Consider the following 60948-nt stretch of genomic DNA (forward strand, 5'->3'; position numbering starts at 1 on the left):
AAAATATCAAAGTACCAGGAAACAGCAATTCAACAACTGCAAGATGACTCAAAGAGAAACAATAGAAGATTGCTAGATGTCAAGAAAAAAGCAAAGGTCAACATAAATGACATATAAAGATTATTTATGGAAATAATATCAGAAAATATTCCAAACACAGGAAAAGAATTTGACACAAAGATAAGTGAGGCATATAGGACTCCAAATAGCCACAGAAAAAATAAATCTTCACTCAGACATATAATAATTAGGATAACAGAAATTCAGCATAAGAGCAGAATACTAAAAGATGTCACAGGAAAGAAACTGATCATCTACAAAGGAAAGCCTGCTAGAATCACAGCACACTCCATAACATAAAACTTCAAGTCAGAAAGCTTGGCATGAAGTATTTCAGGTCCTTAAAGAAAATAACTTTCAATCCTACAAAATTATCTTTGAAAATTGATGGAGAAATAAGATACTTCCACAACAAAGAACAGCTTTAAAAATTCATGACCACCAAACAAACAGTACAAAGAGTAATTATAGATGCTCTATAAAAAGATAAAGATAACAATAACTCTAAGAAAAACAGCAGAAGGCAACAACTAAGCCGGGCAAACAATTAAACAGGAAAAGTAGAAAACCAACAACAGAAAGATAAAATAATAGGGATAAGTATTCATCAAGATAAATGGTCTCACCTCACCAATAAAAAGAAACATACTGGCAGAGTGGATTAAGAAATTAAATCCAATATTCTGTGTACAAGAAACATATTTACTCTAAACGAAATTCATAAACTAAAAGTCATGGAATTCACAAACTAAAAGGATGGAAAAGAGAACTACATGTGAAAGGAACTCAGACAAAAGCAATGGTAGCTATTGTGTTGCAAACAATGTGAATTTTAAACCAAGAATTATCGGAAGAGATCAAGAAGGTCACTACATGTTTGTTAGGGGAAAAAATGAGAAACAAAAGATTACACATACACATAACTATGTAAGACAAATATTAATAGACATGAGAAATGAAATAAGCTTTAATACAGATGTATTGGGGACCTTAACACCCCACTGTCACAAAAGACAGATCAACCAAACAAAAAGTCAGCAAAGAAATAATATAACTGAATCAAATTTGTGAACAAATGGACCCAGTAGATGTATACCAAGTGTTCTAACCAACAGCATGAGAATATACATTCTTCTCAGCTGTACATGAGTCATTCTCTAAAATAAAACATATGCTAGCCCACAGAACATGCTTAAGTAAATGCAAAAAAATTGAAATAAATTCATGCATATTTTCTGACCATAGATCAATAAAATTGGAGGGTAATGACAAAAAATTGCCCACAACAACTCGATAAACACATGGAAATTAAATAACACTCTCCTAAACAACTAATGGATCACAGAAGAACTTGAAGTAGAAATTACACAATATCTACCACCAAAGGCAATTGCATGTGGGACACAAAAACAAACAGCAAAAAACATGTAGGACACAATGAAAGCAGTGAGATGTATAGCACTAAAACCTTGCATTAGGAAATCAGAACAAATCCAAATAAACAACTTTATGCTGCACCTGAAACTTCTAGAAAAAGAAGAGCAAGTCAAGCCCAGAGCTCAAAGAAGGAAAGAAATTATTAAGATCAGACTAGAAAATAATGCAATTGAAACAAAGAAAACAACAGAAAAAATAATGAATGTAAGAGGTGGTTCTTTAAACAATAAATAAAATTGATAAACCGTAGCTATCTTTATAAAAAAGAGGAACAAAAAGCTCATATCCATCCAATAAGATATGAAAATAGTGAAATCACTACAGACCCTGCAGCAATACAGAAGATCAGTAATATTTATTTTGAAAATCTTTGTTCTCACAGATTCAATTACACAGAACAAATGGACAGACTCCTAAAAACAAATGGGCTAACAAATCTGGATCAAGAAGATGTGAAACTACTAAATAACCCAAGCACAGTTAATGACATTTAAAATGTAATTAGAGCCTTACCAATGAAGAAAAATCCAGGTCCTGATGGATTCATTGCTGAATTCTACAAGAAATTCAGAGAACACTTAATGACAACACTCTTCAAACTCTTCAGTGAAACAGAAAGGGAAACAAATCTGCCTAACTCATTTCTGGAAGCAAGTATTACCCTAACACCAAAACCAGAAAAAAACCCAACCAAAAGCGAGAATTATAGGCCAATCTTCGTAATGTATGTAAATGCAAAACTCCTCAATAAAATACTGACAAAAAGAATGCAACAAATTATCAAGTAGATTATATATCATGAACAAGTGAGATTCATTCTAGGAATGCATGGGTGGTTCAGCCTATGTAAATCCATAAATATAATATACCATATAAACAGAATCAAAGGCATGGATCATATGATCATCTCAATAGATTCAGAAAAAGCTTTTGATAAAATTGAACACTCATTCGTGATGAAAACTCTATAGAAAATTGGAATAGATGTTTTTTAGTCAATCTGATAACAGCTATAGATGATAACTCAACAGCCAACATCTTACTAAATGGAAAAAAAAAACTGAAAACTTTCAACATAAAATCAGGAATAGGAAAAAAATGCCCACTTTGACCACTTCTATTCATTATAGTGCTGGAAATATTGGCCAGAACAATTAGACAAAAGAGAGGGAAAAAAAGGAATAAGTATAGGAAAGGAAGAACTTAAACTGTCATTATTCACAGGTAATATGATTGTTAACATAAAAGACCTCCAAAACTCCACTGAAACACTTCTAGGTATAATAACCAAATTCAGTAATGTAGCTGGATACAAACTCAGCACTAAAAAATCAACAGCATTCCTATATACAAACAAAAAAATCACTGAGACTGAAATAAGAGAAACCAAACTCTACATTTAATATCCAAAAAAGTGAAATACTTAAGAATAATCTAACAAAGGAAGTATAAAATCTAACGTTGAAAATTACATTATTCTGAAAAACGAAATTGAAGAGGATTTCAGAAAATGGGTACACATTTCCTATTTATGGAAACGTAAAACAAACATGAAAATGACCATTTTCCCAAAACTGTTACACGGATTTAATGCAATTCCAATCAAAATACCATTTGCAAAGGCAACAAAGGGAAGGGAGGAGGCATCACAATCCCTGACTTAAAATTATACTACAAAGTTATTGTGATTAAAAAAGAAATACAGCATGGCACTGGAATTAAAACAGACCAAAAGATAAATGGAATGTGTTAAAAGATACAGCCACAACTACAAACACATTCAGCCATCTTATCTGTGACAAAGTGGACAAACATGCTTATTGAAGAAAGATAAACTCTTTAATAAGCAGTACTGGAAAAAAAAACTGGCTTTCCATGTGCTGAAAACTAAAACTAGACACATGTCTATAAACATGCACTTAACTGAGGTCAAAATAGATCAAAGATCTAAATATTGCATCACCAATTATTAATCTTTTGGAATGCAAAATAGGTAAAAGTCTTGACAACAAAGGGTAGGCAGAGAGTTCATGAACAAAAATCAAACTGCATGAGAAATTGTGGGAAGCCGCCTGAGATGGCGCCCATTTCCTGCTTCCGGGTTCTTCCCGGCCTGAACAAGCCCGCCAAATTGTCATATCTGCCCAGTTACCCGTGACGCTAGCCTATCAGCTTGTTAGGCGCGCTTCTCTGTGATTGGATACTGCTTCCCCTTATAAGAGGTTGTTCCTGCCCCCAACGGCGGAAGAGGAACCAACGTTGAGGGTGGCGGACCTTGTTAGGTCCGGTTCGCTGTACGTAATAAAGTTTGAGAGCTGATCCTGCTCGAGTTTGGTCTCGTCTCCCGCGGCTCCGGTCATCTGGTGGCCGCCCGTACGGGGAAAAAGGTAAAAGACTCAGCGACGTGCCTCTTCGGCCGGGAGGTGCGATTGCTGTCGCCTGCGGTACGACGGAGGACCTGGCCCAATAACAACGGAAGGCCGTGAGCGCCTCTTCTCTTCACCCTGATCAGCTACGTGAGATACAGCGGTTCCCGGGACAGGTGAGTACTGGGTCACCTGGGTTGGGTGGACGCACCTAACAGATTTTGAGCGCCACACGAGTGGACGCTGGGTTTTTTTTTTCTTTTCTTTTCCCTTTGCATCTGTTTTGCTTTCGCTTCGCTAATACAGCCCGACAGGCTTTTGATAGAGCTCGATCGGAATGCTCAGAGGAGCCCGGAGCCACTGCCGATTGTGGGTCTCCGGAGGATCCTCAGGGCTCTAATTCTGATTCGGATTTGGAAGGCTCAGAAGAGGAGGTCGTCTTTGCTAAGCATGACCCTCCTACACCGTTAAAAGAGGAACTTAGGGCTCGGGAAGATAAAAAGGGGAACCAAACACCACCCTGCCCGAGCTACTCCGCCTTACGGGAGGAGCTTAAGCCCTTCCGCCCTTTGGCAAGTTCACGACCCATGGTCGCTCCCTTCAGGGCGCCAGGCCCCACTGCACCGCCTTGGCCGGAAGAGGAGTTGCTCCCTGGGCTGCCAGCACAACCTATGGCACCGCCCTGGTTAGAGGGAGAGCTACTTCCTGGGTTGCCTTCTGCGCCCCCATCTGGGGAGGGAGGAGGACGTTCCTTCCACCAGAGGGTATGGTCGCGGCTTCCTTTTGAGTGTTCCAGTCTCCATGCATTCCCGGTACAAGTAGGAGGCAGGGGAGGAGGAGGATATTATGAGCCCTTAGAAATTAAACAACTTAAAGCTATCAAGGACGCAGTTTCAGCTTATGGGCCCAATGCGCCATTTACCATGGCGCTTTTAGAGGCATTGGCAGGTCTGCTTTTAACTCCTGGAGATTGGACCCAGCTGGCACGCGCCTGCCTCTCCCCCGGACAATATTTAGATTGGAAGTCCTGGAATGAGGAATTCTGTGTAGAGCAGGCGGCAGCCAACAGGGAAAATAACCAGAGAGAGTGGAACAGGGATATGCTATTAGGGCGAGGAGCCTTTGAGGAAGATCGAACTCAATACCCTCGCCAGGTTTATGAACAAATTAGCCGCTGTGGCCTCCAGGCCTGGAGACGGCTGGCTGGAAAGGGAGAACATACGGGTCACCGTACAAAAATTATACAAGGGCAGGGAGAGCCATTTTCAGACTTTGTGGCCCGCATGCTTGAGGCCGCTAACAGGATTTTTCCAGATGCTGAGGCGGCTCACCCTCTCATAAAACAATTGATTTTTGAACAGTGCACTAAGGAGTGCCGTGATGTCCTAAGAACTAACAAAAATAGGTCCTTAGAAGAGTGGACACGCCTGTGCCGTGAATTGGGTGGCCACGGCCTAACGCCCAAAGGAAGAATATCATTGGCACTCTTTACCATAAATTTTTTAAATCTTAATCACAATAATCATTCCCCTGCCATGGAGCACAATAACCCGTCCCCGGCCGACAAAGGGCTGGTGAGATGGAAAGATGTCCTTACAGGACAATGGATGGGCCCGGATCCAGTGGTTAGTTGGACCCGAGGTGCGGTTTGTGTCTTCCCACAGGAACCAGGCTGCGAACCGCTGTGGGTCCCGGAAAGATTGACGCGAGCAGTAAACTCCCCACCAGTTCCTGATAAAGCACAGGAAGATAAGCCCGCGGACACAAGTCAACTCGACCCTTCTGGGACCGACGCTCAGCGCCCGAGACCATCTACAAACTAAAATGTCTGGTTTGGAGCTTCTTCTATTCTGTGGGTTCCTATTATTACCTCTTTTTGGATCCTAATTGCCATGGCTATCCTAGTAGGGCTTGTGGTTATTAAATGCTTGTTAGATCGCCTCATACAAACTCAGCAGCAGGTTAAGATCACAGCTATGGCAGCCATGCAAATGGCAGCAGGTGGCCCATCAGGCCAGCAGGCCGCCGCATATCTCCTTCACATTGCAGAACATCAGCTATAAGAGCTGAGTGGGCAAGCCAATGACGGGTAAGACGGGAAAAGCCCTCCCGGTCAACCTAAGACAGGCTCCACTCAGATATACATGGCCTATAAGGCCAGGGGTCCCTTCTGGAGTCAAATTATTGGCATTGAGATGCGAGACCAAGGGTACTGCAGTGCCATCCGCCTCAAAGGTTGGGGGGAAGGCAGGAATGAATGTCTATATGCATCCAGGTTCGGTTCACAAAAGCCTGGCCCTGCGAAAAAATGAACCACTCACCTTGAGCATGGTCCTGGCGCAAGGATATGCACAAAACAGGGTGATGCACAGCAGGGTATAGACCTCTACATTCTCTCATGCCTCGGCCTACAAGGTAGGCCCACTCCTAGGTGTCTAACAGCAACAAGGTCATAGACACCTTGGAGGGACCCACAGACCATCCTATTTTAATAAATAAAAAAGGGGGAGATGTGGGAAGCCGCCTGAGATGGCGCCCATTTCCTGCTTCCAGGTTCTTCCCGGCCTGAACAAGCCCGCCAAATTGTCATATCTGCCCAGTTACCCGTGACGCTAGCCTATCAGCTTGTTAGGTGCACTTCTCTGTGATTGGATACTGCTTCCCCTTATAAGAGGTTGTTCCTGCCCCCAACGGCGGAAGAGGAACCAACGTTGAGGGTGGCGGACCTTGTTAGGTCCGGTTCGCTATACGTAATAAAGTTTGAGAGCTGATCCTGCTCGAGTTTGGTCTCCTGTCTCCCGCGGCTCCGGTCAAGAAATACTGACCAGAATCAACTACTGGGATCTCATCTTATTAAAAACTTTTTTCATGTCAAAAGAAAACTTCAATGGAGTGAAAAGAAAACCCATGAATTGGGAAAATATCTTATCCAACTTTCTCTCAGACAAAAGACTTCTATCTCGAACATATAGAGGTTTTAAGAATCTGGCCCCCAAATTTCAAAGACAATCAAAAAGTGGGAGTGGGCATCTGAGATGAATACACATTTCTCAGATGAAGAAATACAAATGGCAAATAAATACATGAAAAACTGTTCAGCATCATTGACTATTTAAGAAATGCAAATTAAAACAACACTGAGATGCCATCTCACTACAGAATCAAGAAATCTATCAATAGTAAATGCTGGAAGGACTATGGAGAAAAAGGAACTCTTCTACATTGTTGGTAGAAGTTTATGCTGGTGCAACCACTGTGGAAATCAGTTTGGAGGTTCCTCAAAAGGATAGAATTAGAGATTCCATTGGAGCCAGCAATTCCACTTTTTGGCATTTTCCCAAAAGATTTGAAAACACCATACTACAGTGATATATGTGCACTCATGTTTATAGCAGCAAAATTTGCAATAGTCAAATCTTGGAAGCAACCCAAATGCCCTTCAGTTGAGGAATGGATAAAAATACATTGCATTTTTAGACAATGGATTACTCAGTTATAAAGATTGTATCAAACCTTTATAAATAAATAGATGTTACTTGAGAACATAATCATAAGTGAAATGAATCAAATACTCATGTGTAAATACTTTATTGTCTCCCTACTATAAGAAACTGAAAGAGCAAATAGGGTCCATAATCTATGATAAATATTGTAGATAAATATATATATATATATATATATACATATATTTATATATACATAATACAATAAATATATGTATACATGGCATGGCTAAAATGACTATACTATTCATTATATTAGCTCTTGGAAAGGAACAGTTAGTGATTTAGTTACAGTTAATAATTAGATCAATTTTACATGTCTATATCTGGCAATCTAAGCAATCCTTTTAAAGCTAAAAATACACAGTTCTATAATGGTTATAGAAATTCCTATCATCTTATTTTAAAAAGTATACCGTTATTGAGTAAACTGTTGTTCATTTATCTCTTTTGCTTTTTGTTTTTCTTTTCTTTTTTCTCCTCTTTTTTCTCTTCTTTTTTCTCTTCAACAATTTTTTTTAAGTTATGAATGACTTTGGAATTATTTGAATTTTTACACATATTTTAATGGGCAACAGAAAAATTTTAGGTATGAAACAATATTTAAGATTCACTTCCTTCAATATTATAAATTACTAAGATTTTAAAGTTATTAGAATGAGTAACTTTTGGACATAGTAGGAAAATAAGCCAGGAGTCCATTTCAAGTTAGTCACTAATGTGTACTTTATGATTCCCTGAAGAGAAAGATTAGAGGAGCGACTGAGTGATTAAAAATTAAAATGCAAAAAATAAATAAATAAATAAAACAAGCTCACAATTTTGCGTGATTTATATTCCTTACTCATTCCTTAAGGAAAATGCACTGGCTCATTGACTGGAGCTGTCATGCAAGATGGCTTTCATTCTGGAAATTTCACATGCTAATTCATGTAAAAGGAAATCTTTGGTATGTCACATAATGTGGATTGATGTTCATGTTTTGTTCTGAAAGATAGTTATTTTGCACAATGAGGAAAGGACAGAGTAAAATGAACAGCAAATTTTCACCACATTACTACGGAACTGCTTGGTCTTTATACCATACACAAGTGGGTTCAGGAATGGTGTAACTAGCAAGTAAAAACTAGAAAAGAGGATATGGATTCATGGCTGGGTGTGGAAGTCAAACCTGTGTGTGAAGGAGAAGCCCAGGAAGTAGATCTGGAGAAAGACACAGATGTGGGCAATGCAGGTCTTCAAAGCCTTCAACCTCGCCTACTTCTGGGGCAAATTAAAAACTGTGATGAATATCTGGATGTAAGACAATGTGATGAATGTGAGGTCAAACCCTGCAACAGTGAAGGCCACAAACAAACCATAGATTTTGTTGACCCTGACATTTCCTGCAGCTAGTTGCACAATGGCTATATGCTCGCAGTAGGAGTGGGAGATGACTATTGTGTGATAAAATTGGAACCAACAATTTATCAGCACTAGGCATGGGGGCACAAGGATGGCAGCCCTCAGGGTTACAGCAGCTCCTACTTGGGTGACCAGCTGGTGTTGTGAAAATGATGGCGTGTCTCAGTGGATAACAGATCGCCACATAACGGTCAAGGGCCATGGCGAGCAGGATGCCAGACTCCGTGCACTGAAAAGTGTGAATGAGCCACATTTGAAACAGTCAGCAATCAAAATTGATTCTGACAAATGAAACTAGAAGACTCCAAGTATCTTGGGCATAATGCTGGTAGCAAGCAAGTGAAAAAACAAGCAAGTAAAAAAAATAAAGAGGAAAGAAGAATTTCTATATCATGGCAGTAAAACTCATGGCACAGGATGTTTGAAGAAATATTTTTGAAGTATTTGAAAGAAAATGCTTTAGAAAAGATTATTCAAATTTCGTGTTTCTGGATTCCTTCTTTTGATTATTGATGCATGTTTTCTGCACACAATCATTACATCTAACTGTGGTGAACTGATACACATAAATAACACATCTATGAACTTTAGATGGGTCTGAGCCAATGCTCTTTGGTACTTTGAATTTCTACTTTAGTTTCATTATATTTCCAAGAGCTGACATTCTTACAATTGGTTGTTTAAAATGTCTAAAATTCTATAAAATTCTATAACACACAGTAGAATCCTACACAGCAAAAATCCCTAAGAAAAAGTTAGTGGGCAAATGTTATTTACTTTTGAGAGAACACATTCATAATGAAATGTAAATATAGGGGGAAAGGGTGGATGTATAATTTATTCAGAATAGAAGGTAACTTCTTGACTTTAAACTTCCCAAACTATGATTAGTGTGAGATGTGCACCTTAAAGCTTTAGTAGTTTATAATGAAATATTTTTATTTTTTGAACTTAGCTATAAGAAACCAATGAAAAATAAAGAGGTAATGAGATTTTTTCTAAACAGCTAAATATAGTTAGTTAAGGAAAACAGATAACAGAATTTGGGATGCCAGAAATTTTTTTACAGTAAACTTTATAATCACTTAGGAAAGTTTAATCACTTCTAAATTTCTCCTATAACTGAATTTTCTCAAAACTTATTCTCTGATTCTCAGTATGAAAGTTGTATAATGAAAACTGTCACTTGCCAAAAATTACAGGTTTTAAGCAAAGAAAATATTTATCTGTATATTAATTTATCAATGATATCAAAATAGGTTATTTTATTTATTCCTACTTTCTAATGAATTTCATATATTTCAAAGGCTCAGGAATAGCGAAACTTACATTTCATATAAAATTGTATCGGTAATTTCCTAAGTAGCTGGGCCTAAAGATCCTAAACCTTCAATAAAAGATCAGAATCAGCCTACCATTTGATGGGAAAACTCCATCATTTAACAAGAGTTTAGCATAAATGTGTGATTTAATCTGATAATATGGTTTGCACAGGTTTCCTTGCAATAGCTTATGTAGCCCAGTGATATTAATATCCATAGGTCACTGACTTTTTCTAATAGGGACAAATTTTTATCTCTTCCACATATAGTCAGAGTTAGAAGGGCCAGTCTTTAGCAATCATCTCCTGACCTATTCCAGAGTAAACAGCTGACCCATGAGCACTCCCTACAAATACACATGTACAGATGGCAGTTGAGGGGAGCGTGTAAGTGTCTAGTCACCTGAGTTGTGTGACTCTTATTGCAAAAGAGGTTAAAGATGAATGATGGTGGGAAGTCTTCAGAACATTGAAATTTACTCCATGAATGTTGTCTGTGAGCGGGCTTTGTTCTTCCATGTGTATGAAGAATAATGTCAGTTCTTCGGTTATTTTCACTCATCACTCCCTCACTGATGCTCTTCCAGGGATTTCAGTCTCATTTCTTCACACTTTGTGCTGAGCATTCTCTGTAATGGCATTCAATTCGTGTCAATCAGAGACTGTGAAATTTTGGGGACAGCTTCTCAGACTTTTCTGTCTGCAGTTCACATGCCCTTTTCCTCCTCAGTCTGTCTGAGTCCCTGCTTGCATGTTCCCCTTCCAACAAAACTCATGACCAGGTCTGCAGCATTATAGAACACTGGTGAACAGAGCTGCTGGATGTCACCTCTGATGTTCTCTAATGAAAGACTGGAGAAGGAGAAGGGCATATGATCCTGGAATAAGGGACCTCCTTCTCCTTAGTCAAAACCACAAAAGCCACAAGTAAACACCAATGGTTGGGTTCAGTCATATCTAATATGTCTCTCATTCTCTCAATAATTGTAGAAGTCTTGTTCTGTTTTGGTGGTTGTTGTTTTTTCCTTTTCCAAAAGCTGAATGCAGAGGTGCTGTGTAAGTTGTGTTTTTATAAGCTCAGTTCCTTTTTTTCAGTTTTTATATAAAATATAAATTTCTTTCTCATGAATTAAAAAAAAATCCATTAAGGCACTATGGCTGAACTGAAGGCCATTAAACCGAGTTACAGTTGCAGTGTCTATTTACTGAGAAAGGACTTTTCTAAGAAATCAGATTTCCTGAGGTGAGGTTCAAATTTTCAATCTTTTTTCCTCAGCTTCCTTGAGTGGTGATTACAGCCACACCTGGGTGAAAACCACTCTTAGATACAGACATGTTTGTGTAGAAATTACACTACATCTTAAAAAAATTCTTCTGATAACTTCTTTCATAGAAACAAGATTTATTCATTTCTTATAAGGAAAAATCAGTCTTAATACTTATTTCTTCATCACATATTTACCTGTTTGTGTTCAGCAAGTTCATTCTTCCAAGGTTCATTTTACTTAGGCCCTTTTTGCAAATTCTGGAATGTCTCCAGCATGACCCATCTTAATATACATCTCTAACTCCTGCCACATACAAGTCTAGTCAAGTTGTGGCATAATTCAATGAACTCTTCATTTGCTACTTTGCCTCCAGCTTCTTTCAAAAAATCAATTGTGATATGACATGTATGTGTGGAAACATCTTCACATATAGTTTCAATCACAAAACAAACATTTATATGTCACTGTCTTTCAGTCCCAGTGCTGAGTCATGATGTCATTCACCATGAAAGCACTGAGAAACATACTTAGGTGAGCATACATCTGTACGCTTCACATCTGCACCATTTTTCTGCACTGTTGTTGTAAGTAAGGCTGAGAGGTACTTGATAAAACCTCAAAGCATTGCCTTGGAAGACCGGAAATGGTAGAGAGCACTCCCTGTGGATTCCCGGGAAAACACAAGGAAAAGATGAACATGAAGGGAATCTGGTATGCTCCCTAGGTTTTCCCTGTTAAACGAAGTGAGGGGTGTATAAACTGATGCCGATGGATTTGACTCAAAAAGCCTATCAGCAGCTAGGATAATTCTCACCCAATTCTTGAGTGAGAAACATAATTTCTGTTAGTTTGGTTCCATTCTCTCCTATTTTGCTGACCTAAACTAAATGTATCAATTCTCTGAGATTCCATCTTAGGTCCTTTTCATTCTTCTGCTATGCACATTGCCTTGCAATTCCTTCTACTTGAATATGCCAGCTCTGATAACAGTATTTCTAATTTTATCTCTTGATTCTAGGCACAGAGAGGGAACGTGACTCATTCAAATTTCATGTCTCATACTTAATAATCTGTCACTGATGGCTTTATTTACCTCTAGAATGGGTAAAATATATCATGCCTGGCTTTTCGTAAAGTTTCACTACATCTTCAAACATAGATAAGTGTTCATCAATCTTTGGTAATCGCTTGCTTATTTTGAAAGAGGCATCATTCTAATTTGTGTGCCCCAAATACACAGACATGACTGAATTTTGAATTAGTCACTGATATGACATATGAAGACATCAGCTGTGAGAAATCGATTAGAACTGTTTATTTTATTTTATTCTATTTTACTTTATTTTCTCTCTCCTAAGAATTGTTCCAAACTTATCTCTTATTTTGAAAAAGGAGAAAATTTTGTTTGAAAAGATTGCAAAAAAGATGAATAAATTGAATGTCCATGATGTCTTCTTTTAAATTATGTTAGAATCAGCATTTGTATCAAAATGCTTTATAAACCACAGTTGTGTGATTCAGTGTCCCATCTTCAGGGAATTGATAGATTTCAATGAGATTACAATGAATTCTACTCCAGCCCTTAATTTTAATGACATACAGAACATTTCAAAATAACTTTTGATAAATACTAATTTAAATCTAATAATATGAAGAAAAATTTACTCCCTTTGATATAGAGATTTTTTTTTATGATCTTAAGAATTTTTTCCCTCCTGGTAACTACACAACATATGAATATAATTTAATGTACTCATAGAAACAGATAACATATTTTGTTCATTCATTTCCCTCTACCCCTTCCTTCCTTCTGTGTTTACTCTTTTCATTTTCTCTGGTAGTCTCCCTTCTGTTTGTTTCACATAAACTCTCATTTTTTCTGTGATTCCATATGTAAAGGAAACATACACCACTTGATTCTGAGTTCCATCTACCTGTCTGCAAATGCCATGGTTTTACTCTTTTGGTCAAATGCTACAGCACTGTACTTCTATAGCCATTATTTTAAAGTATTTTTGACATGTTTGCCCCCTGTTTGTAGATATTGTTGTGTGACCTATGCCACAGTAAACATGACTACTATATTGGCCTTTAGTGCATTTGGGTCTATGTTATTAAGGAGATGGGCCTAGAGTTTTCTCTTCTTATTTGGATCTGTACCCAGTTTTGGGCTCAGGGATATACTAGATACCCTAAATGAATTTTGGTACATTCCATCTCTTTCAATTACTTTGGAAACCTTGAGACTACTGACGATAGAACATCATTATCTTTTTATTGTAAAGAGAATAAGAGAAAACAAAACAGCATAGAAGACTTGAAAACAAGATAATAGGAAATAAACAATGGCTATCATAATGTCTCTTATTCTTTTCAAAATAGCTGTCCATACCATCAGACTTAATAAAATCAAATAACACAAAACAGAATAGAACCAGTCAAAAGAAAACAATGAAAGCATGTTTTAAAAAGAATAAAACAAAACAAAATAAAACACAATAAAGTAAATCAAAACAAAACAGTGAAAGTAATATAGGATTTCAAAACCGGATAATAGGAGGTCAACAATGGCTAGTGCTTCTGCTTGTCTTCAAAATTTCTGCCTATATCTTCATACATAATAAAATCTAACAAAACAGATGAGAATAAAATTAATCAAAACAAGACATTGAATAAAACAAAACAATAAAATAGAGGAAAACAAACAGTGAGAACAATATTGGATTTCAAAAACAAAGCAGATAGAAATACCCTATATTTGTAAAACAACTTAATCCTTATATTGTTTGCTTGATTTTGAAGGAAGATCGGTAATCTGAGCATCTACTAAGAGGAAAATAATATGATAGAAAATCCTTATACATGTAGTAAAATTTAACTGTAAATTTCTCAGGTCCCGTGATTTTACTTAATTGATTTTTTATGTTAGTGGATTCCTTATTATGGTGTCAATTTCTTTGTCATTGGGTTATTAAGTATGCAATGAATTGTTGGGTTATTTTTGGTAATTCTATGCTGTAAGAGTCTGTCCATTTCTTCAAAATCTTCCAATTTGTGGGAATATAATTTTTAAAAGTAGTTCGCAACTGTCTTCTGCATTTTGACAGTATGTATTATGATTTCAACTTTTGAATATCTGTTTGCATTGATGTGAGCCTTTTCTCTCTTTCTCTGGGTAGGTCTGCTAAGGGTTTAACTATTTGATGTATTCTTTCAGAGAACCAGCTCTTCAGCTTCTTGCATTTATTGTAGTATTTTTGGTCTCAATTTCATTGCTCTCTGCTTTCATCTTTTTAATTCCCCTCTTTAATTTCATTTTGGGAATGGTTTGTTCTTGTCTCTTAAGTACCTTAAGATTTCTCATCAAGTTATTTATTTGGGCTTCCTCTGTTTTCAAATGTGAGAAGTGATTGTGATGAATTTTCTTCTTAGAACTGTTTGCATAGTACCTTAGAGGTTTACTTGAGTTGTACAGTCACTAACTTCCAAAACTTTTAAAATTTCTTCTTTGAATTGATTTCTTCTGTGATCGATTGGTTGTTTTGAAGTCTGTTGTTAATTTTCAACAGCTTTTTCTTTCTACAAATTTCTTGTTACTGATTCTGCTTTCACTGCACAATCTGATAGAATGTGTATGATAATTTCTATTCATTTGTAAATACTTAAATCCGGGTACCTGAATTTGTGTGTAACCTATTTTGGAAAAAGCAGCATATCTGTTGAAAGGAATGTGTATTCTGTTTTAGAAGGGTGAAATACAAAAAAAAAAAAAAAAAAAAAAAAAAAAAAAAAAAAAAAAAAAAAAAAAAGAAGGGTGAAATACTCAGTAACTCTTTATTTGGCTCATATATTCAAGGACATTACTTATTTTCTCCTCTTGAGAAAAACCTTTATTCTGCTGCTTTTGAGTAGAGTGCTCGGTAAATGTATTAATTCACTGATCTATGGCCGAATTCAATAAGTGTGACTTTGCTGAATTTCTGTGTCCATTGCTGAAGATGTGTTGGCTAAAATCTGCATTTATTATTGTTTTGAAACCTACGTCTCCCCCTAGATCTCTTAATGTTAACAATATATATTTGGCTACTGTATAACTGGCCAGATACATATTTTAAATTTTTAAGGCCTCTTTTTAATGAACTAACTTAACATTATTTCTCCCTTTTATAGTTTTCAATCTAAAGTCTATTGTATCTGGTAAATCAGTGACTATACATGCTTTTTTCTCTTCTATTTGATTCGTTTTCTGATTTGGATTCCATTTGGATGGAATATCTCCCTTTTGTCCTTTAATGTCCTGTCTTAATAGTGAGGTGAACCAGGCAAGGTAGTGCACACTTGTAGTCCCTGCCTTTGAGAGGCTAAAGCCTGTGGATTACCACGAGTTGGAGGCTAGCCCGAGCTACATACGGAATTCAAGGATTAGCCCGGATACATAGAAATACTGTGTATTAAGAAAGAAAGAAAGAAGAGAAAGAAAGAAAGAAAGAAAGAAAGAAAGAAAGAAAGAAAGAAAGAAAGAAAGAAAGAAAGAAAAAATAAAGCAATTTTTTGTAATTAACATATAATTGGGTCTCTTTCCACCCTTTCAGTTATCCTCAGTCTTTTAACTGGGAAATTTAATTCATTTTCATTTCAGTAACTATTGAAATGATAGATCTTTTATCACTTTGATGCAGCATTTCTACTTTTACTCCTATTGCTTTTTTTTTTTTTTAACTCTCACAGTCTTTCTCTTTGAGTAAACTTTTATCTAGTAGGCTTTGGTTCTTTGATTTTTTGTGTGTATATGTTACAGATATTATCTCTGTCATTCTTACGTTTACAAAAATATCTTCTGGTTAAAAGCAGCTGTTTTAAAATGATAGTAGCATAATTTTAAGAATATAACAATAAAAAAGAATGAGTAAGTATATACTAGTCAGGAAATTCTATAAGTGAACAACCCCAAATATGATAACCCATTTTCAGAATCCCATAGAGCCTCTTTTATGAATTAGTGATACTAACTATTTAATTGTTTAATTTTTGGTTTTCCCTGCCATGCTTCCAGTATTAGAGTGTTCTGTATTCTGTGCATGCTTCTGTCTCCTGACATGTTTCCCTTCTCACATTTTCTTCTCTTCTTTCAGTTTGAAGAAATACTTGCAGCATTTCCATAGTATATGTCTTGATGACATATGTTTGCTCATTTTGTTATCTAAGATTTTTTAATATCCTCTAAATTTCTAAAATACCTTTTGCAGAGCCCAATATTCTTAGTTAACAGATTTTTCCAGCAAGGATTGCCTGATCTAGAGGTTTTCCATGACAAGTCTGTTGACATATAAATTGGAAGACACTATTGTGTTGTTTTATATCTTTTTATTTTATTATTATGTTTTCCTTATGTAATGCTTGCATATGTCATGTAGAATTTGCACATCTACATAATATATCTTAATTCCTTTTTTCCATTCAGGTCATTTTCCTTACATTCTTTTTCCTATCTTCACTTAAAAAGCATTTTTATTTTTTTATTTTTCCTTCTATTGTGTTTTTTGAAAATCTCTTTTCCTTCTTCCCCCAGCACTTCCCATTTGAGCAATTTCTTCCTAATTCCCACTGTTCAGCCTCCACTTCCCTCCTTATTTACACATTCCTTTCTTTTGATGCCTTCAGAATTAACTTTTTATCTTTGATCTTGGAAGGTGTATTTCAACATATCTTGAGATAGACTTGGTTGAGTTACACATAAATCTGACCTGTGACATTTGATCTTACTGCACCTCAAATTTTGTGACCTTCTCTGGTAATGGGAAGTTTCTGGAATTATTTCTTTGACCCAGTTTTCATCATCGCTAGCATTTTTGTGACCTTTTATGTTTACAGTCTATTTACTCTTATCATATTGTCCCTATGTTCCATAAGCTACATCCTGTCTTATTTTATTCTTTTTTTCTTCTGCTACTGGGTTCTGCAAAAAGCTTGTGTTCTCATTCTGATTCTGATTCATCCCCATTTGACTTATTTTGGCACTGATGAATTGTGTTTTTAGTTTTACTGAGTGTGCTTCATCTCCAAGATTTATGTTTAATTTTAAAAAAAAAATACTCTCTTACATATGTTAAATTTTCAGTTAAAGAAGTGAAATATTTCTTTGTTTCTTCTTTTAATTCTGAATTTACTCAGAGCAGTTGCTTTAAATTCTCTATCTAAGAATTAACTTATACTAATTATTACCTATCAGTTCCTAGTACTCTGCTTTTAGTACTAGATGAAATCATAGTTTCCTAAAAGACCTTGATTGCTATTAACCATTTAATAATATTCTAAAAATTCAAAAACTAAAAATTATTCTATAATTTAGCATTTATTAAATATTTATCTTACTTTGGTTGTGCCCATATTTCTAAGATGTTCCATGCAGGCAACACAGTCTCTCTGTACCAACCAATGCTTTGACTATTCAACACTTGGTAGCTACCATTTGAGGCTTGATGGGAGTCTGTTGTATGTTATTATACCTCATACTAAAGAGAAACCTACACAACATTTTTACACAAGTGCAATGTTGCTATATTGCTCAAAATGAAGTGGCAATGTATCTAGGGAGTGTAGTTCATTCTCATAAACATCTAGTTGGAGCCACAGTAACCCCACATAACATGGCCAGAGTTCATACATTGGAATGAGGCATTCCATGGGTTCTGCTAGGCTCTAAAATTACTCACTGTGCATGGGACATTTCCAAGCTCTTATGTCACAGATTTGGCCACCAACGCAACTAAATATTGTTATACATAGAGCTCACATGCTGAAATCAGTACAATACAGGGTTAAGAGCAAGGACCACATCAAATAGGTTGCCTTTTTCTGAGATAGACTTGCCCAAGATCATGGAACCAGCCACAGAAATGTTAATTTACTTTTGTTTGTCTGTTTCTTTTGGATTGAGACTTGAATGTACAGCCTTTGCACTGAGCTTCATCCCCAGGTCCCCTTTTTTATGTAGTATTTTGGCATACTGCCTCACCAAGTCATCAACATGCCCCCACTGAACTCAATCTTACAATTCTGCTTCTGCCTACTGATTTATGCCAAATAGTCAGCTTTCTTTCTGGAATAAATGAGTTGTACTATAGACAGAAGTCATGTATTTTTCCCTTGCGACCAATCCTTTTCCAGAGAATCTGTTCCCAGGAATGATTAGAAATGAAAAGGGGAAATTTAAATAACCTTTTGGAAATATGCTGACCTCCAATGAGTCTCTTTACTAGATAAATCAAAACTTCTATGATTTTGGAGGCTATCTTTGATCTTGGTGTCACTATGATAACAACAAGAGCAATAGAATACACATAACTGAATATTTGCCAAATAGCATCTGAATTAATAAGGTAGTAAAGCCTCGTGATAAATCTAGGACTTAAAAACATTAATCCGAGGTTCCGGAGGCACCATAGCCTGCAGTGAGTGCTCAGTGCACTCTGCCCAAATCCCAGACTGTTCGGGACCCTCCAGGCTTCCGGGTGCAGTGAAGTGGAGAAGTGGGTTTGAGGCCTTTAGATCCGCCTCCCCATCCCTTCAGCACATGGAGAACTGCAGAGCTTCCAACGGGTGGGCAGGCCCATGCTATCCCCAGAGCCCAGCCTGTTTGGGACTGCTGGACCTAGACATCGGTGTGCAGAGGAGGGGCTGGGCGGATCTGGGGCACCTGCATCAGCCTCCCCATGTGTCTGAGGACTGTGGATATCTCAGCACGCAGGGAGGGATCACAGATTCTGGAGGCACCGCGGCCTGTGGTGAGTGCTCAGTGCACTCTGTCTAAATCCCAGACTGTTCTGGACCCTCCAGGCTTCTGGGTGCAGTGAAGTGAAGAAGTGGGTTTGAGGCCTCTACATATGCCTCCCAATCCTGGCTGCACTTGGAGAACTGCTGAGCTTCCAACAGGTGGGCGGGCCCACACTATCCCTGGAGCCCAGCCTGTTTGGGCCTCCCACACCTAGCCATTGGTGTGCAGAGGAGGGGCTGGGCAGATCTGGGGTGCCTGCATCAGCCTCCCCGTGTGTCTGGAGGACTGTGGATGTCTCAGTGGGCCATGGAGCATTGCAGGTTCCAGAGGCCCTGCAGACTGTGGTGAGTGCTCAGCACACTCTGCCCAGAGCCCAGACTGTTTAGGTCCGTCCAGGCTTCCAGGTGCAGTGAAGTAGAGAGGTGGGTTTGAGGCATCTACATCTGCCTCCACATCCCGGCTGCGATTGGAAATCTGTGGAGCTTCCAATGGGCAGGTGGGCACACAGTGTCCCTGAGGCCCAGCTTGTCTGGAACTGTGGAGTTCTGAGCAGGCAGAGGAGGGCCATTGGTTCTGCAGGCAGAGTGGCTTGGGGTAGCATGGTGCCAGAGTCTCAGTAGCTGCAAACATAGAAGGGGATTTCAACAGATCCTGAGGAAGCTTTCAAATAACACTTGAAACACAGAAATATAGGAAAATGACAAAACGAAAGACCAAATTACAACCTCAAACCTCCAGCCCATCTCAAGAAACCCTAGGAGCAATGTATATAGAAGAAAATATATGCCATTCACATCAAATATCGGACACAATAGCTACTGAAATTAACAAGCAACACCAGGAAGCTGTAAAGAAATTCAAACTTGAAATAATCTCCCAGGTAAAAGAAGAAATGATAAAAGAAATGAAACAGATTCTGAATATACCTAAAGAAAACTCAGATAAAAAATTGGAGGAACTAAACAAAAAGATAGAATCCCTAGACGAGCAATATAAGAAAAAAACAAAATACATAATGCAGATGCACAGAGATATACAGGAAATAAAAAACTCTACTGAAAGTTGTAAAAACTTCCTTAATGAAAGTGAAGATAGAATTTCAGACTTTGAAGACAGGATTGCATCTAGTGAACAGGAAAGGAAAGATCTTTTTAAAATAACAAGGAATCAGGAAACAGCAATTCAACAACTGCAAGATGATGCAAAGAAAAATAACATAAGAATGATAGGGATTAATGAAAAAGAAGGAGACAACATAAAGGATGTCAAGAGGATATTTAGAGAAGTAATAGCTGAAAATTTCCCAAGAATGAGATCAGAAACTGACATCAGGATCAGTGAAGCATATAGAACTCCAAATAGTCATAACCAAAATAAAACTACACCCAGACATATAATAATCACCATCCCAGAAATCCAACACAAGAATAGTTTATTAAAAGCTGTCAGAGAGAAAAGACAGATCACTTATAAAGGAAAACCTATCAGAATCACAGCAGACTTCTCAGCACAAACAGTAAAGTCAAGAAGAACATGGAGTGAAGTATTCCAGATCCTAAAGCAAAATGATTTCCAACCTAGACTGATGTATCCTGAAAAACTATCATTCAAAATAGATGGTGCAATACGATACTTCCATGACAAAGAACACCTGAAGAACTTCATGAACACCAAACCAACCCTGCAAAAAATATTGAAAGACAGTTTAGATACACAAAGGAAAAAACCACTAAGCAAAGCAGATAATTAAACAGAACAGAAAGATAAAGATGCAACAGCAGAGAGATAACATGTCAACAATAAACCAGCATTTAACAGTAATAACCATTAATATAAATGGTCTCAATGCACCAATCAAAAGAAACAGACTAGCAGAATGGATCAAGAAACAAAATCCAACCATATGCTGTTTACAGGAAACCCCTCTAACCCAGATGGATACTCACAGACTGAAAGTCAAAGGATGGAAAACAATACTTCATGCAACAGGAATCAAAAAAAAGGCAGGACTAGCCATTTTGTTTGCAGACAACGTGAACTTTAAACCAACAATGACCATAAAGCACAAAGAAGGTCACTACATACTTGTAAGGAGAAAACTCCAAGAGGAAGAGATAACTATCTTAAATATACATGCACCAAACTCCAGAGCACCCAGTTATAAAAAACAACTATTAACAGAAATGAAAATTCAAACTATCAGTAACACAATTGTAACAGGTGACCTTAATACACCATTGACACCAAGGGACAGATCAACCAGACAGAAAATGAGCAAAGAAATAACAGATCTGAATCACACCTGCGAACAAATGTATTTGATAGACATATACAGAATGTTCCACCCAACAACAACAGAATACACATTCTTCTCAGCAGTACATGGCTCATTCTCTAAAATAGACCATATATTATCTCACAGAACATATTTAAACAAATGCAAAAGCGTTGAAATCATCCCTTGCATGTTATTGGATCATAGCACTCTGAAATTAGAAAGTAATGATAAAAGATACTGCAAAAATCCCACAAACACATGGAAACTGAATAACATACTCTTGAGTAATCAGTGGGTCACAGAAGAAATTAAATAAGAAATTAAACAATACATAAAAGAAAATGAAAATGCAGATACAACCTACCGGAATTTGTGGGATGCAATGAAAGCCGTCCTGAGAGGAAAATTTATTGCACTGAGTTCCCACATCAGGAAAACAGAATGAATACAAATAAATAACTTGATGCTACACCTCAAACAGCTAGAAAAAGAAGAGCAAGTCAAGCCCAAAGCCAAAAGAAGAGAGGAAATTATAAAAATCAGAGCAGAAATCAATGCAATAGAGACTAAGAAAACAATCCAAAGAATCAATGAATCAAAGAGTTGGTTCTTTGAAAGAATAAATAAAATCGATAAGCCCCTAGCCAACCTTATTAAAAAAAGGGAAGAAAAAGCTCAAATTCATGCAATAAGAAATGAAAAAGGAGAAATCACTACAGACCCAATAGAAATACAGAGGATCATCAACACCTATTTCGAAAACCTCTACTCTCAAAAGTTTGATAACACAGAAGAAATAGACAGATTCTTAGAAACATATGAAGTACCAAAGCTAAATCAAGAGGATGTAAAACTGTTGAATAACCCAATCTCTGTTAATGAAATTGAAAATGTAATTAAGTCCTTACCCACCAAGAAGAGCCCAGGCCCAGATGGATTCACTGCAGAATTCTACAAGAAATACAAAGAAGACCTAATGCCGACACTCCTCAAACTGTTCAATGAAATTGAAAGGGAAGCAATCCTTCCTAAGTCGTTCCTGGAAGCAAATATTACTCTAGTACCAAAACCTGAGAAAGACCCAACTAAAAAAGAGAACTATAGACCGATCTCCCTAATGAACACAGATGCAAAAATCCTCAATACAATATTGGCAAATAGGATCCAGCAAATCATCAAGAAGGTTATAAACCATGACTAAGTGGGATTCATCCCAGGAATGCAAGGATGGTTCAACATACGCAAATCAATAAATGTAATCCACCATATCAATAAAGCCAAAAATAAGAATCACATGATCATTTCTATAGATGCAGAAAAAGCCTTCAATAAGGTCCAACACTTATTAATGATAAGAACTTTACAGAAAATTGGAATAAATGGTCTTTACCTCAATATAATAAAGGCCATTTATGACAAACCAACAGCCAGCATCATACTAAATGGCCAAAAATTGAAATCCTTTACTTTAAAATTGGGCACAAAACAAGGATGTCCTTTATCACCACTCCTATTTAATATAGTACTGGAAGTACTAGCCAGAGCAATTAGGCAAGAAAGAGAAATAAAAGGGGTAAAGATAGGAAAAGAAGAAGTTAAATTATCATTGTTTGCAGATGACATGATACTCTACATAGAAGACCCCCTAAACTCCATGGAAAGACTCTTAGATACAATAAATAAATGTGGCTGGATACAAAATACAAAATGTGGCTGTATCAGTAATGTGGCTGGATACAAAATCAATACTCAGAAATCAATAGCATTCCTATACACGAACAACAAAATCATAGAGAGGGAAATAAGAGAAAGTAAAGTTGGAATTCAAACAGCAAGACTGCAAACAGTTCTATTCAACTGTCCAACAAAAAAAGTAGTAACATGGTTGTCAATCTTATATATACATACAGTTATCTATATCTTCATTTATGTGTAGATTAAACAAATTAAATCAGATTAAAATCATTCTGAACAAAGAATAATAGTATTGCTATATTTCATATCATGACACTCCATGATCAGTACTGGATACTCTAGTGTCTTTTTTTTTAATTTAATTTTAAAAAAGACTAAACAAAACAGAAAATGTGTAGAAATAATACATAATTTCAAAGAAAAAATAGACAAAAATCCTTAGTTGATGATTACAGATTATCTTCTTAAAATAGTTACGCAAGATATTAAAGCTTAGAAAGTGGTGATTCAAACAGTGAGATTGTAGCCAGTTTTCCTTAATTATTTCTGTGAATAAACTTTGTGGTTCCTTTGTTTGTATTCCAGCTTCTTCACTTACATTCCTTATTCTCAAGTTATAGATCCTTTTGTCATCTTCTAGCCTTTGTATTGTTACTGCTTGTTTCCTTGTTATTTTTAAAAAGTTTTCCCTTTCATACTCCTAAATTGCAAAATCGTCCTCTAGTTTGGATAATCTATCCTTGGTTTCTTTCAAGCTGAATTATCATCTTTCCATAGAGTTTTTAATTTCCTGGTGATCTCTTTGAATGTGTTCTATATTTTTTTATATTCTTCACCAAATGGTTCTCTCCTTTGTTTGAGTTCCTCCCTTCTTCCATCTATGTCTGCCTGTGGGGTGCTTAATATCTCTTTTATTAATCTTCTTATATCTTACTTTATTTGGCTAAATATTTCACTTTTGAACTCTTCTGTGAGGTCCCAAATGTATCTCTTTATGTCAACTGGTGCTGTGTCTGATATTGTATGTTTGCTGTTCTCATTCTCCTTTGTATTTACCTATCCTGGGTCAATGTTCTCAGGATTGGGGCCTGGGGACTTTTTGTTGTTGCTTCCTCTTCCCATCTTTTTTGATTCTTCCAGGAGGCCCCAGTTTCTTTCTTTCTTGGTTACAATTCCTCTGAAACGCACTGGCTAGATGACCCTTCACACTGCAGTGTGCTAGTGAGTTGCAGACCAAGACAGCATATGCTGGCCCCTCCCCTCTGGATCAGTCAAGCTGCTCTGGCCTGCACCACTGCACTACTTTGTGCTGCCTCCCCTCCAGACCAGCCAAATCTTCAAGGCCCTGCAGTGCCAGTATGGTTAGTGTGTGCCACCACTGCAGGAACTTGAATTCAGATAACCTATTGGGTCTCAGCCAGATCATGTGACCCAGGTCTAGCTCACTCCACCAATCCCATTTGGGAAGGGAACAATTGACTGAAGTCATTGCTGCCCCTTGTACTTACCAGTCCTGCCCAGTCCCAGAATGTCATCCACCGGAGCCCCGCTATTTATGGAATGGCTCCACTCCATCACTCACCACAGGTTGATGTAGCCACCCTGCCAACTCAGCCCTCTGTTCTGCTCACCAACCCCTGAACTCAATGTAACTACACCTCCAGTAAGTTGAAGCAGCAGGACCGCAGACAGCTCAGCAAATCGTAGTGGGGCCTCGGCAAGTCATAGCGGGACCCTGGCCATTCGGGTGGGACCCTGGCCATTTGCAGCAGGACCCCAGCTAATCACGACAGGCTCCAGTATGTCACAGCAGGAACCCAGCAAGTCATGGCAGGACCTCGGCCTGTCACTGTGGGACCTTGGGTGGTCATTAAGTCACCTTAATTTTTTCTTGGGATGAGAGAATTGATCTCCCTTTGTTTGAGGCTCCCCACTCTGTATTATGATGAACTCTAAGTTGGCTATCTCAGGGAGCTTCTGTTACCAGTTCTTAGCTATCTGCCATCTTTGCTCCTCTGCCCAAAATTTTACATTTGTTAAGCAAGTTAAAATACATACATTCGCAAACACTATAATTATACAACCAAAAAATGCTTAAGAATCAATGATAAATATTCCAAAATATCAAGAAGTAAATAAAAATGGAAATATAGCAATATTTGGATAGTCACATAAAACTTCTCAAGTAGTGAATAAATATTGAGAATAAAAGAGGTAGAAAATAAGTAGAAATGATTTGCAGCACACTACTTTACAACCTACTTGTGCCTCTAGACACCTACAGAATCATTTTCAAATGTGACTGTCCTCCCCAGTGCACACAGAATTCCATGATTCTCCTTTGGCTTTCCATTTATGTCTACATCACAACAGAGTTCTGCTAATTTTGGAGTGAATAAAAAGATGAAAAGCTCCCTGGCAGATCTGCTTAGTTTTCACAGTATAGATGATTGGAATAAACACTGGAGGAACCATGAAATTTATATGAAACGTGAAAATGTGGATGAGGGGAGAGGAATGCTTGGCAAAACAATGGGCAATTGATAACCCTATCATAGGTACACACAGAATGCGCATTGCACAGATGTGGGAGGCACATATGTTGAGTGCCTTTAGTTTCCCCTCATGCAATGAAATTCTTAACACAGAATGCAGGATTAAAGAATAAGATACTAAAGTGCCCAGGGAGTCCAGCCTCTGTAGCAGAATAATGGCAACAATCTCATATATAGCATTAAATTTAGTGTTAGAACAGGCAAAGTGAATTACATCCTGGCGTAGACAGTAGGAATGAGAAAAGAAATGGGAATGGCAGAAAGGGAAGGAAGTTAGACTAATCAAACCTGAGAATGAGGCAATAGGGTTCCTGAGGAGCGCTGTAAGCCCAATCTTGATGATCAGCTTTTATTTTCTACCATTTTTATTCTCAAAATTTATTCACTACCTGAGAAGTTTTAAGTGACTATCCAAAAGTATATTTGCTATATATTTGTAGCCTGTCACAGGTGGGTGGCAGATAAGCGCTACATATCAGTCCAGGGCCATGGCCAAGAACACAGATTAGTCAGTGAAGGAGAAAGGATGAATCAAAAACATTTGGACCACCCAGATATTGAACTGCATCTCCCTAGGAATGGAAGAGTGCACCCTGAAAAGCATTATCACCGGGGGCAGGAACAATCCAATATCAGTGAGAGAGAACATGACCATGAAGTAGTACATGGGCCCATGCAGCATGGAGTCTTTCCAAACAATATGCAGGATGGTACAGTTGTCTGTTACTCCAACAAGGCCGAGGAGACAGAAGGGGTTGGAAATCTGGTGGTGAAATTCTTCATAGCCAAGGAAACCTGTGAGATGGAATGTGGAGGACAGGGTGCTGCTGGTGTTTGAGGGTGCCATGGAGATGAGTGTTCAACCACAGTCCAGTTACACTGTCACACTCCAGAGAGGAGATTTGATAAATCCAATATCTGCATTATGAGAAGAGGTGACAGATAGGTAACTGTCAGGAAGTGTGGATAATTATTCCAAATGAGAAAGGTAACAAGTGATGGAAGGAGTAGGAAGGAAAGGAGGGAGCCTGGATTTGAAAACATTAGTGGGAAAAATATGGATATAGAACTTTTGTAGATGGAGAGAGAATGAAGAATTGATGGTAACAGGGAAGAGGGATGTACAGGGATAACAATGACAAAATATCTTATGCATGTCTACAAACTCCTTGGGATAAATTCAATCATTGTATACTAAAAATATGTATTAACTACTAAAAAGAAAAAAATAAAATAAATTTCAGTGCTCACCTCTAGATTCTTAATCCACTCAACAATTATGTTTTCATTTTTCTTCATTTCATGGCTGGTTATTGTTAAATATCCACCTATACTGACCATGATCTACAAGTATACTCTAACATACAAAACTGTTCAAACTCCCCTGTAAATATGGTTGATTTTGGAAAGATTACACATTCATGGTAACACACACACACACACACACACACACACACACACACATACATATTCTAGACTACATTTTTTTTAATTTTATTTAAAGAGAAAAAGAAAAAAAAACAGAAAAAGGGTACAAGTAATACAGAATTCCAAAAAATAAACAGTAAGAAATCACTAGTTAATAAATTACATATTGTTATCTTAGAAATAGTTGTTCAAGTTACAAACTTAAAGCATACAAAGTGGACATTCAAACAGTGAGACTGCAAACAGTTCTGTTCAACGATCAAAGAAAAAACTCAGTAATATGGTTATCTATCTTATACACTTAAATATACCTTATATCCTTTAGAGCACTTATATCCTTTAGAGCACTTGCTTTCCCTCTTTTTTACAATAACAATTACACATTTTGGGTTTTATTACTCCCACAGTTCTTAATACTTTTTTTGAAGAAGGTAAAACCAAATGTGACATAACAAAACAGAGTCAATCAAATCAAAGGTTGGACATAGTACATGATATAAAAACAGAATACAAGGTGATCAACAGTGGTTACCATAATGCCTCTTGCTATCTTAAAAACAATTGCCTATATCATCAGTTATAATAAAATTGAACAAAGCAATACAGAAGAAAACCAATAAAACCAAAACACAGGAGACATTACAGGACTTCAAAAGAAGATAATCGTCAAACCAGAATGGGCATCATAGTGAATTTTATTGTCTTCAAAGTAGTTGCCTATACCCTCAAACTTGATACTATCAAGCAAAACAGAATACAGTAAAATCAGTCAAAACAAGATTGTGAGAGCAATACAGGGCTTCAAATCAAGTTAATAGGAAATCAAAGTGGTTACTATAACATATCCTGCTCTTTCATGTATTTTCCCTTATTTAAAAAAATAAATAATAAATAATAAAAAGGAGATTGAGATAAAAGAGGACATAACAACACAACAGCACAAGTCAGAACATAACAATTTAAGCAACATAGTGTTCACCACAAGATATCTCGACATAACAGTAGTTACCATAGTGTCTCTTTCCTTGAAATATTTGAGTATAACTTCGTATAGTGTAGCATCAAACATATCAAGACAATGTAAAACCATTCTAGAGAATGACAGTATTACAAGGTATTTAGAACCAACTAACAGAAAATGAACAATGGTTTCTATAATGTGTTCCTTTCTTGGAAATTTTTAGATCTTGGGTTACTGGACTACTATTATTGCTTTTCAATGGCACCTGAGTTGATATCAATTTGTTCTTTATCTTTCATGGATTGATACTTTCTTTCAATAAAGAGAGCACCATTTTAGGTACATTTACCGAATTCAGGGAAGAACTGATGGAATCACTCTTGTTCTTACTAATCTGTCCCCTGTTATGTAATTGGTGTCACAGGCCCCACTTTTTCTGATCAACTGTATTATCAGTGTTTAACCCTGTCACCCAATGCACTAATTATAGTTTGAGATAGACTGTACTAAAGTAATACATAAAAATAGTACACAAAATTTCAAAGACAATCAAAAAACAAAATATGTTATTTAGACAACATTCTAGAATCTCTGGCTGTGGTTTTTAAAAATTATAAAATTTTGCTCTGTATTTCAAACCTGCTTACTTGTTTAGAGACTAATTTTGCCATTGTACCAAAAGAATAAGTAAAATGAAAAGCAAAATGCTAGACAGGATTTATTGAAAATAGAATAAAAATTTATAATTAAAAAAGCAAAATCAAAAAATTAGAGCCACCACTGGCTTATCAGCATCTGACTTTGATATTACATGAATCATATACAATCAAATGAGAAAAATATTTTCCCCACACAATCTATGATCAAAAGAAACATCTCTGAAGTAAAAAGTTGATCAGTCCCTTAAAATCCAGCTTTTGCATTGTTTGGCAAGCATCCATGCTTACTTACATGTTGAGGATAACGTGCAATGCATGGGACAGTTATTCCAACAAGTAAATAAACTGCAGTGTTTCTGCATTGTAAAACCTCCTTAGGCCCATTGAAATTCTCCCTAATTCTCTAAATCTCATGGAACTTAGCTCCATTTAATGGAGATACTTATTAATGCCAGTTTTCTGGGAAGTAAATGACTATCAACAAGAAACTAGATAGGTAAACTCTGCTTTTATTATACTTATATTATCATTAGATTCTATCTACATGTCATATGACCTGATGCAGGCAGCTATTTCCCTCATTCTGCCTCACAACTACATCAAAGCGCAAAACTAATCATGGCATTTCACTTCTCATCTCTTAGTAGTTTTGTAGGGCACATTTCATGGGATTAAATTTACTCAGGTTTATTAGACACAGGATTCTTGACTGTCGGGGACTTTGTTTGGCAGAATGTTTGTTTGCATTTTGGCTCTGCAATTTGAAAATCTGATTCAAAATATTCTCTCTCTCTCTCTCTCTCTCTCTCTCTCTCTCTCTCTCTCTCTCTCTCTCTCTCTCTCTCACTGTGGCTCAAACTCATGACTCCATTCTTACCAGCTGAGCTGAATCCCTAACCCCATCCACAAATTTATAATGGCCAATAAAGTTCTTGTTTTCAGGATAATTGCAATACTTTTACATGTTTTGTGGCTTTTGTTTTCTTATGCTAATTTGAAAATCATCTCTTTATCCCTAAACATGTGAATTTGTGGACATCTCCTGAAATTGATGAAATCCAGTTGAGTTTATCCGGCTTTGAACATACTGTGCCTGGATGTTTGTATCTTTATCTAAGTTTTTGAAATTTTATGTTAATTTTTTTAGATAAGTTTGCTACTTCCTTGACATCTGTAAGTCTCTCTTGAATTTTAATAACACAAATGATTTCCCATTTAATGTTTTTCTTAATGGCTTAAGAAATTCTCCCTTTTTAGTTGTTGATTTTCTTTCTCTTCCAACAGTGTATTTTCAAATAATCTGCCTTGATCTCACTAATTCTTTCATTTATTTTGTCTAGTCTGCTAGTAGTCTCCTTTACTCACAAGCTGAATTTCTCTTGTTGCATTTTTCACATAAGAATTGGCATTTGGTCATATTATTAAGTTTTTGTTGGATCACTGAACATAACTGTTTGCAGTCTCACTGTTTGAATGTCCACTTTGTATGCTTAATTTTGCAACTTGAACAACTATTTCTAAGATGACAATATGTACTCTATTAACTAGTGATTTCTTACTGTTTGGTTTTTTTTTTTAGAAATTCTGTATTACTTGTACCCTTTTACTGTTTTTTTTTCTTTAAATAAAGTTTTAGAAAATAATTGGCATTTGATTTTTCAAATTGCTTCTAAAAGTCTGTTAAATTTCCAATCTGTTTTCTTGACGCTTGCTGAGTTTTTTAAAAAAAGATGTATCTGAGTGTTTGAATTGTCCATTTGAGAGCTGTTATAAGATCAGCATTTGTCATTTCCTTTTGTCTTTAAGTGAGATCATTGTTCCCTGCAAGCTCTTGATATTTGTTGGCTTACTGTATGTACGTTTATTTCAATCTTCACAGACTGTGAATATTTCCACAATTTTACCACAAGAGGGCATCCAAAGCCCAGGTTGACATTGGATTGCATGACTTATTCTTTCAGCACTAGAGGGTAAACCAAGCCTGGAATTGCCTGAAATATTTAGTGTCTTGTAGCAAGTTATCAGGGCCGTGAGGAAAAAGTGATACTGTACTTGACACTGATATAGGCCAAAACTACATCCTCTAGTATATTGCCTTGTGGTCAAGTCCAATAGGATTCTGCTCTTTAGGCCTTGCTGTGCTGGCCTTTCCAGCAGAAGGCTACACGGCAATGACTTGACAGCTACTTCCTATTTCCTTCTGAGTAGAAAATGCACTTTATGGGTTTAATGATACAAAAGGGTGGTCATTTCCATACATGCTATGATGAGTGTTTAATTAGCTCTGAAGGCATTCACACCTTAGCCCACACCCCCCTAGTAACAGTACAAATACAGCCAGAAAGGTAATAGCTTTTATTTAAAAGTCTGTTAATTTTAGTTACATTACAATAAAAATCTATAAAAATACATAAACTGCATCTTTCAAACAGTTAAGAGTATATAGAATATCGATTGCATTGTAAAGGATTAATCCTGATGTATAAAATAAAATTTATATGCTATGACTTCTTAGAGAAAAGCCTGTTTTAATCAGAAAGTTAGGAGTATTTATGTACCAAATTTCGAAACCCACAGGCTTTGTGCCATTCAGTGGCACATAACTATGAAAAAACACAACATTCCTATTCTATCATGTGGATTTTAGTTGAAAACTCAGTTATTCAATGTATTAAACCATGGGTTAATGTCAGAATATGCTTGTCTTAGTTACTTTCTCATTGCTGGGGAAAAATACCAGATACACAAAAGTTGAAACAGGCAGTTTATTTCATATCATGATTTATAAGGTTTCCTTCCATATTTTTCTGCCTCCAAAGAGTGTGGCATGCCAATAGGGGAAAGGCAGAAGACATGCCAGAGGAGAAACCATCATTAAAAAGCAGATAAAGGCAGAAAGCATTGAGTTTAAATTTTATTCCATTCATTCTACAACCCTATTGGATAATGCAACTTACACCCTATATGAGTTTTCCCATTATGCACACCGACAACAATATTAAATCAGAGTAGTGGATTTACTTAATTATCATAATCACACACCCTAGTTTCAGCCACCTCCTAAAAGCCCCAGCCGTGATTATATGAGTCTTCAAAAGAAAATCTATATAAAAGCCATAACGATATTACTATCCTATTAACTGGAAATTCTTATTGGTAAGTGCATGATGATACATGTATAACCATAAAAATATTCATAATTGATCATTTTTAATGCATATAAAATAGAATGGACATGTATATTGTAGTGTTCTATTTCCTTGGGATATTATTCAGAAAGAAAAATAAGTATAACATGAATACAAAACATAACAGATAAAACTAAACAAAAGATGTACAAAATACATACTGTCTAACTCTATAAAAAGTTAAACAACAAAATGAAAAATGCAAGAATGCATGATTAAGTTGTGTTATGGTTGACAGATTGTGTCAACTTGAGATATTTGAATGCTTAACTGAGAAATTCAGCAGGGATACAAGGTTTTTGCTTTATAAATATCCTCATGCTGTGCAAAGGAAAACAAGGAGATTTTCTGAGTGCCACATCTGCCCTGGAGGGTGCCCTTCGTACACTATAAGGGGGGATAAGAGACTTGTTTTCTCTCTCTTTTTTTTTTTCTTTAGCAACTGCCTTGGAGTGTTGCCCCTTTGCCATGCCACCCTGCTTTGGAGCCAGCTGAGTATGGGCTGAACCCTCCAAAAATTATAAGAAATAAATCTTTCCTTCCTTCATGTTGGGCATCAAGTATTTTGTCTCAACAATAAGAAAAGTAACCAAGACAGGTTGAGCAATATGCAGAAAAGAGTAAAGAATAAAATAAGTATGTCACATGTTAACCATGAAATTTGACTTCGTAGCATGTGGTATATTCATCAAAGCTTTTTTAGATGGTGATTGAAGATTTATTTCTCCATGTGGATGATATTTTATGATAGTTTCTTTTATAATAATTCAGGGGCGTTGTTCATCAATTGTACACCAAACAACAGAAAAAATACACTTGCCCATATTCATTTTTTCTCATCACCTAACTCAAAGATATAAAGGTAAGTACTTATTTAGAGGCAAACTGAGTATATATCCTCTTCTAGACATTCTATTTTTACTAATTGATCTGTATTCAATCAATTTAAATTCAAAAACAGCTGTTACCTTAGTATTCCATGTAACATTCTTGAATTAGTTTTAAATGACTTTAAAATTGTAATGCTATAATTTTTAATGCTCTACATTTTTCATTTTAAACTTATTTTTTATCTCTTAACATCAATTTAAAGTTTGCAATGATTGCTTACCGACACATTTAAGAAGATGAATGAAACCAAGAGTTTTAAACAAGGCCACATTTTTTTTCTTGATACAATGAGCTATCTTCTCATTTTTATGTACAAAATCTTGAAAAGGGTTAGTGTATTTCTGAATAAATTTTGAGGTTTTTGTTTTTATTAAGTTTAAGAACATGGCACTTCATGAATTTTTATTATGTACTATTGATATCACAAATAATGAAATATCTTGGATTCTAAAGCAGAATTAGAATATGGTATATATTAGTAACTTGTATTATCATATTAGTAACATTATTTGCCCTCATTTTCTATAAGTTAACATGTTTTCATCCTTCTTGTCTTTGTACTTTTATTTCTTAATGTGGTTCATGTTGCATAAATGTTATTAAAATGAACACATATCACGCCACCAGTTTAATTTTGTTACTAAGATTATTTTTCAAAAATAAAATTATTTTCTACTACTGTCATTTAAATGATATATATTTTCCTATGTATGAGAGAAATAGAGACAAGAAACAAAGAATCCAGATATCTGTCCCTAATTGACTCTTGTTAAAAATCACTTTATGAGATATAAAAATTGATGTTTGCTGAAGAAAATGTAAATACAGTCTCCTATTTATGGGACATCCCTAGGAAATTAAGAATTTGTATTTCTCTCCATATTCTAATAAATAAAAGCATATAAATAATCATATTGCAAGAATTCATGCTTTCTGTGCAACTTTTCATAAAATATTTACTATACATATCTTCTCTCCTTTCAATATACACTTGATATTAAAATTATTATTAATAAATTTAGAAACTTTTAACTAAATTTTCACTTTCAGTCATTATCTCTACTTTTTAGTTTCACCTATATTATTTGCATAATAAAGAGTGATAACGTGCATAAATCATAAAAAATAGATAACTTATGAAAAAAAGCACACATTACAAACAACAAATATTTTAAATCCCTACCATCAAAAGGACAAAGAAAGTTGCTACATGTCAATATGAAAAAAAAATAACATTTTTTCTCAAGGCAGATTATTTTATAGCCTTTTCATAAAAGCAAAACTGCAAATGACAATGCATAGCATGAACAGTCTCTTAAACACATTATAAAATAGATTACAGCAAAAAAATTCTGCTCATAAGCTTGGTAAGAATAAAAATTGTTTGGTATTATTAAGAGTAAGTATACATAGACAAAAAGACTCATCTACTGTTAGAGACAATTTAATTTGTGATTATAATAAATTATAATTTCTACTAGGCTTTATAATATTTGTAAACTTTAGCCAAACAATCCTACTCTTGACATTCTCTGGTATTAAAGTACTGAAGCAAAATTAGCAAAGATGCACAAGTATCATGCAACAATGTTTCTAAAAAAATTTTTCTTAGTATACATTTAAGGTATTTACATACATTCATCATGGGTACATACACATCATTTGTTTTTCCCCTTTCCTTCTCTTTCTCCTCCTTTCCTTCAGCTCTTATATTTGTTCCTTTTGAAAAAAGTCTATCCCAGTGCTGAGGAAGGTGGCAGATCAATGATCAGCAAAATAAAGAGCCTCTCTGAGAAAAACAGTTCAGACACTGGAATAAAACCTCCTGGACTAGACCAGAGAGGAGATAAATCCTCTCAACCCAGGAAGAAACTAAAGGGGGAAAAAAAAAGAAAGAGAGACAAAAAAAAAAGAAAAGAAAAGTAAATGTGAACAGAAGGCTGTAGCCAGATGCGCTCTCACTGGAGCTGGTCCCATTGTGTACGAATGCTGCTGGAATCCAAAGATGAGCTGTGGAGGTGAAGTTGGGGGTTGGCTGGGGGACATAGCGGTGGAGGGGAGCAGCAGAGGAGAGAACAGCACAGCTGGAGAATCTGCACAGGCTCATAGTGAGTGCAGGGAACTCAGTCCTCCTACAGGAGTGGGCAATTGGCCTGGTGACATTTTGGAGTCAAGCAGGATAAACCAGGAACCAGAAATAAAGCAGCTTCAGTCAGCCACTCTTAGCACAGAGTAGATTAGTGAGAATTGCTTGGACTGAGTCCCACCCCTGTGTGCAGTCTAATAGTCAAAAACGAGGTCTCCCTGAAGCTATCCCTAACCAACCCAGTCCATGAGGTCCAGCTCAGAAGGGAGAGTCCAGCCTTCTCTGCCCCTCCTTGTATTCAGTGGCCCTCAGCAGACTGGGGAGGGCAGCAAGCCCTAGCCAGAACACTTCAGAGTAATCCTCACCAATACTGGAAGTGGCAGAGGGGGTTCGCTGAAAGGGGCAGATAGTGGAATGAAGGAGAAAAGTAGACAACCAATGGCAGAAAGATAACATGGCAGAGATGAGGCAGAGAAGGCTGGCCATCATCACTAATATAGATGGCTTCAATACACTAATAAAAAGAAACAGAGGCAGAGTGGATTGGGAGATAGGGTCCATCAAGATGCTCCATATAAGAAATATAATTAACCTGAAAGAGTGCTTACAGGCTGAAAGTCAAAGATGAGAAAATAATGCTCCTTGTGACAGGGGACCAGAAAAAAGTGGGGGTAGCTCACTTATCAGTTGCAGATTGGTTGGAAAGATATAACACTTTTATACAATGGAGAACTACTCAGCTATAAGGAAAGAAAGCTTTGAAGTTCTTGTAGGTAAATGACACAACCTGAGACCAAGCTCAGGGGTAAAAACTTTCAGAACGACTTAGGTAAATAGAAGGCTGCCTCCCTGATCTAAAAACTAGAGTTAGTGGTATACAAAATGTACAGTGCACCCTGTGAAAGTGAAAGGGGAGGGATTGTCTAAATAGGGAAGGCAGAGGACATTGTTAATCTTATATCATGAGTTGAAACCCATATTGATTTCATCTCTCTGTTTAGTTTGGTTATATTCTGTTCCAGTTTGTTTACTTGTATTAGATTTGAGGGCATAGACAGCTATTCCAAAGATAGCAAGATATACTATGATAACCATTTTTAATTTTCTGTTAACCTGAAAACCTGTATTGCTTTCACTGCCTTGCTTTGACTGATTTTTTAAAATCTGTTCTGTCCAATCACTGTCTTGTCTTGACTGCTTTTATTAGAATTTGTTTTGTTTCCTAGTATCAAGTCTGAGACTATAGGCAACTACTCTGAACACAATAAGATTCATTAGGTATCCATTGGGGTTATACTGTTACCTTCTTTTGAAGTCCTATAATGTCTCCAGTGTTTTGTTTTTATTGAATTTGTTCCATACTGCTATGTTCAATTTTATTATACCTAAGGATATGGGCAATTCTATTGCAGATAACAAGAGACATCATGGTAACCACTGTGGATCACTTGTATTGTGGTTTTAAATCATGTACTATGTTCATCCTTGTGTTTTGAATGACCCCATTTGTACTTTGTTGTTGTTGTTGTTGCCATTTTTCTCATTTGGTTTTATTATTTTCAAAATAAAAAGGGAAAAGATTCATGCTTCTGTTTTGCATTATCTTATATTTTGCCCTTTAATGTAGTCATATATTTTTTTCTCTTAAAAGACAAAGCAGATGATGTTTAAGCTTCCATTTTAATAGGAAAATATTACAGGCATTCCAAACGCTCTTCAGTGTTGAGTTGAATGAATGAATTCCTCAGTGTACATCCATGTGATGGAAATAATTCATAGGCTTTGAAAATGGTGAACAAATTCTATGTCATCCACTAACATAGTTTAGTGTACTTTCATATATAAAAGAGTATGATACACTCTGACAATAATTTTTATGAAAAATAAGTAAATTCATATTAAATCAATTTGCAAAAGCAACATCAAACTGTTCACAGTGGTTATATTTGAAAGTTGTGGTCCTAAGTTCAGTCCCAATCTTGTCCCTGTCATAAACTTATACACACCCAGACACCCAGACACCCACACACACACACACACACACACACACACACACATATACTTACACACAAACATTTATCATTACAATCAGAGCTGTATTCCACTCTTTAGAAATTAACTTGCTTCTTTGCTTTCTCATCTGACTCAACAAATTTTTAAAATGTCCTATATCCCCTGGAATAACATGAGTGAGACAGTATGTGTTTGTGCAGCAAGTTAAAGTCACAATCACACTGACAGAAATTATTTAAATATGTCGCAAATTGTGTAAGTAATGAGTATACAAATAAATTAGATATGTGGTGTAGGGGGAGCAGATAGTTATATGAGGAAGCAACAAGAGGACAATGTGACATTTGTTAGGAAAGCTAGGAAGTGGGGTTCAGAAACATAGCAGTGAAATGGGTGGATAATCTCATGGCAGGACCCACCAAAATAAATTTTGGAATAAATTTTGGAAGCTGAGCAGGAAATCATCTGCCAGAAAACTACAACTGCTAATATTCCTATAATGACAAAACAGTATGACTTGAATCAGCAAGCAGCTTATTTGCTGCATAAAATGAAAGAAATTTTAAATTTTATAAAGAATGACTAAAACATAGTGTATAGCGATAATAAAGGTAGACTTTAGTTTTACTAAACTCATTGTACTAACTTACTGCAAAATAACTGGCATAAAAAGTCCAATATATGAAGAATGAAAACTATTATATTTTATTTTACATAAAGTCTATTTAAAAATGAACAAGAAAAGATTTAATAAGTTAATGGAGAGGAAGAAATGCATTTCACATTTTCTTCAAGATACCACAAGGACTTGGAGATTGAGTAGCAATATTTTTGGCAGCTGAGGTTAATATCAAAGGAAATGACATGGGTGCTGAGTTGGCCAAGTGTGGCATTAAAGGCACCGTGTGCTTAGTTAAAGATATTCTGAGAAACAGCACCTCCCTAAAAATTTTGATGTTATTATTATTTTAAATATATGGAATTTTGCAGGAGTGTGGCAAACTCTTTTTATAATGTGTATTGAAATTCAAAACCTTTTATAATTTTACCCATTTTCCTTTATTTATGTGTAAGTAAATATTTTTATTAACCAGTAGCTCAGTAAAGATTTATCAATTGATAAACTGTTTTCTGAACAGTTCAGAAATCAGTTAAATTAATAGTACTCCTTTAATTCTTAAATATTTAAATTAATTTCCCAAATAAATGGATATTGAATTGCATATGTATGGCACTTTAATCACAATCATGATATTTCACATTGCAATAGTGTAAACTCACCTACATGCCCTCTCTACTTAAATTAAACAAGAGTATAAACAATGACTTCTACAATTACATTTTCTTCCCTCTACTCCAAGTGGCTATCACATAGTGCATTTAAATTCTGTGAATATTTAGTCTTCTTGACTCTGCAGCAGGCCCTCCGCCTCTCCTTTTCATTCTTGACAGTGAACTTACTGAATAACAAACTCATTTATTATGTGTAATTTCCATCATTAGTCTTTATTTGATGTTTGCTCATTATTAAGATGAGGTTACCTGGATTTTTCTAAACATTTCTCATTAAAGAATAAATTGGCCTTTCTCTGTTTGTCTTAGTTACTTTTTACTCATGGCTGAGACAAAATACCTGAAGCTCAAGTTGGGAAAGGAAAGATTTATTTCTTATAGTTTTTGGAGGTTTTAGTCCACACTCAGTTGGCTCCAAGGTAGGTGGGCATGGTTGGGCCATGACTGTTTGCACAGTTCATGGTGGCTGCAAACAGGAAGCAGGAACCAGCAAAGAGCAAGACACACCTTCTTCTTCCTTTACATCACATCCTGGCTCCACACCTACGTGGGTGTAGCGCTGACACCATCAATCCAAGCACTAGACAATGAATCATCACAAATGCACAATGCAAATTCATGAGGCCTAGGGGGCACAGACATAAATCATGACATTCCACCCCTGCCCCCAGGACTCATGTACATCCTTTATACAAAAGGCATTTAGTCCTCCAAGAGTTGACAAAGTCCTAACAGTTTCAGCATTGCTGAATAGTCCAAGTCCCAAGTCTCCTCCAAGATCTACTGTAAACTCTTAACTGTAATGCCCTTTACAAATGAAACAAGATTAAACATTTCTGAAATGCAAAGGTACAAGATAAACATTGCCATTCCAAAATTACAAGCAGGGGAATATAAAGCATTGGAAACAAAGCAAGTCCAACATTCAGCAAGGAAAACATTAAGTCCTAGAGTTCCATGCTCAGCATCTGAAGCAAACTTGTTGCAAGCTCCAAATGGCTTGGGTGATTCCACCCCCATGGCACTTCTGGTGACTTCAACTCCTGCAGCTTTTCTCTTAAATCCTCTCTGCTCACTTTTTGCAGCTTTCTGTGGATTATCTACATTCCTGGCTTTTCCAAACTTCTGGGGTCTCCACTGCACGTTTGGCTTCACTTTACATCTTCACAAATTTCCCTCTCAGGGGCACACTGCTTGGCCTGCCAGGCCCTTTGCAATCGAGGTGCAAGTCATCATACCCTCAGAATTTGCACATTTTCCTTGCACCTAATATCAGCACCTTGTGGATGTTGCCACAGTTTGCTGCTAGCTGGAGCAGTAGCCAGGCTTTTCTCTTTCTTGGTTGTAGGGGTCAGTTGCCTGGATTGCAGGGCTCTGTTTACCTGATTGTGAGGAAAAGCTTCTCTATGTTGTCACCGTTCTGGAACCTCATGTGGCCTCTGTCGCCATTCTGGAATCTGGTGCTCTGCAGCTTTCTCCTCTGAGCAAATTCTATCACCTTTGCAGTGAGGCTGCACAGGGTGGGAACCTGCTTCCTGGGATGCCCAGGGGCCATCTTTCTTATCTCTCTGTTTCTCCTCAGCAATCAAAATCTCAACTCTGTCTTTACAATCCTCAGCCTTCCTGGCATTTTCCTTCTGGCCAAAGCATTGTAAATTATCCTGCTCAGCTCTTTGCTCTTGATTTGCAACGTAAAGCTAGCTAAAAGCTCCCAACAATAACCATGCCACAGACTGAACATTTGATTCCTTTTTAATTTCTTTTTCAAGATTAATCAGTCCATTGCCCTTTGTCTCGGTCTCAGACAAAGTCTCTGGGCATGAGCAAAATGCAGACAAACTTTCTGCCAAGCCAAAACACAAATTCTTGGGAGTCCAACAACCAATGCAGTCCTTCTTTCCTGCAGAAACTTCCCAAGCATGGTCTTTACCATGAGGCTTTCTATTGGCCTTTTGTTCCCCTGAGCTCTGACCAGACTCTCCTCTACAGAACAGCCTAAGCTGCTCCAGCTCTATGCATCCAGGTGACATGTCCGAAACTTTCCAAAATCTGCCCACAAGCCATTTCCAAAGCCTCTCGAAAAACATGGTCAGATATAGCTGAGACAAAATACCTGAAGCCCAAGTTGGGAAAGGAAAGATGTATTTCTTACACTTTTTGGAGATTTCAGTCCACACTCAGTTGGCTCCAGGGCAGGTGGGCATGGCCAGGCTGCAGTTCATGGTGGCTGCAAACAGCAAGCAGGAACCAGCAAAGAGCAAGACACATCTCTTCCTCCATTACATCACATCCTGGCCCCACCCCTATGTGGGTGTAGCACTGACACCATCAACCCAGAACTAGACAATGAACCATCACAAATGCACAATGCAAATTCATGAGGCCTGGGGGCCACAGACATAAACCATGACACTGTTCATTATGTTACTATTTACATGATTCTATATTTTCTAAACATCATGTTAGTTTCAGTCACTTTGTCTCTGGATATAATCTCCTGTGTGGCTCATTTCAATGGTATTTCACAGAAATCTGAGAAGAGACATTTTGGTACTTTGAAAAGCTACTCCCACTAAAATTCTATTTCATTGGTTAATTCCCAAGACTATCAGACCTCATATATTAATTTACTGGCCTTATACTCTAAGGAAGGCTTTAATCTCTATTTATTGGCATATTTTACTTGTATCTGTATCTTACAGAGTCTCATTTTATAATGGACTATAAACAATTACCAGAAATATTTCTAATCGTAAAAATTTCTTTAACTTTGTTTGAAAGAGCATCTCTGAAGAGTGTCTTGGATCCTTCCAGCATGATCAGATCATATGTTGAAGATCTCCTTTCTTTCCAGATGAACATGTCTCCAAATTAGATTATACTTTCCAAGGCATGTCACAGAGCAACTATTTTCCAAGGAAGCCTGGTTTTTCTGAGTGAGCAAAGTTTTTTACTTTTCACTTTCCAAAGGAAATCCAGGTTACTAAAGTTCATTTTAGAATCAAATTTCTTCATAAAATTAACTTCTCCAACAGTGGGGAAAATAGTTTTCACTTTCTGCAATCATTTCTCCCCATTACGGAAGCTTAGGATACACAGGAAGTAATTTCTTTTGGACCAGACTGAGTAGGTGTCAAAAGTAAGAAATTTTTAAAGTAAGGTCAGTAGCGTGTGTAAATCTTAAACATAGATGCTGAAAAATCTATTTCTCATTGTTTTATCAGAAGATAGAAAATTTCCTTCATTCCAGAAATATTTATCACCCTGTGTTTTACCAGAGTAGAAACCTGTCTTCTTGTGCTCTGGAAACCCTCTTCCTCATGTGGCGTATCCTTCTCCTCCTATCTTTTCATTCTTCATTTGTGTTTTCTTATTATTACCTTCCTTTTCCTCCCATTCATCTTCCTGTTTCATCTTCTTGTTCTTCGGCTTCTTATTTTTCTTCATCCTCATCCTGTTCTTCTCCTTCTCCTCTTTTGTTCATCCTTTTCTTCATATATCCTCTTCTACTTTTTTCTTCTGCTTTTTGCAATATTTTAAATTAGATTCAGGGGTTCCATAATAAGATACATTACCAGAACTTTTTAAAATTTTCATGTTGTGACAGGATCATCATAATTTCCCAAGCTGCCTAAGCTAAACTTGAACCTGCAACCATCCTGCCTCAGCCTTGAATATTACTGGGAGCAAAGGCATGTGCCACATTGTCTGCCCATTTCTGAAAATTTCAATTTAAACTAATTTTTTTTAATGTTCTAGAATATCAATTGTAATAGAAAATAGGTGGAGGACTCAAAAAATGTTGTAAGTTATTCTTCCAGAAGTGAAAGTTTTAATGAAAGGAAACGAAAATATGAAGATAGTGCTTTTTTTGAAAATCAACACTCATGAAGAAAATTCAATTTATTTTTCTCATATGTAAAAAACTCACCTGCATCAATCACATTGCTTGCTGAAATCAGCCCTGCTAAGAAATTACAATGGCTACCAAAAGGTCTCTTACAAACTTTTGAGAAATAAAATCTTTGAAAATATGAATACTATTAAATGACATTACATAGATTAACTTCATCCCCTTCTAAAAGAAAGCATATTATTGGGTGAGTAAGGGGAGATTATGGGAATAGAATGATTGAAGTATGCTATATTGATGTACAAATCTGACAAAGGGAAGCACATTGATCTGAATAATCAACATGCACTAATAAAAATGTGGGAAAAAGAATGATGCAAGTCAAAAAGCAACAGGGTGCCATCCTTAAAACACTTGTCAAGAAAGGGAAATGTTTATGTTAGAATTTCACAGTTAGCATATCTTTCAAAAATGAAATCAAATAAAAGTTGAGATACTTCAATATCTGCATATCTTCTGAGGAAAAAATAAAATGCCTATCAAAAAGTCTTGGAAAAATATTCTGAGCATAATTAAAATAAAGTTGATTTTTCTAAACTAAATAAGTATTTCTTCATCGTACTTTGAACTGTATAAGAGAATTTTGTTAAACATACGAAGAAAATAATTTATTAATTCGTATGAATAAAATACAAGGCAAGAACAGTCGAATAAATGTTCTCTATTTTGCTAAATACTAATTTTAAGAAGAATCATGAGTCTCCCATTAGATTATCAAAGGCAACAAATGTTAGTAATTATAAGGATGATTAGGAAATCTGGCATATAATTTTAGTTATTGTGGATGCTGGTACAAAACTTTTGCAAGTTAATTTGGAGGTTTATAGAATTCCACAAATTACAAACTGTCCATAGAATTTTTATTTTCTCATTCAAAGACTTTTATGTCCAATAATTGAATATGTAATTTTCTTGATGCAAATGTGTGAGGTGACACACACTCTCAGTTACCCTAATTTCCTAGCAGATACACATTTTTTTTCACATTTCTACTTGCAGACCCCATGTTGAAAATGGCCCTGACAATTTCAAGACTATTCTACTGGAACATTCTAGTCTCTAAACTAGATCTTTTATGAGGATGTTGCTAGTGGAAAATGGTGAAAATGTTTTGTAGTTTCACATTCCATTTTTTTTACTTCTATAGCCCCACCTCTTCAGAATAATTGCCAGTGTTAATAACAGACAAACCTTTTCCAAAAATTTTCTCAAGTAACTTAAGACTGTAGAATACCACACCAACCTAGTCCTCTCTTTTATATAGCACATGAACTCTTTTTTAAAATGAGCATTTGTAATCAATGGCATAAAAACTCTGTTACCTGCACTCATGGAAATTATTGCTATGTATTACAAAAGTGATTTGCAGAGAGTGATGTGGATCACACAGATAAACCCAGCTCCTTGGGAGGCTGAGGCAAAAGGATCACGAGTTCTAGGCCATGCTATGTAAATTAGTGAGACCAGATCTAAAAAGAGATTTTAAAAGTGTTACTGACATAGATCAGTGTGAAGCCCTGGGTTCAATTCTCAGGAACACACAAAAAAAATAAATAAATAAAATAAAATAAAAAAGAGTTTTTTGGCCACTAGGAGGCCCTTTTTCTTACCCACCCAGCATGTGCCAAGAGAGACAAACAGATACATCACTGCCTTCTCTGCATTGCCACCAAAAGGCCACACCCTGCAAGTGGCCAGTGTGGGCAAAGAGAAACAGCAGATCCACCTTCACCTTAAGGGAGCTGTCACCATAAGGCTCCTTCTTGCAGGCAACCAGCAGGAGCAGGGACACACAGCCAAGTAAGCCCTATGCATCTGTCCGCCATCAGCAAAAGCCCTTGGTTTCTTTGGACAGTCATCACCCATTAGCAGAATCAAACAAACAAACCTCTTTGTGTCTGCCACCCATTGTGGAAGTTCCAGTGTAGACACACAGGCTGAGTGAACTAGCCCCACCTCCATGCACCTCTGATCATCCGCAAAGTCCCAGTATAGTTGGAGAAGGTCTGGAGGTCTGGAGAAGCCTCCTCCACACCTTTCTATCTCTCTGTAAATCTGGAATTAGAGGAACCCACTACACTGCCTAGGGGAAGCCAAAACAGGAAGTTTCTGGGGTCCCACAACCAGCTTGTTGGGATTAACCCAGGAGAATGTCAAGACAATGGAGCAAAAAGCAAACTCAGAACTCTAGCCAACACAGAATAAGTCTAGGAGATACAGTCATGGAAGAAAACAGAAGTCACACACCTGAAATATCTGAGAGGATAGCAACTGAAGTAAGGAAACAACTTCATGAGATTATAAAACCAGTCAAATCAGAAATAATGTCTCAGGTAAAAGAAGAAATCACAAACATACTGAAAGGATTGTTCAGCAGGTCAAAAAAGACATAGGAAAAAGAGAAGCATAGGAAAAAACAAGAGCATAGGAAACCTGAATGAATGTGAAAAATAATTACAATGCATGAAGCAGATTCAAAGAGAGATACAGGGAAATAAAAATTCAATCAAAATTTAACAAAACTGCTTGAAAGAGACGAATGATAGACTCTCAAACCTTGAAGATAAGATTGCGGCTAGTGACCATGAAAGGAAAAGTCTCCTAAAAATAACATGGAATCAGGAAATAAAACTCAATTTCTGCAAGATGATGCAAAGAAGCATAAATTAAAAGTGAAAGGGTTCAGTGAATAAGCAGGGGTCAACACAAATTAAATAGAGATATTTACAGAAATAATAGAAGAAAACTTCCTGAATATGGGAAACGGATCTGGCATGCAGATAAGTGAGTCACATAAGACTCCAACTAGCCATAACCACTGAGTGTAAATCTACACTCAGACATATAATAATCAAGATCCCAGAAATTCAGCACAAGAACACAATATTAAAATCTGTTAGAGAAAAAACACAGAGCACCTAGAAGGAAAACCAATCAAAATCACAGCAGACTTATCAACACAAACCATCTAGTCAAGAAGAGTATGGAGTGAGGTGTTTCAAACCCTGAAAGAAAACAGCTTCCAACCCAGATTGAGCTATACAAAAAAAAATCTTTCAAAATTGATGGAAAAATAACAGACTTCCATGATAAAGAACAACTGAAAGAATTCATGACTACCAAACCAAACTTACAGAGAGCGCTAAAGGATATTCTAGAGAGACATAAAGATGACCATGCTTCCAGGAACAGCAGCAGAGGAGGATTACCAAACAAGGCAGGCACTTGATTGAAGGGGAAAAGAGGAGGGTCAACAACAGGAGGATAGTATGATAGAGATGAGCCAATGTATGCTGGTTTTAACCATTAATTTAGATGGCTTCATTGCAGCAATAAAAAGAAGCACAGGGAGAGTGGATCAAGAAATAAAATCCATTGATACACTGTATACAAGAAACACATTTAACTGGAAAGGAAATTCATAGACTGAAAATCAAAGCAGAAAAAATAATTGTTCCATCTGACAGGAGACCAAAAAAAGAATAATTTTCCCATCAACTACAGAATGGATAAGGAAGATATGGTATTTTCATGCAGTGGGAAGCTACCCTACTATAAAGTAGAATAATATTAAGACTCCTGTAGGTAAATGGACGCAACAGAAGACCATGTTAATTGGCAAAACAGTTCGAACTCATGCACATGAATCCTAAAATAAGAAACAGAAGAACTTAATGGGATCCAAAAGCAAAATAGTTAATGTAAAAATGAAGGGAAGGAAACACCTGGCAGGGAAAGGTGGAAACCATTGTGAATTTCTTATTGTCTTGTTTTGAACTCTTACATTGTTTACACAATTTTGTTAGGTTTGCCTTTGTTCTGTCTTGTTTTTGTTGGATTTTATGCTGTCAGATGGTAACTCTTTTGAGTATAGTATATATTATGGTAATCATGGTTTCCTATTGTATTTCTTGAAGACTTACAAGGCTTTCATTCACTGTTTGATTGGTTTATTCTGTTTTGTTAGATTTTATTGTGTGTGATGGCAGAAAGAGCTAATAAATGTTTATATTTAGATTCACTGAAGAAAGATCCTACATTTATCCTGTAGTCATCCTCAGTAGCGATTGGAATCTGATTATGCTTATTTCATAAAGGCAGTGAAAATATCCATCAGCATGAGATACATGTTCCAATATTTCAGAATAAACCAGGATTTTAATCTGATGAATTCATGGGTGGAATCAGTACAAATCATATTTTCTATAATTTTTAATATTAATGTATGATCTTAGAGTTTTAGGAATACTCACCTAGCTCTAAGTTCTCATGTCCTTTTTCTTTGACAAACAGTTCATATCTTTGTTAATAAAAGAGCCTGACTCATGTGAAAGCATATCTTTTTACAAACACTAAGCGTATTCTGCCCACATCCATGTGAGTGATTTCCTTGTAAAGATAAACCCTCCACTGAAACATTGTACATGAAGAAAAACTGACAGCTATGAACAGCATGAATGGGCATTTTTTCTATTCATATTTTCATTATCTCCCACATTGATCTTGCAATCAAAACATACTAAAAATAACCTGTGGAAGCTTAAGCTACATTAATTTGTTGAAATGTTCTGTCTTTTAGATGATATTCTCTGTTTCTATTTTCTTGACTACTCATCATTCCTTAACAGTCAGATTACTTAACTGAAAAAGAAAATTTTCCTTTTTATTACCCCTATTTCCCTGCCCTCTTTTTTCATGCCATATCTGCTATAATTCTCCACTTTCATTCTCTAAGCACTCAGGTATAAAAAGAAAACATACGATATGTAACAAACTTTTGCTGCATTACTATAATCTTGCATAAGATTTGTGATACTATGGTTTTCTCTTAACATTGAAGTTTTAAGAAGTAAATGCAGGACATACTGAAAATATCATAATGCATAAAATTTAAAAATCTTTGTGATGACTTCTGGATGACCTGGGAATATTTACATTGTTAAACTTATTTTAACAGATACCATAAAATATTTTCCTGGATTAGACAATATTTCAGAATCATTTTCTTTACTTTTTAAAGTACCAAGCATTGCAAAACTAACAGAGTGAAAACCTTATGGAGCCTGCAGAATAACAGGGCTGTAGTGCATTTCAGTGAAATGACAGAGTGCATGCGAGGATTCCTCTAGAGAAAGATATTAGAGGAGCAACTGAAGTAGGGATTAAAAAGTAAAATGAAAAAAAAAATATGCTCATTGTTGTGTTTTGTTTGTGTTCCTTACTCATTTCTACAAGAGGATGCACAAGCTAATTCACTAATGGCTGTAATGGACAATAAACTTCATTATGGAAAAGTTCACATACTAATTTCTACAAAAAGAAAAATTTGGTATGTCCAATAATGTGGGTTACTGTTGTGGTTTCTCCTGAAAGATGACGATATTACACAATGAGGAAAGGACAGAGTAAAATGAACAGCAAATTTTCACCACATTAATACGGATCTGCTTGGTCTTTATACCATAGACAAGTGGGTTGAGGAATGGAGGAACCAGCAAGTAAAAGCTAGAAAAGAGGATATGGATCCACTGGGGGATGTGGGAGCCAAACCTGTGAGTCAAAGAGGTAAATAAGGCCAGGAGGTAAAACTGGAGGAAGACACAGATGTGAGCAACGCAAGTGTTAAAAGCCTTCAACCTCGCCTCCTTCTGGGGCAAATTAAAAACTGTGATGAATATCTGGATGTAAGACAATGTGATGAATGTGAGGTCCACCCCTGCAACAGTTAAGGCCACAAACAAACCATAGATTTTGTTGACCCTGACATTTCCTGCAGCTAGTTTCACAATGGCCATATGCTCACAGTAGGAGTGGGAGATGACTGTTGTGTGATAAAATTGGAACCGACACTTTATCAGCACTAGACATGGGGCCACGAGGATGGCAGCCCTCAGGGTTACAGCAGCTCCTATCTGAGTGACAAGCTGGGTTGTGAAAATGGTGGCATGTCTCAGTGGATAGCAGATTGCCACATAACGGTCAAGGGCCATGGCAAGCAGAATGCCAGACTCTATGGCCTGAGAGGTGTGGATGAGCCACATTTGAAACAGGCAGCAATCAAAATTGATGTCTGGCAAATGAAACCAGAAGACTCCAAGCATCTTGGGCATTATGCTGGTGGCAAGCACAATGTCTGTGGCACCTAGCATAGCTAGGAAAATGTACATGGGTTGATGGAGACTGCGCTCTGACCTGATGATAACCAGAAGCAAGGCATTTCCAATCATAGCAATAAGGTACATGGCACAGAAAGGGATTCCAATCCAGCATTGCACAGACTCTAGGCCTGGGATCCCTATTAGCATCAAGACAGAAGGCATGAAGACTGTGATGTTGGAGAACAACATGGTATTCTTGGGCTTCCTGGTGTCAACAGAAGAAGATCTACACAGCTACTGTAGATCTACTGTTTGTTTTTATCCAAAGCCACCATACTTAATCTCTTTGATATTCTGAGCTCTAAGATGATCTCAGTTACCTCATTCATTCATACTATCAAAGGAGAAAGACAACTCCATAGGAACACACTGCTGCTTTCAGAGAAGAATCCATGCGAATTCTGCCACAAGATGTTTTGTACATGAGAGAACGACGGCCTTTGATTCAGCAACATTGCCTGAATCGATGTCATCCTCTGTGACTTTATCTCAAATCTGTAGATGAAGAAATTAGACTTATTTATATTTTTTAGAAATTCAAAGTGTCATAAGATACCGATCTGTTTCTTCATATCATGAGGTTTACCTGTTCTTCTAATAGTATTCTTATGCCAGTCATCTTTTAGTTTGGATCAGCAAATTTTCAAGTGTTGCTCATATATTAGTGTAAAGCAGACTCTATGTATGATAACACAGTAGAGATAGAAATAGTTGAAACTCAAGAACATAATATAAGCGAAATGTGGTGGTGCTCTCTTGGAATCCCTGAAGTCGGTTAGGTTGGGGTCAAAGAATCTCAAGATTTTAGCTCAAATTTTAAAAATAGAGAGTGATGGAGCTCTATGCCAGTGAAGATCTTGAGTTGAATACTTAATACATTAAAAAAGAGAAAGAAACAAAGAAAGAAAGAAAAAAGAAATAATTAATAGAATAAAATAAAATATATGTTTCTATAGCATTTGTATCTATGTGGAATTTCCAGTAAGACACATAGAATGTTTGAAGAAATCTTTTCAATGTATTCTAAAGGAAATTCTCGGCAAAAGATAATTTAATTTTTTTTTTCTGTTTGTGGTTTTCTTCTTTCAATTATTGGTACATGTTTTCAGTACACAATGATTACATTGGTGAACTGATGCACTAAAATAAGACACTCATGAAATTTTTGATGTGTCTGAGCCACTGCTCTTTGCCACTTTAGATTTCAGCTTTACTTTGATTACATTTACAATAACTGACATCCCCACAATTAGTTGTCTTCTTAGACAATTTATTAATGTGTTAGTGGTACATTAGTGGTAATACACTAGAGAATCCTTGAAAGGACTAACCCCAAGGAACAAAGTCATAGACAATTGTAATGCATTTGCTGAGGAAACACATTCTTAATGAAATCTAAATATTGTCTGGGGGAAAGCCAGACAAATGATTTATTCAGAAAAAGCTAATTTTTTGGCTTTAAGTTTCCCACAGCTATGACAACCATGAGATGTGGCCAATACAGATTCATTAGTATTTAATGAAATATTGTTCTGTGAGCTTAGTTATAAAACCTTAATGAAAAATAAAGGGATAAAGAGATTTATGTAGTGAACCAAATATAATACTACCTAAGAAAAACAGAATTTTGAATATCAGAAATTACTCAGAAGAGGAATTCAGGATAACTTAAGAAAGTTTAATCACTTCTTAATTTCTCTGATGACTGAATTTTCTCAGAACTCTTTCTCTGATGCCTAATATGAAAGTTATTTCATCAAAAATCTCATTTGCTAAAAATTATATGTTTTAAAAGAATAAAAAATTTAATTGTATATTAGAGAACTACCAGTGATTTTGAAAAGTCAAACTAGGTTTCCTAGACTTTCTAATGCATTTTCTGTATCTCAGCAGGCTCAGGAATCAGCTAAAGTTTTATCTCATGTAAACATCGTACCAGTAATTCCTTCAGCAGTGGGGCTCAATTATACTAAACCTCCAGTAAAAGACTAGATTCAGCAGCAACATATGATGGAAAAGCCCCATCATGTGACTCGGGTTAAGGAACAACTGATCAGTTAGCTAAGTACTATGGCTTTTACAGGTTTGCTCTGAAATGCTTAGTCCTATGACATTGCTATCCATAGCTCACTGACTATCAGATAAAGGTAAATATTTATCTCTTCCAAAAATAATCAGAGTTAGAAGGGAAATTGTTAGGAACAATCATCTCCTGACTTATTTCAGTTTAACCAGCTGACTCCTGTGCACTGTCCTACAGGTACAGATGTAAAAGCAATAGGTGAGGTAGCAGGTAAATATCTAGTTACCTGAGACTGTGGCTGGTATTAGAAAAACTAATAAAGACAAATTTGGAGGGGAAACTTCATAACATTGACACTTCCTCTCTAGATAGTGTCTGAGAACTGGCTCAGTTCTTACCGGGTGTCTGGAGAGTACTTCCAGTTCTTCTGTTACTGTCACTCATCTCTCACTGATGCTCTTCCAGAAATTTCAGTCTATTTCTTCACACTTTGTTGCTGAATGTTCTCTGTAATGGCGCCCAAGTGGTATGAAGCAGAGAGTGTGACCATTTCTGAGTCAGCTTCTCACTCTGCTCTCTGTCTTTGCAGTATCCGTGCCCTTTGTCAAATGTCTGGCTCCATGCTTGTATGTTCACTTTCCAACAAAACTCATGGCAAGGTCTGCAGCATTCTAGAACATAGTGTGAATTTCTTCAGCTCATTTTGGAGAACAAAACTGCTAGATGCCATTTCTGATGTTCTATGATGAAAGTGTGGAGAAGGAAGAAGAATTATGAACCCAAAATAAGAGATGCACATGTCCCTAGCCAAAATCACAAGAGACCTAATAAATTCTTAAGTCAGCTCTCTTGGGCTCATTCATACCAAATAAGCCTGTAACTCTCACTTTGAAAGTTTTTCTTTCCCAATAGGTAAATGCTGAGAAATTGTGATGTATAATTTTCTTTTTTACAAGCTAAGTTGCTTTTCTGCTGCTTTTATATAATTATAAATTCTTATTTTTTGGCTTTTCCATTTTTATTTTGTTTATTTATGTATTTATGTTGTGGTGGCACTAAGACTGAAACATGGGCTTTTGCTCTGAGTTATAACTGTGGTGTTTGTTCATTTGTTTGTTTGTTTTCTTATTGAGACAGGATTTTCTGAAGAAATATAGTTTCTTCAGGTGACATTCAAATTTGCAGTCTTCCTGGCTCAGCCTCTCTGTGCAGGGTTTATAGCCATATCTGTGTGATAAAGCACCCTTATATACAGATACGTTTGTATATCAGTTCTGCTCTATCTTAAAAAGTCATTGCAATAATATGCTTCATGGAGACAAGCCTTTCGTTATTGTTCTAAAAAGAAAAATATCTATCTTTATATTTACTGTTTTTCCCTTATTTACCTCTTGGTCTTTTGCAGTGTGTCTCATTCTTCTCAGTTTCATTCTATTCGTGCCCTTTTTTTGCAAGGTCAGTAATGTCCGCCAAAGTGATCCCTCATACTACAAATTTCTAAGACCTACCACATAGAATTCTAACCAATATATGGCACAATCAATAAAGTTTTATTCATACTTCATTGGTACTTTGCTTCCTTCTTCTTTCAAAAGTCAATTGTGACGGGTCACTTACATGTGAAAGAATTTTACTGCATAGTTTGGATCACTACACAAACAATAAAATGTCACATTCTTCTAGTTTCTGTGCTTGGAGTTAGGATGTCATTTATCATGAAAGCACCAAGAAACATATATAGGTGAGCACACATTTGTGTACTTCACAACTCTGTATCAGTTTTCTAGACTTCCTGTATGTAAATGGATGAGAGGTTCTTGATGAAATGTTAAAGCATTGCCTCGCTTAGGAAGACCAGCAATGGTAAGAGAGCTCTCACAATGGATTCCAGGGAGAAAGTAAGGTGGGATGAACACAAAAGGAATCTGCTATGCTTCCTGAATTTCTCCTATTAAAGAAAGTGAAGGAAGTGTGAACCAATGCTGATGGACTTGACTCAAAGAGCTAGGACAATCCTCAGCTTATTCTTCAGTCATAAGCAAATAATTTCAATTAGCTTGGGTCATATTCTTTTTTTCAACTTTGCAGAACTTAGTTAAATGTATCAACTCCTTAAGATTCTATCCTTGGTCCTTTTCATTCTGCTATGAACATTTTTTCTTAGTTTCTTCCACTTAGAATAATTTAGCTTCCATCATACCACAGTGATATATGTGCATCTATGTTTATAGCAGCACAATTTGTAATCGCCAGATCTTGGAAACAACCCAAGTGTCCATCAACTGAGGAATGGATAAAAAAGTTGTGGTATTTCTATACAATGGAGTATTATTCAGCTATAAAAAAGGGTCACATTGAGATATTTATCAATAAATGGGGGCAGCTTGAGACCATACTCATAAGTGAAATAAATCAATCTTGCATGTGTGAATACCGAATAGTTTCCCTAATGTAAGTAATGATTCAAATATATAAAAATATGTGGTAATCATGATTCCCCATTATGTGGCCTTGAAGCCTTATAAAGTTTTCACTTATTAATTGGAAAGGCTTTATTCTGGGCTTCTTGATATGGAAATATTTGAAGCTATAGTATATGAAGTTATATTCAAATATTTCAAGGAAAAAGACAGACACTATGGTAACTACTATTAAGTTGGGTTATTTGGTGGTGAAGCACGAGGTTGCTGAAACAGTCATGCTTTGACCTGTATTGTTATATTGTTGTGTCCTGTTTTATCTCAATCTCTCCCTTATTCTTTAAAAAACTATTTAGTTGTTTTTTATGTTTTTTTAATTAAGGGGAAAATTTTAAAAATTAGCAGTATATATAATAGTAACATTTTTTGATTTCCTATTAACTTGTTTTGAAGTCCTGTAATACTCCCACTATCTTGTTTTGACTGATTAGACTCTGTTCCATTCTATATGATAGTATCAAGTTTGGGGTTATAGGCAACTACTTTGAAGGCAATAAGATTCACTAAAATGCCCATTCTGGCTTGACTATTGTCTCCTTTGGAAGTCCTGTAATGTTTACAATGCTTAAGTTTTATTGGTCTTGTTCTCTACTGTTTGTTCAACTTTATAACATCTAATGAGATGGACAATTCTTTTTAAGGAAACAAGAGACATTGTTGATAACCATTGTTGATAACCTTGTACTCTGTTCTTACATCATGTGCTATGTCTATCCTTGGTTCAGACTGACAGCTTTGTTTTGCCATATTTGACTTTATTCTCTCCCCCCCCAAAAAAGTAATAAGAACTAAGGAATTATAAAACCCAAAATGTGTAAATTTTGTTGTAAAAAAGAGAGGGAAAAAAAGTGCTCTAAAATATACAACAGCAAGTGTGTTTAGGGGTGTTAAATAGCTGACCATATTAATGTTTTTGGTTGGATCATTGAACACAACTGTTTGCAGTCTCACTGTTTGAATGTCCAGTTTGTATGCTTTGGTGCTGTGATTTGAGCAACTATCTCTAAGATGATAATATATAATCTATTAACTGGTGATTTCTTACTGTTTTTTTTTTTTTTGTAGTTCTGTATTACTTGTACCCTTACACCGCTTTGTTTTGTTTTGTTTTTTCTCTTTTTTCTTTTAAATAAAATTTTTAAAAAAAGAATAATTTAGCTTCCACTTTCATTGTGCCTACTCTGATAACATTATTTCTAGTTTTCTCTCATGATTCCAGGCACAAAGAGTGAATATGACTCATTCAAACTTTACTTTATGCCTCATATTCCTTTAGAAACTGTTAATAACAGCTTTATTTAACTCTGGAGTGAGTAAAATACATATTTCATCTTATCTGTAAAGTTTAAAACACCTTCATATATAGTGTCCATCATTCTAGGTGACTCTTTGTTAATCTCCTGCTTATTATGTGAAGAATCACCATTCTAATTTGTGTACCCCAAGTACATAGACATGACTGCCGTATGAAGTAGTCACTGATCTGACATAGGAAGTACTGGGTAAAATCTATTAGAAATCTTATTTTGTTCATCATTTTTTCCTCCCCTGGGACCTGAAATCAGGACGTCCACATTAACATATATCCTCAGCTCCTTATAACATTTTAAAATTATTATTTTGTAGAAGGGTCTCTCTGAGTTTCTGTCTTACAGAAACAGCTGGCTCTAACTAGACCCCACCTCAGTCTCCTATAGAACTGGTCATCACAACTGACTTACCTCTTACTTTTAAAAAGGAGAAAATTTTATTTGAAAATATTGTAGAAAAGTTGAATATGCTGAATTTCCATGATGTCTTTCTTAAAGCTGTAACACCTTGAAAATCATCATTTTTATCAAAATGTTTTATGAACACACAGTAGTGTAATTTAGTGTCTCATCCTCAGGTACTTGATAAATTAAGTGACATTATAGTGGATTCTATTCCATCTATTAATTTTGCTGAGATGCAGCACTTTTATGAGATAACTTCTGATAACCACTAATTTATATATATCAAGAAATACGTACTTCCTTTGATATATTTTTTGATCTTAAATATTTTGTCCTTTTTCCTGTTATCTACACAGAAGACTGACTGCTGTTTTGATGTTCTCACAGTTATATATAACATATTCTGATCATTTGCTCTCCTGTCACACCCTTTTTTTGATGCTTTTCATGTTCTACAGTAGTCTCCTTGGTACTTTACTCCCATAATCTCTCATTTTACCCATGGTTCCATATGTAAAGGAAACATGTGCTGTTTGAATTTGGGGTCTGTCTATTTGCCTGCAGATGACATGGTTTTAATGTCCCGGCTAAATGCAACTCCATTGAGAACCCATAGTCTTTTCTTTTAATCTTTTTGACAAATATTTGCCATATCTCTACTTGCACAGCTTCTTCTATAAATTATGCCACAATAAATACAGCTAGTAAATTTTTCTATAGTATTTTTTTCTTTTGTGTTCATTAATGAGATGGACCTATAGATTGTCTTCATTAATTGGCTCTTTTTCCAACCTAGGGCTCAGGGTGATACTGGATTCCCTAAATGAATCTAAGCACACTCTATCCTTTCAATTTCTTGGAGAATTTGAGGTTTACTAGTGATAGAACATTCTTAGACGTTATGTAGAATTTAGCTGTGAATCCATCTGGCCCCACTACTTTTGGTTTGGTTTGGTTTGGTTTGGTTTGGTTTGTTTTGTTTTGGTTTCGTTTCGTTTCGTTTCATTTTGTTTGGTTTGGTTTGGTTTGGTTTGGTTTGTTTTGGTTTGGTTTGGTTTCGTTTCGTTTCATTTTGTTTGGTTTGGTTTGGTTTGGTTTGGTTTGGTTTGGTTTGGTTTCACTTCGTTTTGTTTGGTTTGGTTTGGTTTTTGATGAGTCCATTTTTACGGGACTCTGCCAGGTTTTACATGGTTCCTGTCCATCATGGTGTTGACCCTTGAAACAACAGCATATCTCTCCTACACTAACACCCAAATTTGTCTTCAGGTACCAAAACAATAAACTTTCAGTCTCCCTTTTCTGCATACACCAGTGCTCCTCCAATCCCTCTCCTAAGACCATCCACTCAGATAGTCTCCACCTCCTAGGCCAAAAGTCCTCCAGTCCTCTCCCAATATGACGACCTGTCCACTCAGGTCATCTCCACTCCTATCTGAATTCCATAAAAGCATCCCCTAACTTTGTCTCCTTAGAGGGAATCTTGCATTCTACCACAACCCTGCCATGCCCACAATGAAGACTCCTCTGTCTGTCTGTCCGTCTGTCTCTCTCTCTCTCTCTCTCTCTCTCTGTCTTGTCTCTATCTGTCTCTTTTTCTCAACTATGCTAAAAATCTCAACAGTTTTCTTTTGTGCTTGTTGAAAGTTAAATTCTTTACTACTGTGTCAATATCTTTGATATTGGGTTGTCAAGAAAATTTATGACTTCTTGGATTAGATCTGTTAATTTTATGCTTCTAGGAATCTGTCCATGTTTTCAAATTTTGCTAATTTTTTGGAATAAAAATTTTAAAGGAGTTTCCAACTATCTTCTGGATTTTGACAGTTCTGTCGTGACAAACATTTTAATATCTAAGTGCACTGACATGAGCTTTTTCTCTCTTCCTCTGGGTAAGTCTGGCTAAGGGCTTATCTATTTCATGTATTCTTTCAGGGAGCTAGCTCTTTAATTTGTTGAATGTTTTACAGAAATTTTAGTCTCAGTGTCATTGATTTCTGCTTTATCATTTTAATTTTCCTTTTTAATTTGAGAATTTTATCTTTGTTTCTCAAGTATCTTAAGATTTCTCAGAGTATATTTGGACTCCCTCTGTTTTTCAAATGTGAACAGTGATTGTGATGAATTTTCTTCTTAGAACTGTTTCTATAGCATCCTGGAGGTTAGTGTGAGTTGTACAATAACTGTCATTAACTTCCAGAAATTTTTAATTTCTTCTTTGATTTGACATCTATGACACATTTGATTATTTAGGTATATGCTGTTAATTTTCATGATTTTTCCCCTTCCAAAATTTCTTGTTACTGATTTCTACTTTCATTTCACAATCTGGTGGTATGTATGTGGCAATTTCAATTCTTTTACAATGACTTAAGCAGGTTTGTGAACTAGTATGTAATCTATTTTGGAAAAAGTAGCATGTGCTGCTGAAAAGAATGTATACACTGTTGTAGAAGAGTGAAGTACTCTGTAACTCTTTATTGAGTCTATATATTCAAGGATGTTACTTATTTGTGCTCATGAGAAAAACCTTTATTCAGCAATTTTTGGATGGTGTGCTTGATAAATGTATTAGGCACAGTTTAGGGCAAATTTTAACTCTGTTCTTACTTTGCTGAAATTCCATTGCTGAAAATAATTACTTAAATTCTACATTTATTATTATTTTGGAATTTATTTCACATTTTAAGTCCTGTAATATTTATTTTATGTATCTGTCTGTTTTAATACTGAGTTGTATATTTCAAAATTTTAATGCTGTTGTCAAGTGACTATTGTATCATTACTTCCCTCTTTCTATAGTTTTTGATCTTAAGTTTATTTTGTCTGGTAAAATTAGGGCTACACTTATTCAATAAACCCAAAATCATTGAGATACATTATCTCAAATACATAGATCATAATACATATCTCAAAAAAAAGAAACAAAAAAAGAAGAAAAGAAACATAAAGTGAATTTTTGTAAGCATTATATAATTGGATTTCTTTTCATCCAATGAGTTATCCTCAACCTTTTCACAGGGAAATTTAATTCATTTGCATTTCAATATTTGCTAGAATGTCAGATCCTACTTTTTCCATGCTGATGCATATTTTTGTATCTTTACTACTAATGCTTTTTCTAAACTTCTTACCATCTTTTTTTGGTAAGTGGATTATTTTCTCTAATATGTTTCTATCATTTTCTTATTGCTTTGGGTGTATCTATTACAGACCTCCTCTTTGTTAGATTTGCAAAAATATCTTCTGGTTATAACAATCTATTTTGAAATGTTAGTAACTTAACATGATTCTAAGCACATAAACTACAAAAAAGAATATGAAACCATGTACTAATCAGAAAGCACTAAGTGAACAATTACAACTGTGATAACCCATTTTCAGGTTCTATATGGGCTCTCTTACATTATTAGTGATATTAGTTATTACAGTTAGTTAATTTTTAGTTTCACCTGCCATGCTTACAGTACTAGAACATTCTGAATTATCTGCATAGTTCTTAGAACTGAGATATTTTACCTTTACATGATTTCTTCATATTCCTCTTTCAGTTTGAAGAACCAAGTGTGGCATTTCTGTAATATTTGGCTAGATATATATTTGATCAATTTTGGCATATGGAATATTTTCTTATCTTATCTAAGTTTCTAAACGATCGTATTTACTGAGCCCAGTATTGTTGAATCACAGATTTTTCCACCAAGGGTTAGCTGACCTAAACTTTTTTCACAGATAAGTTTTCTGACAAGCAAATTGAAAGACACTCCTCTTGGTTCACCTCTTTTTTAAGTTCATTTTTTATTATAACTTGTTTGCCATCCATAATGATTACATGCGTCCTATAGAATTTGTACCCGTATGTACTACATCTACGTTTTTCGCATTGCCCTCACCTTCTTTAAATGCTTTTTTTCCATCTACATTTAAAAGCTCTGTTTTCATCTTTTCCTTCCATTTTTTAAATCCATTTCTTCCTTCTTTCCTCCCTTTCTCCCTTCTCATTGGAGCACATTTGTTCTAAGTCCCAATATCCAGCCCACACTTTACTTCTCATTAACACTTTCATTTCTCTTGACTCCTTGAGAATCTTTATCTTTCAAATTTGGAAGCTTGCTTACAACATGACTTGAGATATACTTGGTTGGTCTACGATGCAAATCTGACTGGAGACATTTGATCTTAGTACCTACTTTGAATTTTGCAACTTTTTCTGGTAATGAGAATTTATCTGAGATGATTTATTTGAATAAGCTTTCTTTCTTGTCTGCATTCTAAAGAACTTGAATGCTTGTAACTTGTTTGCCCTTATAAGGTTGCCCCCAAAAACTAAGCTTGTTTTTTATTCTATTTTATTTTTTCTACCACAATTGTGTTTTTACAAAGAATCTGTGTTCATGTTCACCAATTTCTTCTTGTTTGATTTACTCTGTTATTATTTCAGCATTTTTAGTTTTTTTCAGTGTGCTTCAGCTCAAAGACTTCTATTTACTTTTTAAAAGAACCTTCCTTCTTCCCTACATTAAATTTCTCAGTTAAGATTCTGAAATATTTCCCATTGTTTTCTTAAATCTCTGAATTTACTCACCGTTGTTGTTTTAAATTCTGTGATTTTTAATTTTAATTCTGTGATTCTACTCTGATTATTACCTATCAACTCCTGGTGCCATATTTTGAGTACTAATTAAGATCAAGGTTTCCAGAAAAGTCTTGATGATTCCTGGCAATTTGCTAATCATCCAGGAATTGAAGGATTAAGAGTTTATTCTAAAAAAAAAAAAAAAAAAAAAAAAAAAAGAGTTTATTCTAGAACTAAGTATTTATTAAATACTTACCTAGTTTTGCTTTAGCCCAAATGTCGAGAAGTTCTAAGCAGGCTACACATTCTCTTTGCACCCCTGGTGTACATGGACTATTCAAAACTGGGTAGTTCCCATACGGAGGTTTTCTGGGAGTTTGTTGTAAACTGTTATCACTCCTTGTGCTACAGAAACCCCTAAGCCCACGTTTACACAAACTTGGTGTTGCTGCTGTTATATTACTCTACATGAAGTGGGAATGTGCCTAGAGAGAGTAGTTCATTCTCACAAGCCTCTCATTCTGTCCAGAGTAGCCCATGATACTTTTCCACACTTAGTAGATTGGGGTCATGCCTTGATAGGGTTTTCCTTTGCTCTGAGACTATGCACTGTGGATGGAACTGCTCCAAGCTCTTGGATTACAGATTTGGCCAACAGGAGTGCAAAGCTTTATTACACCTACAACCTACAACATGGTGAAATCAGTATAACGCTGAGTTAAGAGCAAATCAGTTCTCTGTTTCTGAGGTAGACTTGCCCAAGACCATGAAATCAGCCACAGAGGTGCTGTTTACTTTCGTTTCTTTGTTTCTTTTGAATTGAGTATTGAACCTAGAGCGTTCACACTGAGCTTCATCTCCAGATTTTCTTTTCTTTTTTTTTTTTTTTTTTTTTTTTTTTTTTTGAGATGTAGTGTCACCTAGTTGCCACTTTTCTCTGGCTGGGATCAACTGAGTAATTCTGCCATAACTAACTGGCAGTAACTGGATGTAACCCAGCGTACTCAGCTTGCTCTCTGGAATAGATGAGCTGTAGTGCAGACTGAGATGGTATATTTTTTCCTAAGATTGCAGCTTTTCCAAAGGGTCTGCTCCCTTTGATGGGAGGTCAGAGACAGAAATGGAAATTTCTTTTTGGTAATATACATACCTCTTGTATGTCTATTCTCTAGACAGATCTAAAACAAAATTCTATGATATTGGAGAATAATTTTGATCTCAGTCTCACTACTACATCAGGAACAATGAAATACCATACCTGTATAGATTTTAGACAGATAACACCTTAATCAGGTAGTAAAGTCTTGTAATAGCTCTAGGATTTAAAACTATAAATGCAAACTAATTCTCATGTATTTATGGTTGATTTATTACAGAATCATTTATATATTCAGTAGCACTTCTACAACAAGCAAAGAGCAAATTCTTGCAGGTCTTGCCTAATCATTAGAAAAACAATGTGAAAACTCATGGCTTTTTGTTAATACATCTGCAAATATTAGAACTGTAAAGCATTTTTATGTTATTCTTTTCTTTCTATTTAATTCTTTGAGCCATTGTAAGTGAATTCAATTTTTTTCCATTAACATCAAAAAGAATGCAATACAAGGTATGTATACATAATTTCAGGGCTGTAAGAGAAAAGCAAAATGAAACATAGGTTATAGAAAATAGAGAGATAGACCTTTTGTGAAAGAGAAGGTGACCAAGTGACCAAGAGAGAGGAACAGTGGAGAGGGAGAAGTAAAGGAAGGATAAAACAAAAATACAGTGTGTTATCTCTATCTACCAAATCCCTACAAGGCATGTATGCACTTTAAATTGTAAACATGTACTGATGGACAGAAAACAACTAAAAATAAAAAAGATTTCTACTTTCAAAAAACATTTACAGGTTGAGGTTTTA

At 35.9% G+C, this 60948-nt stretch overlaps 1 protein-coding gene and 1 pseudogene across 1 annotated transcript; both read right to left on the reverse strand.

Moving 5' to 3' along the window:
* Positions 1-25470: 25470 nt before the first annotated feature.
* Positions 25471-26508, reverse strand: LOC100721590 (olfactory receptor 51L1-like; annotated as a pseudogene).
* A 20933-nt stretch (positions 26509-47441) lies between these two features.
* Positions 47442-48440, reverse strand: LOC100721313 (olfactory receptor 52A1-like). Its single transcript, XM_003465353.1, has one exon. The coding sequence runs from the start codon at positions 48438-48440 to the stop codon at positions 47442-47444; it is 999 nt and encodes a 332-aa protein (XP_003465401.1).
* Positions 48441-60948: the final 12508 nt, after the last annotated feature.

Source organism: Cavia porcellus, unplaced genomic scaffold (assembly GCF_034190915.1).
Source record: "Cavia porcellus strain 051 isolate PalLab524CR breed Dunkin Hartley unplaced genomic scaffold, mCavPor4.1 scaffold_9, whole genome shotgun sequence".
NCBI lineage: Eukaryota > Metazoa > Chordata > Mammalia > Rodentia > Caviidae > Cavia > Cavia porcellus.

Excerpts from the sequence above, each read along its gene's own strand:
- LOC100721313 (XM_003465353.1), bottom strand. The coding sequence starts at position 48,440 with ATGTTGTTCTCCAACATCACAGTCTTCATGCCTTCTGTCTTGATGCTA.